The sequence below is a fragment of the Schistocerca gregaria genome, chromosome 3 (assembly GCF_023897955.1).
Source record: "Schistocerca gregaria isolate iqSchGreg1 chromosome 3, iqSchGreg1.2, whole genome shotgun sequence".
Classification (NCBI taxonomy): domain Eukaryota; kingdom Metazoa; phylum Arthropoda; class Insecta; order Orthoptera; family Acrididae; genus Schistocerca; species Schistocerca gregaria.
Genome location: NC_064922.1, coordinates 622,847,755 through 622,919,843, shown reverse-complemented (window position 1 = coordinate 622,919,843; position 72,089 = coordinate 622,847,755).

The window sequence follows — 72,089 nt, the reverse complement described above, 5'->3', positions numbered from 1 at the left end:
TCCAGAAGGGTTTTGATACCGTTTCTCACAAGCGACTTATCAAATTGCGTGCCAGTGGACTATCGTCTCGGTTGTGCGACCTTATTGATGATCTCCTATAAGAAATGTCGAAGTTCGTAGTAGTTAACGGAAAGTGATCGAATAAAACCGAAGTAATATCTGGCGTTCTGCAAGGAAGTGTTGTGAGCACCATGCTCTTCCTGCTCTAAGTAAATGAGGTAACAGTCTGAGCAAACCTCTTAAATTGTTCGCAAATGATATCGTCATTTATCATTTTGTGAAGTCGTCATATTATGAAAACCAGTTGCAAAATCATTTAGATGAGATATCTGTGTGGTACGAAAAGCGGTAGTTCGCTCTAAATAATGGAAAGTGTTAACTCATTCACGTGAGTAATAAAACAAATCCGTTAAATTTCGGTTACACGATAACTCATACAATTCTAAAGGCAACAAATACAAGTAATTGGTGAGGGATTGGAACGATCACGTAAATAATGGTTTGGGTAAAGGAAACCAAAGACTTTCATTTATCGTTAGCGTACATAGAAAATGCAACAGGTCTACTAAAGAGACTGCATACACTCTTAAGCACCGAACGAGGTGGCGCAGTGGTTAGCACACCGGACTCGCGTTCGCGAGGATGACGGTTCAATCCCGCGTCCGGCCATACTGATTTAGGTTTTCCATGATTCCCCTCAATCACTTCAGCAAAATGCCGGGATGGTTCCTTTGACAGGGCACTTCTTTCCCCATCCTTCCTTAATCCAATGAGACCGATGACTTCGCTGTTGGGTTCAAATGGTTCAAATGGCTCTGAGCACTATGGGACTTAGCATCTGAGGTCATCAGTCCCCTAGAACTTAGAACTACTTAAACCTAACTAACCTAAGGACATCACACACTTACATGCCCGATGCACTATTCGAACCTGCGACCGTAGCAGTCGCGCGGTTCCAGACTGAAGCGCCTAGAACCGCTCGGCCATTCCGGCCGGCGAACGCTCTTCCACGCACTAAATTATGAATGGTGGAGGAGTCATATAGCTGTAGATGTAGAACAACCTTGTCGTTCGTACAAATCAGACAAAATTACATCATAGCTCCAGTGTGCTGGGTAAGGTGGGACAGCAACTCATTTTTAGACTGTGATGCAAAAGGAGACAGCCAGGGTCGCAACTAAAACTGACCGGTTTCGGTCTACGTCCATTGTGAAACCAATCAATGGTTGCCAATTAAAATTCTCATAAAAATAGCTATAAACAAAGTGCTGACTTATGCATATGGTGCCAACTGACATTTGTTAATAAACTAATATTTTGACAGACTTTTACTTTGAAAACTTTGCTGTTTTGAGAGGTAGTGTAGCAGGAAACCAGCCACGTATTGAATAAACGTCCATTTAAGTTGCAACTCTAGCTGTCTCTTTTTGCTTCAAAAATGTTATCAGATGGAGCTTTGACGTCCTTGGAACTCAGCTGTTTCTCCACAGATTGCATCACGAGTAGACTACGATACAACCTTGTCACACAAACAACTCATTCCCTTTCATTTTGTCACGTGAACAGAACAATAGTACGACGCTGGAGGAGACATGTGATGGTGAAGTTCACTGATAAATTCGTATATCGTGTGGAATGTTGCAACATCGACTACCCCTCGTAAACTTGGATTATCAGTGCAGTTCAGCAGAGCGTGAAGCCTCACCACTTGTGAACAGGAAAATGAGACTTGTGTTAACTGGTCATTCGGTCAACATGCTTCAGAGGGCTTCGAAATGACTGTTCTTGCAGCAAGAAGCGTTCTCAGCACGGGACGTTGCTCACTGGATTGACGAGCACTACGGTCTGGTCATTCTAACATGATGTCGCTATTGTGAGGTACAAAGCACTGAAGATCTCGTCCGTCGTCGACAACATTAGATGTCCGGTACCTAAAATTGTGTATCGTAGATACGCCAAGGAGAGCTAACACAGCTGCACCCTAGTTCTTCAGAGCTGACAACAGCAGTCTGGCATCTACTCTACGCTAACTGCGAACCAAAGAGCAAATACCCCATGGCCGTGGAGAGCGAAGAAGGTGGACGAAGAAATAAATATCGTGGGACGTGGACCAGTTGTGCCACTTCTCTTCGTTGACGAGTGCATTATTTGACTGATGCCTATGTACGTGTAGAAGAGTGTATCTCTGTCATGCGGTACCACAGGCTCTACAGAGAGGTCGTTGTTCATACTTAGGGCCAGTATCGTGTACAGATGTCGAACTCATCTCATTGCTATCGAGAGTAATTTCAGGGTTGTGTTGTATTGAGACAGCATCCTCCAGTCTGTTCTTCAGCCCTGTAATCACAAACGTGCAAACTGGCTGCTCTTTCAACGAGCACACAGCGACCACGTCGTTAACACTTTTCTCCTAGAGGCAGTCATCAGCCAAACGGAATGGTCTGTGGAATCTGTTGACAGGAGCTCGATTGAACATGCCTGTGCCGGAGTAGATCCTCGTTCCTACTAATAAAGACATCGAATGATTCTGTTGCTACGATTTTTCGTTTTTGTTTTTGAGTCGTCAGTCTTCTAATTGGTTTGACGCGGACCGCCACGAATTCCTCTCCTGTGCTAACCTCTTCATCTCAGAGTAGGACTTGCAACCAACGTCCTCAATTATTTGCTGGATGTATTCCCATCTCTGTCTTCCTCTAAAGTTTTTACCCTCTACAGCTCCCTCTAGTACCACGGACGTCATTCCCTCAAGTCTTAACACATGCCCTATCATCTTGTCCCTCCTCCTTATCACTGTTTTCCACATGTTCCTTTCCTCTCTGATTGTGCGCGGAACCTCCTCATTCTTTACCTTATCAGTCCAACTAATTTTCAACATTCGTCTAGACCACCACATCTCAAATGCTTTTATTCTCTTCTCCCCCTGTTTTTCCACAGTCCACAGTCATTCCATTAACATATAATTATGTGCTACAAACATCCTCAGAAATTTCCTCCTCAAATTAAGGCCTATGTTTGATACTATAGACTTCTCTTGTCCAGGAACGCCATTTTTTTTGTGCTACTCTGCTTTTGATGTCCTTGCTCCGTTCGTCATTGGTTATTTTGCTGCCTAGGTAGTAGAATTCCCTAACTTCACCTACTTCGTGTCCATCAGTTCTGATGTTAAGTTTCTCACTGTTCTCATTTCTGTTACTCCTCATTACTTTCGCCTTTCTTCGAATTATTCTCAGTCCATACTCTGTACTCGTTAGACTGTTCATTCGATTCAACAGACACTGTAATTCCCCTTCACTTTCACTCAGGATAGGAATGTCATCAGCGAATCGTATCGTTGATATCCTTTCACCTTGAATTTTAATTCCACTCCTCAATCTTTCTTTCATTTCCATCATTGCTTCTTTGACGTAAGACTGAACAGTAGGAGCGAAAGGTTACATTCCTGTCTTACACCATTTTTAATCCGAGCACTTTTTCTTGGTCGTCCACTCTTATTATTTCCGTTGGCCCTTGTACATCTAGTGTATTACCCGTCTTTCCCTATAGCTTACTCCTATTTTGCGCAGAATTTCTAACATCTTGCACCATCTTACTTTGTCGAACACTTTTTCCAGGTCGACAAAGCCTAGAACTATATCTTGATTTTTCTTTAGTCTTGCTTCCGTTATCAATCGGAACGATAGAATTGCCTCTCTGGTGCCTTTACCTTTCCTAAAGCCAAACTGATCGTCATCTAACACATCCTCAGTTTACATTTCCATTCTTCTGCATGTTGTTCATGTCATCAGCTTGGATTAATGAGCTTTTAAAGTGATTATGTGATAATTCTGGCACTTGTCAGCTGTTGCAGTCGTCGGTATTGTGTGGATGATATTTTCCGAAAGTCAGATGGTATGTCGCCAGACTGATACAGTCTACACACCAACGTGAATATTCGTTTTGTTGTCACTTTCCCCTATGATTTTAGAAATTCTGATGGAATGTTGTCTATCCCCTCTCCCTTCTTTGCTCTTAAATCCTCCAAAGCCAATTGTGATTCTAATACTAAATCGACGCCTGTTTCTTCTTCTATCACACCAGACAAATGTTCTCCTTCACACGGGCCTTCAGTGTACTCTTATCACCTATCCGCTCTCTCCTTGCAATTTATAGTGCAGTTCCCGTTGTTCTCTTGATGTTACACCCTTGCTTTTAAATTCACCGAATTCTGTTTTGACTTTCTTGTATGCTGAGTCAGTCCTTCTGACAATCATTTTGTTTCTCGATTCATTCACATTTTTCATGCAGCCATTTCGTCTAAGGCTTCCGTGCACTTCCTATTTATTTCATTCCTCAGCGACTTTATTTCTGTATTCCCTTGGACATTTTTCTTTCTTCTTTTGTAGAACAACAGAAGTATTTCTTCTGTTACATGGTTTCTTCGTAGTTACCTTCTTTGTGCCGAAGTTTTACTTTCCAATTTCTGTAATTGCCTTTTTTAGGGATGGCCATTCCTCTTCAATTGTACTGCCTACTGAGCTATTCCTTATTGCTATGATACGACGTATCAAAACTACTCTAACCCTTTGTCGTCTGCAATGACAATTGAAGCGCAATAGCATGTACAATTTTGGACGTGGTGAAAATAACGTTTAAGAAAAGATTCCTGGCTGATCTCGAAATATCGTTGCACTTTTGCTATAAGATTTTTCATAGAAGATTTTAGTGAGCTATTTTTGAAGGCTAAGGGTAGTTTCATATAGGGACTAGGTATTTTATAGGCTACTGGAGAGCAGATTTCGACTGTGTACAGTAATATTTCGCAAAGACGTTTAGGTGAGACCGTAGGTAAACCTCATTTCTTAAATATCAAGCAACCTGTGTTTGCATTGCTCTTTCCAGCATTTTCTCATTTCTCTCTCGACAGTATTTCTAGCTAACTACAGTTGTGTTAACAAATTAGCTATTTTCTCCTCTATCGTGGAAGACGAAGAAGAAGTACGGTATTTTGGTCATTTGCTATAGGACGAATTGTGTGATGGTTGATCGATGAATAATATAATGACACAAAGCCTGGAAATTAAATTTTAAAAGTATCTTATGCTGTGTATGAATTAATATCAGCTGCTCCATTAACTTGCTAATAGAGGACATAGCGTGCAACATTGACCTCCCAGTTAAAAAATATGTTCCACGTATTTCTCCTTCATATACAAAAATTTCCAAACGCATCAGATCTTCGTGGACTATCCTAAGTAGCTTGAAGATAACGGCTTTGAGACAGTCTCGTTGTTTCCTTATTTACTGGAATCCAGCGAAGACCAACTTGTGTCCATTTGGTTGTGTGCCTGTCTTTCGTAGAAATTCCTAAAGTCCATCTCTCATTTGTTCACTGAGCAACCCTTGATTTTGGAACAGTCGTTCCATTCGCCGCCGTGAGTCATACTGAACGTTTCAGACAAGTGAAACTTCCTGGCAGGTTAAAACTGTACTGGGCCTTGACTCGTTCCTGAGATCTTTGCCTTCCGCGGACAAGTGTTTTACCGACTGAGCAACCCAAGCTTCCGGCAGTACCTTATCTCTTGCCTTCCTAACTTCATGGACGTTCTGCTACTTATTTTACAGGGTAAGCACTCCTCGAAACAGTTATACGTGATCCGTTTTCTGGTGTGCCATCTTGCCTCAAATATACAATATGTGTACTTCTGACACACCCTAGATGCTATATAAGTAGCTTCCTCGCTACTGATTGTAACCTGCTCATTCTCAACTTTTGGCTTTCCGTTGAAACAATTTCAACTTGGATTGCAATGAAGATGAACTAAAAATATTGTCCTACAGAGAGTAGCTTGGTTACCGAAGAGCCAAGTACATCATTGTAGCAGAAGCACGTCCAGCTCGATGGTTTGGGACGACATTTGGTACGAATCGATATTTCGGCTCTTGTAATTTATCAGTGCTCTTAACGATGACCTTTAGATGAAGAAATTGTAAATTTGTGAAATTTATTCGAAATTGCGGAATCTTTATGTTATTAGCTGAATTGGTATGAAGATGTGACCTTCTGATGACAGTTTGTACCGGATTGGGACGCTAACCGGGATTTCTCGCTTGTAGCGTGAGGTTGCTTTAACTACTTGTGCATTCCGAGCACGCTTCCAGGACCGATCCGAATTTCAAAAAATGGTTCAAATCGCTCTGAGCACTATGGGACGTAACGTCTCAGGTCATCAGTCCCCCAGAACTTGGAACTAGTTAAACCTAACTAACCTAAAGACATCACACACATTCATGCCCGAGGCAGGATTCGAAGCTGCGACCGTAGCGGTCGCGTGGTTCCAAACTGAAGCGCCTAGAACCGCTCGGCCATAACGGCCGGCGACCCGAATTTCGACATGTTGCTGCAGGATTTCAAGGTGACAAACATATCCAACGCTAGAATTATAATTGTCATTTTGCCCGTCGAGGCCTGTAACATATATTTTCAACATTGTCTGTAGAATCAGACATTAGTGACGACTTTGCATCTATACTAAAGATGTCACCAACACCTGTTTCTTCATACATTTTTAAAAATAAGTATTACATTCCGCGACGAGCAAAATGATGATCGTAATACTAATGTTGAAGACGTTTATCTTCTTGAAATCGTGTGGTGGGAATCCAAGTAAATTTGCGAGTGAGGAGTCGTAGACATTATGACGTATGGAAGTTTGGATCGGTCCTGGAAGTGTGCCTAGACAGCCAAAGTATTGGATTGGTGCATAAGTTCGTAGCGTTTTCCCCAAAGTTCAACAAACGTAACATACACACATAACAGAGATTTTAGTCGTCAATAGTGTATTCTCCTTCACTGTTTACAACAGTCTGCCAAATCTGAAGTCACTTCTCGTTTTCGCGGCTGTAGAAGTCACGTGGTTTTAAGGCGAAGAACTCGTCGAGCTATGTTCGGAGCGCATTTTAAATTTGAAGGCGCAAGATCAGTTGAACAAAGTGAGTGAGGAATGAGTTCGCAGGCCAACTCCTGTATAATTTTTTTTTTTCAGTCTAACAGAATGCGGACGTGTGTTACCGTGGAGTAGCACCACTTCAAGCAATCTTGTCGGCCGTTGTTCTTGGATTGCGTCTGCAAGACGCCTCAGTTGTTGACAATAAATGTCACCAGCAATAAATGTCGGGGAAGCAATTAGCCTATTACTCTAAGCTTTACTCGCACCAACCGTACTTTCTATTGCGGCGGTTATTCTCTTGCCAGTCTCGAAACAGCAGAATTTAAGAACTGTTTATATGTTCATTACGATTCTTCAGGAACACAAGCAAAGCCTGTTCGATTCAGTGGCACCATCTGCAGATTGCCTTATCGAAATGCGTAATAACTTTGGTAACAGTTTGTTTGGGCACGTAATTTTAATTTGTATACACATGATTTACCTCTGAAACCACATGTGTTTTCTCCAACTTAATGTTCAGTACGTGGCACAGGATACATGGTACCAACGTTAGCCGTCCTCTGCCCTTTTCCATTCACGAACAGTGTGGGGGAAACATTGCTGCCTATGTGTTTCAATGGGGGCCCTCCAAGCCACCGATACTTTGTCTTATTTTTATCATTTCGTAGTATTGCCCGTACCCACATAAACTACTGAAGTTACTAGCAGTCTTTACTCTAATGTCATCTGATTCTTTTATTTTGTTATTGCCCATGCACCCTACGTACAAATAGTCTATACGTCGCTTCACAATTCTTTACGATCATTCAGCGACGACGATGTTCCGTAAACTACAACGAACAGTGATAGGGTGTTGCCGACCCTATGTGGTTGATCATTTCCGTTTGTTGAGAACATTAGAGATCTTGCGGCACATACGGTGTCTCTATCACATATGTTGACCATCCGCGATTCTATTATTCTAAAATTATGCGACTCTGTAACTTATTTGTCAGGATAGCTTGTGTGGTTGGTAATCGACGCTATGGTACATTCTCGAACTCTTTCAGAAATCAGTTCAGTTGTTGATATCACTGTAGTGATATAGGTCTTCAGACTAAATTTTTTTGATTTCTGATAATACCATTTATTTTTTAATATATCAATACATATAAACTGACAATAAAGGATGGGAAAGACTTGCCTTGTATGATCATAGTTACTAAAATGTTTTTACTTGTCTGTATTTGCAGTGATAGGAAAGGTAGAAATACATAGTGCAATAAAATTTTAAGAAATCGGTTTTGCGTTGAGCGAGCTTTTGCCTGAGAAGTGAAAACAATTTGTAGACACTTCAGTACGCTACGCTACTGACGAAAATGTAGGCAAAATTTTATTTGCGATTAAGCATTAATTGGTTCAAAAATGGTTCAAATGGCTCTGAGCACTATGGGACTTAACATCTATGGTCATCAGTCCCCTAGAACTTAGAACTACTTAAACCTAACTAACCTAAGGCCATCACACAACACCCAGCCATCACGAGGCAGAGAAAATCCCTGACCCTGCCGGGAATCGAACCCGGGCGTGGAAGCATTAATTATGTCATATTTTGTAACTAAATATCCTCATTCCAAATTCGAACGTCCTAATTATATGCAAGCCCACATCAGATCATTACTTACATTTTCCACTTCTGAGCTGGTCATTTTTTCCTTTATAGTAATGTAGCCGGTGCAGATTCGTAGACAGTACAGTAATGAAATCTTGAAGTTATTAGATTCAGAAGTGCACCAGATGATAATTCCGCCGACCGCCGTGGCCGAGCGGTTCTAGACGCTTCAGTCCGGAACCGCGCGCCTGCTACTGTCGCAGGTTCGAATCATGCCTCGGGCATGGATGTGTGTGATGTCCTTAGGTTAGTTAGGTTTAAGTAGTTCTAAGTCTAGGGGACTGATGACCTCTGATGTTGTCCCATAGTGCTTACAGCCATTTGAACCAGTTTTTGAAACTTCCTGGCAGATTAAAACCTGCCTTTCTCGTGGTAGTAATCTACCGACTGAGCTCTCTCTCTCTCTCTCTCTCTCTCTCTCTCTCTCTCCCCCTTGCTATGCCAAATACATAGAACTACATTGTTGTACCAATATCGATGCTTAACCATTATCAAGTCAACGTTCAAGTTATTTTCATTATCAAAGAGTTAATTTATTAAATATTTGAATACATAGTATTAATGTTCAACAATAGCAGCTAATTAATTAGGAAAATAAAAAGATTATTATACCAGTTTTAATTCTTGTATCCACAAAGTTCTTAATACAAGTTGCATTTATTTTGACTTTTTCTTGAAGAACAGTTTTCTCTGTGCTATGTTGGTGTAATGTTTGGACTAGTTTTAGGTGCAAATTAGAGGAATGAATCAACAGCGTTGTAACCTTTAGCACAAAATATACGTTTTTGCTACAGTAAAAATTTTGTGTATGTTACAAGAAAGTGAACATGTGATATTTATGTTACTGATAGGAAAGACTTTTTCAGATATGTTGTAGATGAAAATAATTTGTCCAAATTGTTGTTAACTGTACGTATACACAATAAAGTCAGGTGTGAAATGAAAACCACATTATTTTTTTCGCTTTTACTTTTACAAAATTCCAAATAGCTAACTAATGAAGATTCATGGCCCGTCCACGCAAATCCGCTACCGCCAATAGGTGGCCCCAATGGCGAAAGCGAGGCTGTGTAAGCCGGTTAGGAGTCGTGCTTAATTAGGTCAGTCGGTAGGGCATTTACCCGCAAAAGATAGAAATACCAGGTTCCAGTCCCGGTTGGGGTGGGTTGGGTTATTTGTGGGAAGAGACCAAACTGCGAGGTCATCGGTCGCGTCGGACCAGGGAAGTTCAAAAATGATTCAAATGGCTCTGAGCACTATGGGACTTAACATCAGAGGTCATCAGTCCCTCTAGAACCTGGAACTACTTAAACCTAACTAACGTAAGGACATCACACACATCCATGCCCGCGACAGGATACGAAGCTGCGACCGTAGCAGTCGTTCGGTTCCGGACTGAAGTGCCTAGATCCGCTCGGCCACCGCGGCCGGCAGATCAGGGAAGGACGGGGAAGGAAGTCGGCCGTGCCCTTTCAGAGGAACCATCCCGGCATTTGCCTGGAGCGGTTTAGGGAAATACGGAAAACCTAAATCACTCTGGCCGGACTCGGGATTGAACCGTCGTCCTCCCGAATGTCGAGTTCCGGTCTGACACATAGTCACAGGTCTGGCTCGCCAGGAAGTTTCAAATTGGTGCTCACTCCACTGCAGAGACACTCCACTGCAGGGAGAAATTTCATTCTTAACACCATGAGTTTCATATTTGGGTTATCTCACACTGTTCAGTAACACGAATGTGACCACCGCCTATGTGCGACATCAACGTGCAATAACCACCCACGGACGGCAGGTTGAGGGTACATAGAGCGTGTTGCTGCGTCGCGGGAAACTGTACAGTCATTCTCGTAATCTGGAAACGGAACGATTTATCTAGGGTTCAACAGGGCCACATCATTGGCTTTCGGGCCAAGAGTGGGAGCATTTCCGAAGCAGCTAAGTTTGTAAACTGTTCGCATGCCGTCGTGGTTACAGTACGTCTTGCATGGCAAAATGACGCTATCTAATACAGGCCACGAGGCAACTGCGGTGGACCACGGGCCATAGATACCAGGGGTTAGCGATGGCTGCGCGGATGTGTACGGGCGAATAGACGTGCTGTTGAGCAACTGACGGCCCAGATGAACTAAGGGGCTACTAACAGTGTCTCCTCAGCGAACGTTGCTGCGAATGGGCTGCCACAACAGGCGCCTGGTTCACGCTCCCAAGCTGACTGCCGTTCATTGGCACGGTAAAACCGCGGCTGGACTTCTACCCAGAGGCGAGAGGTGGCATTCTTAGATGAACCACGGTTCAAGCTCCATCGGACAGAAGGCGAGCGGCGTATTCGGCGAGAAGCGTGTGAAAGCGAACATCCCGCAACAATCGTCGGAAGGATCCAGGTCGCAGGAGGGATTGTCGTAGCCTGGGAATGTTTTCGTCATTCTGGAAGGCACCGCACCATCTATCAACACAAGTATGCTTCTGTACTTGGAGGCCGTGTTCATCTGTACAAGCAATTTGCTTTTCCTCGGAACCAGTAGAGCAATGCAATTTGTCACACAAACGCGTTTTAGACAGGTAAGTGCTGAGTAAAACTGGCAGGGGCGGGAAAAACCCACCGTGGTTCAATAACAAAGCTAGGAAACTACTGCGAAAGCAAAGAGGGCTTCACTGCAAATTTAAACGCGGCCAAACCCTCTCAGACAAAGAGAAGCTCAACGATGTCAAAGTTAGCATAAGGAGGGTTATGCGTGAAGCGTTCAGTGAATTCGAAAGTAAAATTCTATGTACCGACTTGACAGAAAATCCTACGAAGTTCTGGTCTTACGTTAAATCAGTAAGTGGCTCGAAACAGCATATTCAGACACTCTGGGATGATAATGGCATTGAAACAGAGGATGACGAGCGTAAAGCTGAAATACTAAACACCTTTTTCCAAAGCTGTTTCACAGAGGAAGACCGCACTGCATTTCCTTCTCTGAATCCTCGCGCGAACGAAAAAATGGCTAACGTTGAAATAAGTGTCCAAGAAATAGAAAAGCAACTGAAATCACTCAACAGAGGAAAGTCCACTGGACCTAACGGGATACCAATTCGATTCTACACAGAGTACGCGAAAGAACTTGCCCCCCTTCAAACAGCCGTGTACCGCACGTCTCTAGAGGAACGGAAGATTCCAAATGATTGGAAAAGAGCAAAGGTGGTTCCAGTTATCAAGAAGGGTAGTCAAGCAGATGCTCTAAACATAGGCCTATATCTCCGCCATCGATCTGTTGTAGAATATTAGAACATGTTTTTTGCTCAGGTATTATGTCATTTCTGGAAACCCAGAATCTACTCTGTAGGAATCAACATGGATTCCGGAAACAGCGATCGTGTGAGACCCAACTCGCTTCATTTGTTCATGAGACCCAGGAAATATTACATACAGGCTCCCTGGTAGATGCTACTTTCCTTGACGATCGGAAGGCGTTCGATCCGGTTCCGCACTGTCGCCTGATAAACAAAGTAAGAGCCTACGGAATATCAGACCAGCTGTGTGGCTGGATTGAAGAGTTTTTAGCAAACAGAACACAGCATGTTGTTATAAATGCAGAGACGTCTACAGACGTTAAAGTAACCTCTGGCGTGCCACAGGGGAGTGTTATGGGACCATTGCTTTTCACAACATGTGTAAATGACCTAGTAGATAGTGTCGGAAGTTCCATGCGGCTTTTCGCGGATGATGCTGTGGTATACAGAGAAATGACAGCATTAGAAAATTGTAGCGAAATGCAGGTAGATCTGCAGCGGATAGGCACTTGGTGACTGTCCCTTAATATAGAGAAATGTAATGTATTGCGAATACATAGAAAGAAGGATCCTTTATTGTATGATTATATGATAGCGGAACAAACACTGGTAGTTACTTCTGTAAAATATCTGGGAGTATGCGTGCGGAACGATTTGAAATGGAATGATCATATAAAATTAGTTGTTGGTAAGGTGGGTGCCAGGTTGAGATTCATTGGGAGAGTCCTTAGAAAATGTAGTCCATCAACAAAGGAAGTGGCTTGCAAAACACACTTGTTCGACCTATACTTCAGTATTGCTCATCAGTGTGGGATCTGTACCAGGTCAGGTTGAAAAAAATGGTTCAAATGGCTCTGAGTACTATGGGACTTAACATCTGTGGTCATCAGTCCTCTAGAACTTAGAACTACTTAAACATAACTAAGGACGTCACACACATCCATGCCCGAGGCAGGATTCGAATCTGCGACCGTAGCAGTCGCGCGGTTCTGGACTGAGCGCCTAGAACCGCTAGACCACCGCGGCTGGCCAGGTCGGGTTGACGGAGGAGATAGAGAAGATCCAAAGAAGAGCGGCGTGTTTCGTCACAGGGTTATTTGGTAAGTGTGATAGCGTTACGGAGATGTTTAGCAAACTCAAGTGGCAGACTCTGCAAGAGAGGCGCTGTGCATCACGGTGTTGCTTGCTGTCCAGGTCTCGAGAGGATGCGTTTCTGGATGAGGTATCGAATATATTGCTTCCCCCTACTTATACGTCCCGAGGACATCACGAATGTAAAATTAGAGTTATTCGAGCGCTCACGGAGGCTTTCCGGCAGTCGTTCTTCCCGCGAACCATACGCGAGTGGAACAGGAAAGGGAGGTAATGAGAGTGGCACGTAAAGTGCCCTCTGCCACACACCGTTGCGTGGCTTGCGGAGTGTAAATGTAGATGTAGATGTATACAATGGTTAGTGTACCAGCATGAGTCTTCCGTACTCCCCTGGCCACCAGGCTCACCAGTTTTGAACCCAATCCAGATTCTGTGGGACCGCCTCGGTAGGGTTGTGCCCTCTATGGATCCCCACCCGAGAAATCTAGCGGTTCAGGCCACGGCACTTAAGTCGGCATGGCTCCAAATTCCCGTCGGTACCGTCGAGAAACTCAATGACCCTCTAACTGCATGCCTCGCAGAAAGGTGGTTGCTCAGGCTTGTGACAGACGGACATATTAATGTGCCTGTACTGTGTAATGCGTCACTGTTTGAAATTCCTTATTGGAGATTCTTATTCCTCATCTTATGTTCCAGTATTAGAATCAGAATTTAAAAGAACTTTGGAGGACTTAAGATCAAATAAGGCAGAAGGGATAGATAACATTGCATCAGAATTTCGAAAGTCATTGGCAGAAGTGGCAACAAAGTGACAATTCACGTTGGTGTGTAGAATCTGTGAGGCTGGCGACTTACCATCTGACTTTTGGAAAAATATCATTCACTCAATTCCGAAGACTGCAACAACTGACAAGTGACAGAATTATCGCACAACCAACTTAACAGCTCATGCATCCAATTTGCTGACAAGAACAAGATACAGAAGAATGGAAAAGAAATTTGAGGATGTGTTAGATGACGATCAGTTTGTCTTCAGGAAAAGTAAAGGCACCAGAGAGGCGATTCTGAAGATGCCGTTGATAATGGAAGCAAGACTAAAGAAAAATCAAGACACATTCATAGGCTTTGTTGACCTGGAAAAAGCGTTCGACAATGTAAAATGGTGCAAGATGTTCGAAATACTGAGAAAAATGGGGGTAAGCTATGGAGAGTGACGGGTAATATACAAAACGTACGAGAGCCAAGAGGGAATAATAAGAGAGGACGACCAAGAACGAAGTGCTCGGATTAACAACGTTGTAAGAAAGTGATATAGTCTTTCGCACCTATTGTTCAATCTGTAACTCGCAGAAGCAATAATGGAAATAAAAGAAAGATTTGGGAGTGGAATTAAAATTCAAGGTGAAAGGATATCAATGATACTATTCGCTCATGACATTGCTATCATGAGTGAAAGCGAAGAAGAATTACATAATCTGCTGAATGGAATGAACAATCTAATGAGTACAGAATATGGGTTGAGAGTAAATCGAAGAAAGACGAAAGTAACGAGAAGAGCAGAAATGAGAACAGGGAGAAACTTAACATCGGGATTGATGGCCACAAAGTAGATGAAGGAATTCTGCTACCTAGGCAGTAAAATAACCAATGACGGAGAAAGTAAGCAGGACATCAAAAGCACACTAGCAATTGCAGAAATGGCAGTCTACTTGTATCAAACTTAGACCTTAATTTGAGGAAGACATTTCTGAGAACGTGCGTCTGGCGTACACGTTATATCGTAGTGAAGCATGGACTGTGTGAAAACAGGGACAGAAGAGAACCGAAGCATTTGAGATGTGGTGCTACAGACGAATGTTGAAAATCAGGTGGACTGATAAGGTAAAGAATAAGGAGGTTTCACGCAGAATCAGAGAGGAAAGGAACATGTGGAAAACACTAACAAAGAGAAGGGACAGGATGACAAAACATTTGTTACGATATCAGCAATGACTTCCGTGGTGCTAGAGGGAACTCTAGAGGGCAAAAACTGTAGAGGAACACAGAGATTGGAACACATCCACCAAATAATTGAGGACATAGGTTGCAAGTGCTACTCTGAGATGAAGAGGTTGGCACAGGAGAGTGATTCGTGATGGCGGTCCGCATCAAACCAGTCAGAAGAGGGAGGAATCAAAAAAAAAAAAAAAATCCTTTTGTGTTTCGCCTCCTAAGGTTTGCTTTATTGTTGTTATTTATCTCGAACAAAACTAGTTTTCATTTACAACACTAGCTTTGGAATTTCTCTATATATTTTTTTCCCAAGATGGAGTTTTGAGGTGTGTTGCGTTTTGGACTTGCCTTTCACCGACGGTATATGGTAGCAAACATTAATTTTCTTCGTGGCGCATCGAAGTTCTCCATTCTACTCTCTTTCACGATCTACACAACTGTCCTCGTGTTCTGTTCTCCTGACGTACCTTCACTGCTCAGTTTGTAGGGTACGAGAAGCAATTAATAAAGAAATGTTCCCGCTGTTTGGTTGTAGAGATTAAGAGAAGCTGGAGAATATTTGAGTGACTTCATCAGGCAGCATCCGAAACAACTTTGAGCCTCACGTTTTATTATGGCTTTACATGTCTCATAAATTTTCTTTTACCTTTGATGAGACTCATAAAACCTAGAGGTCCTAAACGTCGCTCGAGGAATGCGTCGTTATATTGAGAGGTTAATAAAAGATCAAGGAGGATTACATTCGACTCCACCTTATTTCCTCATTGTAAATAGCCGTAAATGGTCGCATGGGCCCGGAACGAGTCCAGTAGTTTTTACTTAGGATACGGTGTGCAACACGGAAGTGATGAAACACTGACGATGAAACCATCCAGTACTATGGCCGAATGGTGTAGCACAGTGGTAAGACATTGGTCACGCTTTCAGCAAGATACCGCTTCAAATTGCCATGTGGTAATCCAGATTTATAGTTGAAAGAGTACTGCCACGTAGGTCACTTCGTAAAATATCACAACTGGTGAAAATTGGATTTAATATTAGGTGTTTCGGGCTACCCCATGATCAGATACCTGTGACATAGAGGATACATATCAATGTAATAAGAGAGACAGCAATGAAATGGCGTATCACAAAAACATCCATAAGTTACGAGTGAAAGACACATACCAGATATATTGTTTAAAAATCCGTAGCACATAAGTACTCGTTTGTCACTGGACGTTGTATAGTGGCACTAGAGGTACACTAGTAGTAGGACAAAGTTCATACAGCACCACGTTACATTGTTGCCAAATTTATAAAAGATGATGGATCCAAGATGGCGACAATAAATCTGGCAACGTCGCTATGATGCCATGGCGGAAAGTTCAAATTTTGCGGAAAAGATATTTCAATTGGGCTATCCCCACTAACCTAACCCCTCTCCCCTCCTTAAGAAATGGCGCGAGGTTCAAAAATTGGCAGGAAAAATGGTCACTTGGGCTACCTCCACTAACCTAAGAAAACGACGGGAAACTTTTGGAGGGAAAATACGTCGATTGGGCTACCTCCACTAATCTACGTCATCCAACCACCAGCTCTTCCTTGGAATTCGCTGGAAAAGGACTCACTCTCTGCCTGGCTCCTAGAGAGGAAGTAGTATACTTTATTTGTTTTAAGTGTGGAGCTGGAACAGTTTATTTATGCAAGGATTTCACGTAGTTTATCACGCTCATACATAACACTCTCCCTGATGTGCTTGGGGTCACAATACATACCCTACCAACCTACAAACTGCTCGTAAATTACCGAAATAATGCAGTACACAGAGATACAGATACGCAAACAACTCTTAAATTGTCAAAATAATGCAAGTAAAACGCTCTCCAAACATGCTGATTAATTGTAAACTGTCGAAATAATGCATTACACAGCCTCCAGACCTGCAAAATACTCGAAAATTACCGAAATAACCGATGTAAAGACGCATTCACAACATGTAAAATTGTCAAAATAATGCATGTAAAGCGCTATTGAAACAAGCTCACGAATTATAAATTGTCGAAATAATGTATTGTACAGCGTGCAGACATGTTCACAAAATAGTGCAGTACACTGATGCATAGACATGTTCACTACGTGTAAAATTGTCAATAAATAATGCATGCACAACGATCTGGAAACATGCTCACAACGCTTAAACAGCCGAAAATAATGCAGTGCACAAACAGTGCACGTAAGAAAGCTTTCCAGCTGTCGCTATGACAATCGACCGTAATGTATCATATAGATAAGAAAAGGGAGCCGCTACGTTTCCAACTACCTAGTTTCAACTACTTTTCAAGGTCATCCATCCATCCACTTACACATCCGAAATACATACACTTAGATCATTGGATATAGGAAATGTCTTGGGTTTCTGGTAGGTTAGCGAATAATACAGGCAAATATTCTGGTACAAATTATTTGTTATGTTTTGCATAAACATTTACACAAAGAAAACAACTCTTTCCTTAATTCTTGTTAGGTGTAGGTTCAATAACGTCAAATTTAGTTTTTTACTTATGACTCAAATCCCCATATGAATGATCTATTTATTTCTCCAACCAGTAATTAGACATGTACAGAGGAAGTATATTCTAGAATTCTAATACATATCTATTTTTTTCCTGTGAGATACTTGTTTTATGGCTTTACCTATTGGCACATTTCCTTCCTGCAGCTATTCTAGACGAGAGAATTCGGGGATTTTAATTTTTCGTCTATCTCCACCATGATGCTACTGTTAAAGTCTTCCACGTCTTCCTGTGTGTATGTTGGCCACTCTTATACTCCACATTTTTACGCGATTTCTGTATAGAACTTTAAGTTTACAACGTTTGCAGACGAGTGTCCATTAAGTGTAGTTATTCCACCAGTTTTAAACTCGGCAAAAGACTCTTCTGTTTCTAGGTGAGCAACATCCAGCTCGCCACACTTAGATAGAACACAACCATCCTTTTTGAGCAGATCCAAATGAGAATAGAGCTTAATAACCACATTTTTCCTGTATTCCGTAGCATAGTAAATGGTCTCTATTCCATTGATTTCGGCCTGTACTCCAACACGTGACCAGTTCCCATTGCTGTTTACTGTAAATGCCAATTTTTTGAATTTCCCCTTCGTAGTCAGGTTTTTCCATTCAGTGTGTTTAAATCCGTATGCAGACCTGTCCTGCACATCCGTAATACCATCTTCTTTTCCAATTGTAGATGATATTGTTCCTTTATGGCAGTTGTCTTGTCCCCATATACTCAAGTTTCCTTTTCTTTACTTCGAGGAGCTCCTTTTTCAGTTTTCTTTTCCGTACACTTAATACATTAAGAACGCTTCAAGTTGTAATTTCTTTAATGGGGAATAACTTAAGTCTGTTTGATATATTGGTCCTTTTTTTTAAGTCTGGCCGGAGTGGCCGAGCGTTTCTAGGCGCTACAGTCTGGAACCGAGCGACCGCTACGGTCGCAGGTTCTAATCCTCCCTCGGGCACTGATGTGTGTGATGTCCTTAGGTTAGTTAGGTTTAAGTAGTTCTAAGTTCTAGGGGACTGATGACCTCAGAAGTTAAGTCCCACAGTGCTCAGAGCCATTTGAACTTGGGGAATAACGTTATTTGTAGGAACCAGTCCCAGTTCGTCGATATCTATATCGAACTGTATTGTGGAGAACAATCATCTACACTACTTTAACATATCACTTATGCCTAATACTTACATTGTCTTACTTTGAGTCAGAGTTAAGAACCGCCACGTAGTTTACACGTAGGTAATTAAAACTGTATGCAGACAGAGCATAACTTTTCTCGGTTTTGAGTGTTCGGCATAATTACTTCGGGTGTTCTTATTATTCCGGTAGACAAACTGCAGAACATTGTTAAACACCACATAGTAACTGCTCTGTAAATTATTAGTTAGCTGCCACAACGTGGACGCAACTGACACAGAGTAAAGCCGTGCACATCGTAAATACTGCTTGTTGGTGTTTAATAAACACACAAACAGCTTTGCACTGGGCCGAACACACGCTCCATCCTATAGTTCTATATTGTAGCCTCCAGCCTTGTAACGCCATGCTCCTTAGCCAAAGAAGACGTAAAAGTTTCCCGTAAGCGCGTATCTGGACACTGTATCAAATCTGTAAGATGATTACCAATAATTTTGTTTCTTCCTGGACTTGTGATTTGACATATAAATTTGTTACATACCTTTACGCTACAATTGGAGCTCATCCACGTTATACAATATATTCCAGCTGTGTTATCTTTGCCCATAATCAAATTGCTGCTTCCCTGATGGTCTGCCCACATGCAGAAGTCGTGGGTTGGTATTAATCGCACATCTCCATTTTATTAAAAATTCCTGTTGGGTCTGGAGGTAATAATCGTCTACAAGTAGCTTCTGCGATATTCCAGGCAACTCCTCCATTAGAACATCCAATTTAACGTCTGCTAATTCCACTTCCTACAGTACAGCCACAGGATTTTTATATTTCTTTGAAATGGTTTCCAGTGCTTCTTTGCCGATTTTATGCAATGTTGCTCTTGCTGTCACGCTGTCGCTTCCAGGTAGGAGAAATGGTAGCTTCGCCTTGAATCCATGTCTTGCAGTGACGAAACTGGAGAATTTGCTGCGTAGATAATAGTTAAATGAGCACACTTCTCTAACATTACAGATCATCCCCTCTCTAACTGCTCTTGACAGTCACCATGATCACAGATTTTAATTACCATAATGTTATCGCAAAACAGTGTTGTTATAGGAGTAAGCACGTTTAAATTCTTCTTGCTAAGGAGGGTACCATTTTCGGTATAGTTTATGTTGCCAATGTCAGGAACAAGATTGTCCAAGTTCTCCAGTCGTAACCTTAAACCAAAGCGTTCGTCGATTGGTCTCGTCCTCCTCCCTAATAGCTGAGGCATGTTAAGCACTGTGGAGGAATCCATGTTGACACTTTCGACTACCACGTAAGTCTGATCGGTTGTGGCTGTCATGCCTTCTTTTGTACTCTAAATATCCACGATGGTGGCACTTCGGGTCAAGTGATCTTACGGTCATACATCCTAAATCTGATTGTGCTATTCTGCGTGCGAGGTGTCCGTGGGAGAGAGGACGACTGCCCCTCGTGAGTACCACTCTATCCGCGCCGCACAAACCCGCTATCACACTCGATTACTACGGTACACTAGTTCATCCAGCTAGTGCGCTGTACCATCCCACCGAAACCATGTCTGGGTACACTATATGAATACTGCGCCGTACCACTCCATCCTAAACCGAATTCAGGTACAGCCCTGTACTCTAGTGCGTGGATTTGCGGTGTATTTTACCGTCCAAAAACACGTCCATGTACAGCGCTGTACTACACATTCCTGCTGATGCGGTGGTACTACCCCATACACAGGGGTGATGCTCGCGTGGGGCAGTAGCCCTCCCTCCCGTGGACACTTTACACACAAAGTAGCAGCACATTTCAGCTTGGAGTTAATAGTTTGCGGCGGAGAGATTCCTTTCGTCCTTTTCATCCGCTCCCACCCGTGGACTCGGTGCAGGAGATGGTCGGTAGAGAAGCCGCGCAGACACCTACCGTACTTCTACTCGCACCAGGTTGCATACAACGTAACTATTCTAAGAATCGGGAAAAGGTCTTAATTTTGAATGAAAGGTGAAAATACTGACAAAACTTTGGTATATTCTAAAGTCGAGAATTAGACGTTCACTGACAAGCCCGTGCTAATTCTAACACAACCTTGGCCAATGTCTCTCATTCACTTTAGCAAGTTTATGATAACCTATTTCCCGAAACGTGAATAGCTACTAAGCACCGATTGTTCTTAAATGAAAATGCTCGCCATACTATTAAGGTTATCAGTGTTCTAATTCACTCAGGATTTTAGTCATCATCTGCTCAATATGACACGCGGAATTACTGTCTTTCTCTCATACACAAAATTACTTAAAAATCCGTACTTTCTAAAAAACACACCGGAATAAATATGCCTTGACTTTAATGCACTTTTGAGGCATGTAATACAACTACGGCAAATTATAACTTCCTTCAGAGCTCATGCTACAAACGCGACCGTCCCATTGAAAGGCTGGGCTCCGACTACTTAGACTGCTGTATGCATTCTGTATCTCCAAGAGAGAAGACGCGGGAAGAATACTCCGTTCAGATTGGTCAGTTTTCCTTAAGGCCAATAGAAAAACAGTATTCTCGAGCGCTAGTTCGCGTTTTTCATGACTAACCAAACAACAAATAACACACTTTCAAACTGTATTTTTTCCCGAAATAAATTGTTAACATTCTGATTTTTGTTTATACTTTACGTTATTAACTATTTCCACTTTCACTCGAATTAGCCTTCCTTTTACCATAAACTTACTTAACACATTATGATGCAAAATTCCCCGTCGTCTGAATTCACACTGTCTTAAAACTTTCTCATGCTAGTTGTACAGCGTTTATTAGTAGAACAATTATCTACATATTTTATTTAGACTACATCCACGCATCATCCATACTACTAAAAGGATATAGAAAACTGTACAAACGTAAACAAATACAAAAGCCCTCAAGAAATAAACATAACAATTCACCAAACATTCCGCTGACCTGTTCCTTGAATGTCTCTGTGCACTACTCTACACAGAAGCGATATGAGGCACCACGCCTTAAGTTGGATTCCACGTACAGTAACATTTAGGATATGTGACTGAAAGATCACGTGAACCGAAGTGCCGCGATCGTAGATATTTAGATAATAAAAGAAGGCATAACAGCCATCACCTATCAGACTTATGTGGTAGTCGAGAGTGTCGGCATGGATTCCTCTAAAGTGCTTAACGTGCCTCAGCTTTTAGGGAGGAGTACGAGACCAACCGACGAACGCTTAGGCTTAAGGTTACGACTGGAGAACCTGGACAATCTTGTATCTGACATTGGCATCATAAATTATACCGAAAATGGTACCCTCCCTAACAAGAATTTAAACGTGCTTACTCCTATAGCCGAACCGCTTTTCGGTAACATTGTGCCAGTTAAGATCTGTGCTCATGGTGACTGCCAGGAGCAGTTAGAGATGAAACGATCTGCAATGTTAAAGAAAGAGATGTGTACGTCATTTAACTATTATCTACGTAGTAAATTCTCCAGTTTCGCCATTGCAAGACAAGGTGTCAAGGAGAAACTACCATTTCTCCTACATGGAAGCGACAGTGTGACAGCAAGAGCAATATTGCATAAAACCGGCAAGGAAGCACTGGAAACCATTTCGAAGAAATATAAAAATCCTTTGGCTATACCGTATAAAGTTGAATCAACCGACGTTAAATTGGATGTTCTAATAGAGTAGTTACGTGGAATATTGCAGCAGCTATTTCTAGACGATTACTACCTTCAGATTTAGACATAACGCAAGAACCTACAGGAATTTTTAATAAAATGGAGATGTGAGATGAATACCAACTCACGACTTCTGCATGGGGGGAGACCATCAGGGAAGCAGCAATTTGATTATGGACAAAGATAACACAGCTGGAATAGATTGTATAACGTGGATGAGCTCCAATTGTATAGTAAAGGTAAATAACAAATTTATATGTCAAATACAAGTCCAGGAGTAAACAAAGCTATCGGTAACCATATTATAGACTTTACAAAGTGTCCAGACACGAGACTACGGGAAACTTTTTTGGCTAAGAAGCATGGCGTTCCAAGGCTGGAGGCGACTATATACAACTACAGAATGGATCGTGTGTTCGGCCCAGTGCAAAGCTGTTTATGTGTTTATTAGACACCAACAAGCAGTATTTACAATCTGCACGGCTTTACTCTGTGCCAATTGCGTCCACGTTGTGGCAGCTAACTAATAATTTACAGAGCAGTTACTATGTGGTGTTTAACAATGTTCTGCAGTTTGTCTACCGGAATAATAAGAACACCCGAAGTAATTATGCCGAACACTCAAAACCGAGAAAAGTTATGCTCTGTATGCATACAGTTTTAATTACCTACGTGTAAACTACGTGGCGGTTCTTAACTCTGACTCAAAGAAAGACAATATGAGTATCACGCAGAAGTGATACGTTAAAGCAGACTAGAACACTATTCTCCACAACACCGTCCAACATAGATATCGCCGAATTGGGACTGGTTCCTACAAAGGACCAATATATCAAACAGACGTAAGCTATTACCCATTAAAGAAAATACTCCTTTAAGTGCCATTAACGTATTAAGTGTACGGAAAAGAAAACTGAGAAATGATGTCCTCGAAGTAAAGAAAAGGAATCTGGAGTATGTGGACAAGACAATTGCCATAAAGGAAGAATAGAAACTGAAATTGGAAAAGAAGATGGTATTACGGATGTGCCGGCCAGGTTTGTATACGGATTTAAACACAGTGACTACGAAGGGGAAATTCAAAAAATTGGCATTTGCAGAAAACAGCAATTGAAACTGGTCACGTGTTGGAGTACTGGCCGAAATCAAGACCATTTACTATATTACGGAATACACGAAAAATGTGGTTATTAACCTCTATTCCCATTTGGATCTGCTTAAAATGGATGGTTGTGTTATACCTAAGTGTGGCAAGCTAGATGTTGTGCACCTAGCAACAGAACAGCCATTTGTCGAGTTTAAAACTGATGGAGTAACTACACTTAATGGACACTCGTTTGCAAAAGTCATAAACTTAAAGTGCTATACAGAAATCCCACAAGAATGTGGGGTAGAAGAGTTGCCGACATACGCACAGGAAAGAATGGAACGCTTTAACAATAGCGTCATGGAGGAGATAGAGGAAAAATTAAAATCCCCGAATGCACTCTCCTAGAATAACTGCAGGAAGGAACTGTGCTAATAGGTAAAGCCATAAAACAAGTATCTCACAGGAAAAAATTAGATATGTATCAGAATTCTAGAATATACCTTCTATGCACCTGGCTGAATTCTGGTTGGAGGAAGAAATAGATGATTCAGATGTGGATTTGAGTCAGAAGTTATAAATTAAAGTGAACATTGTTGAACCTACATCTAACAAAAATAAGGAAAGAGTTGTTTTATTTGTGTAAATGTATATGAAAAAGTTAATATTATAGTTTCTACAAGAATATTTAACTGTCTTATTCGCTAACCTACCAAAAATCCTAAGACATTTACTGTATACAACGATCTATGTGTATATATTTTGCATACGGAAGTGGGTCGATGGCTGACCTTGAAAAGTAGTTGAAACTAGGTAGTTGGAAACGTAGCGGCTCCCTTTTCTTATCTATATGATACGTTACGGTCGATTGTCATAGCGACAGTTGGAAAGCATTATTACGTTCACTGTTTGTGCACTTCATTATTTTCGGCTGTTAAAGCGTTGTGAGTGTTTTTGCATTATTTATCGACAATTTTACACGTAGTGAACATGTCAGTGCATCAGCGTACTGCATTATTTTGTGAACATGACTGTAGGCTGTGAAATGCATTATTTCGACATTTTATAGTTAGTGAGAGCGTTTGTATAGCGTTTTACGTGCATTATTTTGACAATTTACAAGTTGTTTGCGTGTCTGTGCATCAGTGAACTGTATTATTTAGGTAATTTACGAGCAGTTTTTAAGTCTGTATTCTATGTAGTGTGACCAGAAGCACTACTGGGCGAGTTTTTTTTGTATCCGTGTAATAAATAAACTATGTAAAAGCAATTCCTGAATAAACTGTTCCACCTCCCATTGCACACACACTTCTTCCTCTCCAACAGTTGGATGCAGACTGAATCCTTTTGCCGCCAATTCCTAGGAATAGCTGGTGGTTGGATGACTCAGGTTAGTGTACGTAGCGCAACTGACATATTTCCCTCCAAAATGTTCCCGCAATTTTCTTAGGTTAGTGGAGGTAATCCATATGACCTTTTATCCGCCAAAATTTGAACTTCCCGCCATTTTCTTTGGTTTGGGAGGGGGGAGAGGGTTAGTTTAGTGGAGGTAGCTCAAGTGACCCTTTCCCTTCAAAGTATGAATTTTCCGCTATTCTCTTGGGGAGGGGGGAGAGGGAGGGAACGGAGGGGATTAGGTTGGGAGAAGTAGCCCAATTGACCTATTTTTGCCGCCAAAATTTGTTCCCGTCATGACATGATTGTGACGTTGCTACATCTATCGCCACCATCTTGGATCTGCCATCTTGAAAAAATTGGGCAATAATTTCTTCAGTTAAATTCAATATCCGTTCTGTTACCCAAGGATTTCAACTAGCCCTCGTCTTTTTACCTACTTCATCGTCTGCTCACTTGAGTATTTCATCTCTCAAAGTTACCCATAATTCTTCTATTGTATTTCTTTCCCCCATTCTTGTCGATCGTTCCCTAATGCTCACTCTGAATCCCTCTACAATCTCTGGTTCTTTCAGTTTGTGCATGTCCTATTTTCTTAAATTCACTCCTCTTTTTTTTCAGTTTCTTTAGTTTTAATCTGCAGTTCAGAACCAATAGATTGTGGTCAGAGACCACATCTGTCCTTGGAGATGTCTTACAATTTACAACTTGGTTCTTAAATTTCTGTCTTACCTTTATATAATATATTTGAAACCTTCCAGGGCCGCGCGGGATTAGCCTAGCGGTCTGAGGCGCTGCAGTCATGGACTGTGCGGCTGATCCCGACGGTGGTTCGAGTCCTCCCTCGGGCATGGGTGTGTGAGTTTGTCCTTAGGATAATTTAGGTTAATTAATGTGTAAGCTTAGGGACTGATGACCTTAACAGTTAAGTCCCATAAGATTTCACACACATTTGAACATTTGAAACCTTACAGGCCTCTTCCACGTATACAACCTTCTTTCATGATTCTCGAGCCAAGTGTTAGCTATGATTGAGTTATTCTCTGTGCAAAATTCAACCAGGCTTCTTTCTCTTTCGTTCCTTACCCCCATTCCATATTCACCGACTAATTTTCCTTCTCTCCCTTTTCCTACCATCAAATTCCCATGACTACTAATTTTTCGTCTCCCTTCATAATCTGGACAATTTCTTTTATCTCATCACACATTTCTTCAATCTCTTCGTTATCTGCGGAGATAGTTGGCGTATATACTTGATGCTACTGTGGTAGGTGTAATCTTCGTGTCTACCTTGGCTACAATAATGCCTTCACTATGCTGTTCGTAGTAACTTACCTGCGCTCCTATTTTTTTATTCTTTATTACACTTACTCCTTCATTACCCCTATCTGATTTTGTATTTATAGACCTGTATTCACCTGACCAGAAGTCTTGTTCCTCCTGCCACCGAACTTCACTAATTCCCACTATATATATCTTTAATCTATCCATTTCCTTTTTTAAATTTTCTAACCTGCCTGCCCGATTAAGGGACCTGACATTCCGCACGTGATCCGCATAGCGCCAGTTTTGTTTTTCTTGATAACAATGTCCTCTTGAGTAGTCCCCGCCCGGAAATCCGAAAGGGGGTTTATTTTACCTCCGGAATATTTTACCCAAGAGGACGCCATCATCGTTTAACCATATAGCAAAGCTGCATGCCAATTACGGCTGTACTTTCCCCTTGGTTTCAGCCGTTCGCAGTACCAGCACAACAAGGCAATTTTGGTTAATGTTACAAGGCCAGATCAGTCAGTCACCCAGCTACTGAAAAGGCTGCTGCCCCTCTTCAGGAACCACGCGTTTGTCTGGCCTCTCAAGAGATACCGCTTCGTTGTGATTGCACGTACGGTACGGCTAATCTTGTCGCTGAGGCACGCAAGCCTCCCCAGCTAGGTCAAGGTACATCCACGGTTCATGGGAGGTCTGTGGCTAGTACTTTACTTTATTCTAACCTGCAATTGATTATATGGATGTCTCTTCATGTGCATATCACAACATCATTATTTGAACAACTAGTTAAAAAAGTAGGGGAAAACCATGATTCTTTTTCTTTTACACGCTCTCTAGTAAAGGAAATTGCGTAAACTGACACAAGACCAACAGTAGAGCGTCAACTAAACTATGTTTCATATTATGGAAAGCAGACATTAAAAGTGGATATGACGCTGGTACTACTGGTAAGTTCTGAGAATGATCTAAACGAACCTTTACATGGGCTTGTTTGCAGCGAAAAGATGGATAACAGAAAGTATGAGAACGACAACATAATTAATATCGTAGACTGGAGTATTTGAGAAGAACAAGGTATAGAGTTGTCTAATCTGCAGTCATGATTCCGCAAAATAAAATAAATTAGGAAGGCGTGGACAGCAGAAAGTGTTATAAAAAAGTTTTTGTTAGAAATCTCACTGACATCTGCCTTCTTCGTATCTGCCATCATTTAAGCATAGCATTTTAATTTGATTCCAACTAGCCTATTCCAGCCTTACGACTTTTACGCTTGTGCTGGTCTGTACAGTGGATTCCTCTTATCTGCTTCCCGAGGAGCTCAAAAAAATGGCTCTAAGCACTATGGGACTTAACAGCTGTGGTTATCAGTCCCCTAGAACGTAGAACTACTTAAACCTAGCTAACCTAAGGACATCACACACATCCATGCCCGAGGCAGGATTCGAACCCGCGACCGTACAGTCGCTCGATTCCGGACTGCGGGCCTAGAACCGCGAGACCAGCGCGGCTGGCCTGAGGAGTTCCACATACCTTTCGTGACTTACTTCTGCAGTGGTACTTCGTTTTCCTTCACTTCCTTCATAATTTAATAATTTATTCAGTTCGTATTCATCGGTGATCTTTTCATTTGACTTCATGTGAAGTGATCGTCTTCACCGAGGAGGAGCCAGTCCACTCATGAAGCGTGCAGAGGCAGCTGCAATAATCGTTTCGTTCTTCATATCGTTTCTCTAAGACAATTACATCACGCAAGTGGAAAGTAAGCAAGGCGTTTTGATCAGGAAATATTCAGAACAAAAGTCTTAAACCTCTCAAATTCAGTCTTGCGTTCATCGTAAACTATTTCAGAAGTGAAGCATTAGGTTTATAGAAGCCTGTGTTATTTAGAAAAATGTTTGCTCCGCTATGCGAAGTGAGAGTTCTTCGTAGAGATTCTATTCATAACTTTTTTTAAAAAATATTTCGATGAACATTTGCTTGTTTAGCTAGCTGGTAAACAGTGCAACGGCCTCTGCTGTCGCTGTCCTACAAGATGACCTCACAGATACGAAATAAACAATAAATAATATGTATTGCTGTTTACCTGCTAAAAGCTGCCTGGATTAAAAAACACTTCTTCCAAAGTCGTCTTTTCACCTAATTACCAAAGAATTCGTTTTAGGATTGTTCTTTTGTCAAGATAGATCTTTCATTTCATCGATCTCTTGACCTTTGCTGAACAAAGTTGCGATCGACCTGTCTTTTATACTTTCCCCATTTTGTACAGTTCAACGCGTTAAACAGGGATCATCTTTTTCTGTAATGTTTCCCTATTTTCAGCTGTCATATACGACTGTGCAGATCGTCCTTCCAGTTCAAAGCATTGGGGGATGAAATAATGATGATTAGGACAACACCACCCAGTCTATGAGCGGAGAAAATCTCTGAGCCAGCCGAGAATCGAACCCGGGCTCTTAGGATTGACAGTATGTCGCGCTGACCACTTAGCTACCGAGGCCGGACAATCAGTAACCGATCTGTAACTATTCACATACCATCCTGTGTGAAGACGAATGTAAAGGATCTCCATTGATTGTCTTTGCTGATATTTCGACATATGTCTAAACTCTTCGACATTTATTTATTTTGTACATGAGTGTATTGTTTTCAAGTGTATCGTATTATCAGTTATGTTTGCTGAAACAACAATTGTTACAAGTTGGCTGTACTGCTTTATTGACTGAGACCAATAAATAAATGTTTAAAAAATCTGTTCATCATTCCCTTGAATAAAATCTTTTTCGTAAAGGCTGTATACTGATTTGATGGCAAAGAGTTAAAACAAAAAAAACTGTTATCAAACACTATAATCTTGACGAATCTGAAGGAATTTCTTGTGTCAACCCATTCGCCACTATTTGGATACCAGTTTTCGACGAAATTATTATGTTGCTGTTCCATTGTTAGGAAATTCACCGACTACAATGAATCGCGCAAAGTTTCTTCCTCTTTGTTACTGATCTGTTCAGTTAAATTAATTTCATCTCAAGACAGATTACGATTCAAGCAGGTTACACTGAAAAAAAAAATGCAGTAACTACAAACCTAAACTTTTTTTGCAGTATCTGACAATAAATTTACTTTTGTATAACAACTTCTGTTTGCACTGTAAGTGAACGGAATGTATTTCAAGTTATCAAAGTCAAATGCAATTAGGGATCTTTTCATTGATACGTTAAGATGTACTAGCTGACGAAACTTGCAAGGAAATGCAACGGTTATCACTTGGAACAGACTACAGAGAGTCATGCTTTTTTTTCCTCTCTTTTCTACATCCATAACACCAGGCTGGTGCTTTTTAGATCGCGGTCTACACTATTATACGTCGTGCTGAAACTGTTCTAGAAGTGCGCAAAACAGGTGTTGTTTGAAGGCCTCCGGTTATTCGTCCTGTCTCTACCCTTTATTTTGCAAGTCAATCACACAAACAAGTGGTTGAAGTTCTTCTTTAAAACATAGATGCATACCATGTGGCAACAAAGAAGTTACCACAAAGTACTGTGCACCACTCACTTAACGGAATGAATATCTCTGCGACCATGTTGAAGCTTTGCGCTGACCAGAAAGCTGTCATTAGTACGTCTCAACGATCTGTCTGATACTAGCGTGTAAATGCTCCTCAGATTCAAAACAAAATCTTGTAATCGGTCCTCCCTCCCCCCAAAACATGTCATATGCTGCTATGGACGCTGACCAACCTTCAGTGGCGGCATCAACACAAACTTCCCGCTCGCTGCACTGACAGAATAGACAGTGAAATCAGCTTCACGCATAACAGTTTGTCTCCATTTACTACGTATTCTTTTTATGTGACACGACCAATATATGTATGTATCTTAGCAACTAGTTCCTTTAGTGTGTGTGTGTGTGTGTGTGTGTGTGTGTGTGTGTGTGTGTGTGTGTGTGTGTGTGTGCGATCAATAGGAGCTCCGTAACGTTCTTAGTGTGAGAATGCACCTGGTCATGCTGAATTAAGATAGTACAGTCTGTGCATAACGCGAGCACCGCGCCTCGTATCGTCACAGAAGATATTTGAGCACAATGATTAGTTTCCATAATTGACAAGTTACATTCTCGTAATAGAACCTCGATATTAAAAGGTCTGATACGTAGAAAGACTTTTACCTTTCCTTTGTTCGGAAATTTAACTCCAATTTAACTCCAATAAGGCTATGATACAACACGATAGCAGCAAACTTACGGATCATCACCTTAATAAGTGAGAGTTGCTTTCCGCTTTACATTCATCACCTGAATGTCTTTGATAGCAAAGATTGTAGCTGTTTATACAGGATCCAATACCTGCCATATAGTTGTAAGTACTTTTTTTTTCTATATATCTATAGATTACTTCCGTGGGATGCCTGTCTAATCTTTTAGCAATGATGATAAACCTGAGCAAATGTTTTTGAGGAGTTGTAAACGGAGGAAGCTATTTCGATTTCTCAGTTGTAACTGAAAATAAATGTGCTTTATTGCAGTGTTCCCATTAATTAATAAAGTTTATCTTCATAATTTCGATGGTGTAGTTTGTAACCGTAATAATAAAGAGAAATATAGGGAGTAACTGGATCAATATAACATTTACTTTCTGCAACAGCTCTAGAGGTCAAGAGATTTCATCTTTTTTAAAGGCTTTCTTTGTTACTTTCTTTCACCAACTTACCATGATATTTTGGAAGTCTGCGTCTGTAGGTTGCATCTCGGTGCCGTTGAAGTTTCTTCAGGCTTGGCTAAAGGTGACAGCTGCAAGTGAATGTAGTGTTTTTGAAGAAGTGTAGCTACTGTATGTGTACCGGAAGTCAGTTTGCCATTAAGTGACTGAACAACTCTCCTCTTTATACTATAGCGTAAGAAACTTGTTAATGCGAAGTCCATTTCAGAAGTATTAGTTATGCAATTATCCTGAGATTAAGTGATTATGAATACATGTATGTGTCTCAGAATGTTGCTAGTAGGTTCCAATACTATGCCTTGTAAATTTACGGCAATAGCAAGTGTTGTTGCATCAGTATGCTGTTAAAGAGTTCTGCATAAGAAATTTATCAATCGTCTTGCTAACGATTTGTAATTTTCTGTGTCCTTCAGTACAAGGAGAGCCTACATAACAGCCTCCGCGTGCAAAACCGCACAGAGAGTAATTTCAAGGAAACTCCTTGAGCAAGTGGAAAGGCGAGATGTAGACGTCACTAGAGGCAGCTGATGCGAACTTTCGCCCTTGTCGTGCTGTCGGCACCTCTCATACCTGCATATGGTCATGAATTTCTGCAGCGTGTGTAATCTTTGAAGCATCTTTGTGTTTACGATACATTAACATTGCACAAAAATCAAACAGCATCTCACAGTGTTGGAATTCACCAAATTGCAATGTTGTGTGACTGAAAAAATGTAATGTTACATTCCACAACAAAGAAACCACTTACATTTTTTTCTGGTCTATAGTAATGTGTGCTATAACTGTTCATAAAGCGTTAATGAACGAAATACCATATTTTAAATCTTTGAAATGTTTTCTTAAATATGTTGAGCAAATGATCCTCCTTTCGAAGGTTTCTTGTACAGAAAATAAAAATAAGTATCAAGTATTGCCAGAAAAATGTGCTCATATCTTTGGGAATTTTTTGCAGTGCAAGGTGGAATAAACAGGATAGGTAGGAATACGTAAATACTCTTCTCAGCAAATCTCTGTGGTCATCAATGTTTGACATGCTACAAAATACCTTACAATGAGTAAAATATTTTAAGGCCACACTATACATGTCTTGAGAAAAACTGTTCATAGCTTCAGACGTAGCTACTGTTAGCCAGTTATGTAAGTTAACTCCCAACTATTTTGATGCTTTGTCCACATAGATTGGAATACAGTGAAAACTCAGGAAAAAAGATGAAATTTACACGTAATCGTAAAAAATTTATTTCCACTTACAAATAAAAAAACATACATTCTTGATTATTTCATAGAAATAACCTTTGTCTCTTTACATAAAACACGCAATGGACAAATAAAAATAATATTAATTGTAAGCAATATTTATGGCAGTTAAATTACGCAGAGCCGGAGGCGCGATATTCCGCTGATATAAATCGGTGTAGTGTGACATTAAATACGGTTCACCTTGAGAGAGGCGGTTGCGCAACAGCGGCGAGGCAGTACTTTCTAGCAAACACAACTCGACAGGTAAGCCGCTGCTGCTATCGCCTCGCGAACATCGCACCTCCGAGCTCAGAGCCAACTTTCCACTTATCGTATGGCGTACAATGGAGTATAAGAAGTGACTAGGACTACTGCGAATAGAACTGTATCAATATCTTCGTTCCAATTCCTTTACAACAAAAACCAGACTTTTTAGAGTTAACATCACCGTAACAGGACACCTTTCAAAATACAGTGAAATATACATTGCGGTGCCTTCCAACATTTTTTTATTACTTTAAGTACCTAATTTTGATTACATTTCACAAACTCGTGTAAACAGATACAGCAACGGAGCGGGGTTAATGGTTAACTGAGACAATAGCACTGGGGAGTTCGTTTTCCCCCGCTCCTTGGTTAACAATACTTCTCTCTCTGCTACAAATATCAGTACGCTCGCGCGTGGCAGAGAAAAAACAAGAGAGAAGAAAACAATATATAAACGTGTTTATCAAAGGACAAAGGCTGTGTGGTAATAGGTAACACAATTCCCATGGGCAGTCAAAAATATAAGCAGTATTGCTCTGCGAGTCAGGGCCAGAATAAAATAAAAATAATTATATGTATACTGTGGCAGTGATTATAAAAACCGAATCTTAAAAAAAAAAGACGAAGCCTATTTTTTTTCCTTGAGTGGGGTCACGTCATTGTGGGAGAGCAGCTACTGGAAGTGAAATACAACACGGAAATGCGAAAAATGAATTTTCGCAGATCCCGTGCTTCCAGCCTGACGACAGCTTTGCGAGAAATCGCGATTGAGGTGGTTACGATTGATACAGTTCGTATCGGTGAGTTCAGATTAGTTTTTTGTAGACACTGACCGTGCACCTTGTACACGAATATTTAAGGAAATTGTGATATCGTGTGATACTCCCCTGGATAATTAATAGAACTTTATCAGTAAACCTGCCTGAGTGATTTTCAGGGTATTTTGTAATGCTACATAGGCAGGTTTAAGTTTTTTTTCCTCTCTAAAGATTACACATTAGCTCGTCAGTTACTCACAGAGATAGGATCCACTGCGACACTGACAAGCTCATGAGCTGTGTTGAACATTTTATTGAAAACTGTCAGGCCTCCCCGCAAAAAATTTCCGTGCGCAGCTCGGATTGCGCCGGGCACTTCCGTATCGAGGGCAGCGCGTCCCAGTCGACCAGGTGGTATGTCTGTAGCGATGGGTGGGGGCGACCCCGATCCTGCGCACCTGCAGGGCGCTGCGCGCTTTTGGCACAGCTGAGCCGCGCGTGCGTTGCGCTGTCTGTCTCCCTGTCCCTCTCTTCCTCCTCCCCCTCCTCCCTCCTACGTCACGGCAGAGCTCCCGAAAACGGTGGGAGCCGGTGAGCGGAGGTTGTCGGTGCGGCCGCACGGCCTGCGCCTTGCCGGCTGCCCTGGAGGTCAGTGACCGCGCGCTGCGCTGCGCCTCGCCGCCAGCGGCCTGCTAGCGCGCTCGCTCGCTCTCCCCACGTGACCCCACGACACACTAGCCTCTCCTTGAGCAAATAACGCGTGGCGCGTGTCCCTGCCGCGGCTCGCATGGTAACACTGGCGCTGGGCGTACGCCTCGGCAGGGCTTCACGCGCCTTCCCCGCTTTTAGGTTTACCCCAGAAAAAAAAACATATATATATAAAAGGCTTACTCTCTTTCAAACAATACCCTTAAAACTAACTTTTAATGTAATTTAAACAGTATCATACGAGCAATTAAAAAGGAATAGCCCCTATAGTCAGAAAAAAACTGCTATGTTCTAATCAATGTTTACTCCATTAACGAAATGTGAATTTAACCATGAATTTTCTACGATAAAACCAAAGGAAAAAAGCTAGTACTTTAGCCCATAAATAATTCTCTGCTGTGGTATGGGACAAAAGTTGTATGGTGTTCATTGCGACCCCAGTAACTAGCTTAGGTGCTAAAATGATCAGGACACATATACACATATAAGTGTTTGCGTTTAAATTACAAATGGTAAATAGGCCACTTAAGGAAACATATGACCTTACTCAGTAAGTAGTCATTCTATAGCTAAAATATATATAATATATAAAATCCTGGTAACAAAAATTGTTTGAAAGTAAGTGATCGAGTCTCGATCAACATTTCAATACCGCGTTTCATAGTAACTTTTTTTTTAAACATATAATTTGTTTTTGAAACATTTTTATACAAACAGGACATGCCTTATAAAGGTAAAAATAAATTTCGAGACTAGCTACATTTCTAGAAATATGCTCAGCTGTTCACATTCACATTTAGTATCTGTAGGAAATTTTGTTGATTAACAGTCGGTGACTGCCTGGTTTGGTAGCGGCAGTTGCATTAGTACTATGACAGTGGCTTTTCCAGTTACTGCTAGTTCATGTTATTTTCTTTTTATCTGAGCGTGAGACATTATTTGCTAGTTGTTACAGGGCAGCCTGTAGGAAAGTGCGGGTACAATTAGAGACCGTAGTCAAGTTACCGGACAGTACTGAGAGGCAAGAGAGCTGCGCCCACGCTTCTGGTGCGTGCAGACGTGGAGGCGGCTGGCCCAGGCTACTGCCAGAGGGAACACGCCCCGCGCCGCTGAGGCTCGTGTGCTCGCTGGTGGCTGGCCAGCTGTTCATTGACCTGCCGCACACACCGGCAGCGCGACCACCTCGCCAAAACATCACCGGCGCGGCCGCGTGCCACTCTTTAAATCGCTACTCTCGCGAGCGTGGCCCAACCGCCTCTGTGCGTTCCTCCACGACTGACATGAAAAATTCCGACTATAATGCGAGGATCTGAACAGAGCATCGCTTCCCCTTTAAAACAAAACGAAAGCTGCTCCACACAAAAAGGAAAAAAAAATATTTACACACACACATATACACAATAGACAAATTACTACGAGAGAACAATTAGATGTCGAACAGATCCATGTGAGTCGTGTCAGAACAGTCAACCGGCTACGTTCTAATAGACAACTGCAAACAGCATTGTTAAATACTTTATGAGGCAGTTTTCTTTTCTCATCTTTTAGAACGGGTTTTCCGCCAATGAATACAAACTTAACCAAGTGATCAGGGCATCCAATTGGATTTAACAACTGTTGTAACGAACCTATCCATATGTACAAAATATAACCCAAAATTCTTTTTTACATGTACAAAAATAATTCTCTGTCGTTGACTTCGTCAATCAGCCGACTTACTTGTCAATAAATACAGTGGGGTGCGTCGACCCAGCTCGGCGGTCGGCCGCAGTGTGTGTCAGCTGTTCGCCTCTTCCGTCTTCGGCTCCTCCTGGGCTTCGCCACAGCGACCATCTCGTGACGGGCTGACATTCCTGCTGGGATGTCACGCCTCAGGTCTGGCACAGACCTTTCAGTAGAGACCGGTGGGGTCGAGCTGCTTCGGGCTGTCCATGGCTGCTCTGCGCGTGCTGAGTCTCGACGGCGGACGACGAAGAGGGCTGGTGGCCTATGCGGCGTGTTCTCCGGGCAGCGGGCTGCAGCGCGTGGGGCGCCTCGCAGGTGAGCAGGCAGCGGGCGGTATGCGGCCGGCGAAAAGGCTGCTCAGTACAGACCGGTGGGGTCCAGAGTCTTAGGGCCCATGGCTGAAGAGAGAGTCGTCGTGACGGCACAGAAAAAAAGACTGACAGACCGACAGAGGAACGGGCTGGCGGACAAGCGAGCGACAGCTATGCGCCAGCGACGGAGAGCGGTGCGTACTGCGCGGTGACCTGAGCGCGACTCTGCGTCTCGGAGCTGCTCTGCGCGGGTTTCAATCCCTCTCCCACCCCGCTGTCGGCGCGCCTGATATGGTTCGCTGGGTCGCGTGGTGGGGAGCCGGTAGCCGGTAGTGGGGGGAAGGGGCGGCAGAGGGGCGGGCTGCCGGTGGTGGGGAGGGCCGCTGCGGACCGGAAGCCGGCGAGCCTCGGCCAACAGAATGCTCCGTGCCGCGAGCAGCCAGTGCGCTCGCCGCTTCCACGGAACGTAGTTGCACGCTCGCCGTCCCACGCGCCGGCGCGGTATTTTTAGAAAGGGCGTGTGCCGCCCCGCTATGACGGGCTTTTCCGAGCCTCGCCTTCCCCAGTACAGCGAGACGGGCGCTTATGTCAGTGTGTGTTGCTCGCGCATTCAGCTGGCTTTTTCGCTGGAGTTCCGTGTGGCTGGCGGAACACACGACTGACAGTGTGTCCCCGCTATGGCGAGTTTCCGGCTAGCTGCTACGCGAAAAGGCGCCTCGCGCATTGGTGAAGTCCGTATGTCTCACGGCAGGGCAAATCCCATTGCACAGCACTTCTTTAGCACCGTCGAGTGCCGATATTCTTTAACTCCCACGACACATCAGTGACGGAGATGATCAATATTCAGAAATGTGACAGACCGTATCATTCGAGCCACATTTCGTTAATTCATACAATACGACACTTTTCCATGTGGTGCCTTACAAGTTGGAATTGTTTTCTTTGTCTTTAAGTAGCACTGTTAAAGTTACTTTATTTACAAGCTGCACGATTCCATCAGTCTTTGGCAGTTTTCAAGGAGAACAATTCCGCGCTTTAGCAAATGTCAAAAATTAAAGGGCCATCAGGCAACGTAAAATACATCTTGCTTGAAATTGGCCAAAAGCTAAAACTGCGTTTGTGGAACTTATTAATGAAGTATTTTAGCAGTCAAAGGCGATAATTACACCTTTTAAACAGTTTTACAAAACTTTGAACGCCATTGAAGAATAAATTTACCTGTGGTCTTCGCGTTGCTGGTGAATTACATTGTCCACTTAACGTGAGACGAATAAGATACCACAGTGATACCTACCAATAAATATTACAATGTTTTAATTTGTTTAAGAGACCACATCACGTACAACGCTTAGCGTTGTAGATACGAACTGACCGTCATTGTATGTCAAATGTAACGCACTTAAAATGTGTACATGGGTATCAATGACATGACCATCAAAGATCAAAACTATATATCAAAGCAGTGTAGCCGGCCAACCAAATGGAATAAGCGTTTATGAAATTCATGTTCTAAATCGGAAAAGTTTGCACCAAATGTATTTTATTGTGCTTTATAGTCAATACAAATCACAGGCTGATGTTACATTGATAAGACAATTCATTACTTATAAGGATTTCTGCTGATAATGAACCATCTCCATACTCTTTTCCTACCCTACACACGTCAGTCCGCATCTGACGCGTCACTGTAGTGTTCTGCTGCACAGAAGTGCGACGATGCCAATTTCAAGATTCCTTTGATTCATTACAGATGTCGGAAGCGTCCGAATGGATCTGTAAGTGGCCAGTCAGTTGTCTGCACGATCACAAAATGTAATTACTGTGACCAAGACTCATCTATCCAAAAAACAAAAGCTCTCTTTCTTTTGCTAGGTGAAATCCGTATTTATAGCACAAGTTCCTGTAAGGAGCTAATTTACATGTACTGGCCTCAGGTAGTCGGCTACATGGCATACATGCCTGTAAAGTGTCCAGGATGACTTATTCTCCTCTCTGCTATGTTAAGATTGCGTGCTTATAACACCCTTCAGCAATTCCTTGACTCCCGGTATCACTTAACAACTACAGTACGTATTTAGACTAGCTTGCCGAAAATACAGCACTCGCCCGTGATTTCGAGATATCAGTACACGTCTACCTGTGCCACAAGCTTCCGAACCCGAATGTAACGATTGCTCCTTCGGGTGGAATCTATTGTTAACTGCATCGCAACTGTCTCGAAGCAACGATACGAATGCACGCTACAGCGTGAATGTCCGGATTTCCAAGTTTTCCACTTCCAATGTACTGGCTAACCTTCCAATCTCGAACGCAAAAGTCGTTTGCTACCGATCATTTCTCTCTGCTCGCACTTGTCTTGCAGTCTCACACGATTCAAGGTCTCGGATGTAGAGTATCCTTGCGCTTTATTCTCCCTCGCGTAAAAGCGGAACAGTGAGTAAGTAACATTTTCAGAGGTCACGATTGCTCGCCGGAGATCGTTACAGCGAACAATCCCACCGCCGTGACAATGTGACCTTCGTATTAACACGCTCTGGGACCACGCGTTCAGTACCTCGGGATAACCCACTCCGTCTTCCTTCTCACTGGCTGTACTGTTCTGACTCACTAAATCGACTGTAACGACTTCATCTGCGCCATTAAACTTCTACAATCAGCAGCAAATCTCATACTCTCTGCCATAGCAATTCGTACAGTGGCTAACCCTCGACAAATGACTGACGTTATGGGGAGAGTGTTGCTGATAATAAAGAACTGCGTGCCCCTATTGTGTGTAATTGTCTTTTATTCCTTACCAAATATTCCTTCCTTATACTCCATGCAAATGCTACTCAATAATAAATCTCCTGTTCCCTAAAACATTGTTCCCTGTGTAACTGAACAAAATTGGTGTAATACACTGACTTAGATATCTGCACAACATCAACGAACAAATCTGTATTAAGTAGTGAAATGGTTAGGCTACTTGCCCGTTCTCGCTAAAAAAGAATGTCTGTGACTGTGACCTGTGCCACTAGAAAATACACACAGTGTAAGAAAGAGTCTGTTACCGAACGAAATCTTCGTTAGAAAGGTCAACTGTTACGCAGTTGTATCACGTTGAGATCAGCGTGAAGCTGGAGTATCCAATATATGTTGATTCACGACTGATTTTCAAATCAGTCAGCACTTTTTTCGAAAGGAAACGCTTCTTTCATCCATTTTTCAGGTTTTCTTTTTCCTAAAGAGCTTTCTAACCCTTGTGACTTTTAGAGAACACGACGGCTGCCTTAAATTTGTGATACATCATGCGCTAAGGTTGTTAAAAATCTTTCTTGTGACATTCTGAAAACCGGGCGTCGATATTACAGTGAACTGTCTGCAGTTTACATGAACACTACATTTTTAAGAAATAAATCGCGCCACTCTTTTAGATGGTAGTCATTATCCATGGCCTACCACCCTTCTCGCAGTAATTACTACCTTTTTTTTTAACATTCTGGTAGAAACTTCCGGAGTTTCATCACCGAACTGATTACTCCTACGTGCGATAGAATATGTAAGCTGCTGTCTTTGAAAGCAATGGTAATCGCCTTCACGCAGATTGGTAATTTTTAACACCCTCTGCTAAATGACGAACACTAACGGAAGGGCATCCCTTACGGAATGAAACTATTACGTAATCTCGGGAACACCCGTGAAATTTTTTTCGCCAGCGTTAGTGCTTTAAATAACTGACACACAGATGAACAGCGTGTACTTTTTGAAAACAAAACTATTTATTTATGAGGCTTGAGCTTTGACAATGTTTACAATGATGCGAGACTGGGCAACTTGATCCATAATAGTTTTGTCTGCCACTCTAATAAGAAAAAGGTAACAAATTTGACATTGGAGCCACACAGGAGTCGACCGTAATTAGCAGCACACAAAAATGACTACCATGTTTGATAGGCTTGGTACGCAGAAAAGCAAAACTCCGAAGGATAATTATACTGATGGGTAAGACATTTTGGTCATATTTCATTATAATATTATGGAAGTGAACTGCTGCCAGTGTGTCAGTACCAAATGTAATGAAATAAAGTGTCAACAGCAAGAATAGAGTCACTTGTTTTGAGATCCACATCCTTCCTCTCATAATAGTACTTTTTATTTTTTTGTCATCATGGAAAAAAAAGAACCTGTTATCACTGCTTTTTAAAGGGTCTATAACTACATTATAACATCATTTCTATTTTTGTTAGGAAATTTCGACCAGTGCACAATGAAATTCACAACACGTTCTTCTCCGGTCATTCAGTAACGTTTTATTGTCGTAAGCGCACTATTAGTCTGCATGGAATTCGTTTGACGGGTTAATATTGAACAGTTCATTGTATCCACGAATTTCTTCTCTGCTGTTCACAATGCAACAAAGACATGTCCGAATATTGATACTGCCTTTTAGTGGAAAAGACCCCAACAGAAAAAAATACCCATTAAACAACAGCCATGCGTCTCGCCCACGAACTTCTCTGTGTACCAGTGACAGAATGAAATGTAAAGAATTAAAAGATATCACAGTTTTGTAATCATTACGTCTGTTATATTCATTCTCCCAAAAACAATGAGTAAACATATTCTAGAAATGTGATTCCTATTCAGATTTGACAAAAATTTGTCACTTCTCAGGAATATTTATTCGAACCCAGTATGCCTCAGCATGTATTAAATTTCTTGGTAGTACAAATCTATGCCATGCTTAGCTCGTACTGAATCGTTTCTTTCTTATAGACGTCATGTGTCAACAGTATTACTGAACGACTTTGAGGAGAACAAATAGATGTGTGAGAGACCCCAGTAGACCAGGTTAAAACTTGGTTAGTCTGCTCATTCGACAGCCAGTTTTTCTCCAGAAAAGACGTGGAAACCAAACACGATTGAATTACTGACATTGTATGGGCCTTGATGAAACTGAGCCTATAAAGCTGTAAATTAATCTGAAGACGACTGTTTGATACTCTGAAATTTTATTGTATCAGAAAATAAACAAAAATTTCAACACCTGTCACAACGTTTCATTCCGGAAATCTTCCAAAATTAATGTAAATTCTATGTCAATGTATGTTCGACTAGACCTGCGAGTGAGTACGGACTTTGTAAAGAAGCGTATGCACGCGAAATCTGAACTCTGGTTGCTTACTCCAGATTTGAGAGCAAAATGCATTTTGTTGAATCGTCTGCTAACGGAAGAGCTGACGAAGCGAAGCAGGAAACATAACGACTCTGAGTGGAGGGCGGTGGTATCAATTGTGAGAGACACAGCGGCCGTGCGCGGCGCTGTAAACAGCGCGCCCGCTGCCTGCGAGTTGCGTAACGCGGGCAGGTCACGTGCGCACCGATCAGCTGTTGGGGTACGCGCCGTGGAGGGGAGCGGCGGGCGATGGTTGGCGGCACCCGGCACGTGGTGGGCGTGGCCGCGCTGACGGACAGAAGTAGGCCACGTGGGCGAGCAGCCCGCGCCCCGGCGGCCGGCCCGCCAACTACCCGGCCCGCAGACGCCGCTGGGCGGCCGACGAGAGAAGTTCGCGCTGTTATATTGCGGGCTGCTACGCAGCGGCTATCGCTTCCACCACGCCGCGCAAAGAAATTCAGTACGTCCATGGTCATACGGAATTGCATTTTTTTGTTTTTTCATCGTAACTAAATCGTATTCCTTGTTAGTAATTTTACCATAATGACTGTAATACAATGTGATGAATGGGGTTATGCTACTGACAAACGCACTTGTCCCTTATTAATTCGGTTACTTTCTTCGTATAGATGAATAATGTGGACTTTTTTTCATTTAATGGCAAGTAACTGCACCGTTTCCGTCCCGAGCCACGAGGAGGCGTACCAGATCTGCGCTATTACATGCTGCATGCATGCTTTGGTGTTACATTTCCAAAGTATTACCTTGTTAATAAAATTTAGTAAATGTGTAAAAATAAGGAAAATAAAAAAGAGAAAAAAATAAGAACATGGTGAGTTAAAAACGATATCCCTTTACACGAATAAAGAATATACATTTGGTTAGAGAAGGAAGATATATAACAATAGATTTAGTTAGATATAGAGTGAGGATTAAAGCTACCAAGGTTAAAACCAATTTGTAATGGTTATGGGAAAGAGAGAGTTAGAGATTTAGAATTATGTAGAGGAGTATAGAGAGCAGCAGGTTCCCTTACTCCAAAAATGGTACGGTAGCTCGAAAGGTGTGAGCGTATCGTACTCATGTGTTCTTACGATGTGCAAAAAGGTTTACACAGTACTATGTCTGTGCCCTGCAAACGTGCTACGCTGCATTTTATATTATGTTTTTAGCATATTACTGACATACACATTTACTAAAGACTGTAAAAAGTTCTACTTAGGGTTCATTTTTTTTTTCGTTTACTCTAAGCACATTAATATTTACTTTTCGAAAGCTTAATATGGCACGCCTTCAATGCAACAATACAATATTTTGGGAACAGTGACATAACTAGGAGATAAAGCGACTGACTTATGTACTTTAATTTTTACATTTATCGATACAATCCATGGGAAAAACTAAAAAAACACGATATTACCTAAACGGGTAAAATAAAAGATAGAAAAAATGTTAGAAGAGTACATGATAACGTTATCAAGAAACGCTATGCAGTTAACTAAGATCAGAAGACTTCACTTAGATTAAAGGCTTTGAGGATGTCAATAAAAATTTCCAACATCTCTTTCTGTTGTATAATCAAATTTTCGGTAACAGGTAACAAAATGCGGAGCGGTATCTCACCAAAAGACAGCGTTTTAATTCCTCTAGATTTTTACAAGCGGTATTTACTATTTTTATCAGAGATGTAACACAGTTATATTTATGGTAATATTAAAAAATCAGTTATAATTTAAAGACGTTTGTACTGCCATTCTACTTTCCTTTCAGTGAAACAAATTGATTGGTAAAGTCCTTTAGCATTTCCTTAACTGCAGGCGTCAATTACTCGTGTTCGGGGGTTCCAACGCTACATTTATTTTTGTCCATCTCTCTTTATGCCATTCTCCTTTTCTATACTTATGTTTTCGCACCGATACTGAACACAAACAACTTCTGTAAGTTTGAGAAAAATTCCATGAAATGATAATTTCGGCAAGTACTTGCAGGAAGATGAAAGAAACTAGAGGGGTTGGTTGATTTGGGGAGGGGGGGGGGGGGGGACCAAATAGCGACCTCATCGGTCCCATCGGATTAGGGAAGAAAGTTGGACGTGCCGTTTCAGAGGAACCATCCCAGAATTTGCCTGAAGTGATTTACGGAAATCACGGAAAAACTAAATCAGGATGGCCGCACGCGGGTTTGAACCGTCATCCTCCCGAATGCGAGTCCGGTGTGCTAGCCACTGCGCGAACTCGCAGTACGAATTTTCACCCTGGAGCGAAGTGCGCGCTGATTTGAAACATCCTGGCAAGTTAAAGCTATGTACCGCAACAGAACTCCAACTTGGGAACCTTGTCTGGCACGCAGTTTCAATTTGTCACGTAGTTTCATGCAAGAAAGTGCTACCACTAACATTCGAATTTCTTGAACTTCACGAAACTAGCGGACGCCGATGGGAAAGGGGGGGGGGGGGGGGTAGTGCAAATATAGTGGTTCCTAATATTCCACCCACCACCGAATTCGGTGAGTTGTGGGTAAAGCGCCAAACTACAGCAGGACGTTCGGTACAGTGCCTAATAAATATAATTACAGGATTAGGATGAGTTGTTGCGAGACAGGCAAATAAACTGCAACGACACAGAAAGGATGAGTGAACTGTTATCTAAAATAGAGTTAAACAAACCAGCCGTGAAAGTGTATGTCGTAGATAGACTTGCTTAGAACGGAGGCCACAAGGTAGTCCATTTACTGCCCTCGATAGAACTGCCGGGGGCCAAAATAAATGCCATGTCATGTTACCATTTGTTAGTATTAGCTTTATAGACCTATTGCAATGTCTGTAGATGGAATTGAAGTGTATACATTTGGAAAAAAAGGAGCACGCCGAAATACACTGGCTCTCTTCACCATTGAATAAGAAACTCCAATATTATAAATTAACTGCGAGAACTAATAATGTTAAACTACGTGGGAATGGAGTATTGAGTTGAATGATACTGAACTGTTTCGACTCAAAAGGTTCTCCTTTGTGTTCACCTGAAGATAACTCTTGAAACATTAACTAAAACCAATATCCTCCTGTAATTGGAATTAACAGTAGTAGCCAATTAACTGTTCTTAACTCCGATATATTTTTTGAACTTCAGTAGAAGAACTGTAACTGTCTTCTTTTGTTTGGGTTACATTGGGAAGCGAACCCACTGTCTATGAACCACAGACTTTTCCGAGGTGGTGTCACCGGTGTGCGTCTATGGTCGGATAGATATACCGTGGATGAATCCATTTCGAAGGAGTATCCGTGGAGAGAACAGACAAATATAAGGTTCGTGACAAGGAGTAACAGTTTTGGGGCAACAGTGTGAACGATTAATCGATATAGCTTCACCAACTGCGACATTGTCGCGTATACAAACAGTGATCCAATACTGTCAAGTGTTTTTTGTTTCAGTCTTTGATCAGAATATGCATTCCTTAGACGATGACCGGTTTCAGTGCGTAATAACCATCCTCAGATCTCCTTTACACCATGTCCTAAAGTGATAAGGCCATAATGGCATCCTCTAAACATATATGCTAATTATATTTATACGTTTTGACGATGACATTATTGCCTTATCACTTTAGAACATGGTGTAAAAAAGATCTGAGGATGGTCATTACGGACTGAAACCAGTCATCGTCTAAAGAATTCATGTGGTGATCAAAGACTGAAATAAAAAACAATTGATATAGCGTTATAGAATTGCTAATTTGGAACTGCGAAAGGGTGAAAGCAAGGAAAAACTACAGCCGTTATATTTTCTGAGGACATGCACCTACACTGTATGGCTTAATGATGATGACATCTTCTTGCTTAAAATTGCGGAGGTAAAATAGTCCGACATTTCGATCCCAGCGCGCGAACTACTCAGAATGTTGTCATCAAGAGAAACAAAATTAGGCGTTTTACCAATCGTAGAGTGGAATATTAGATCCCTTAACTGGGCAGGGAGATTAGAGAATTTAAAATAAGGCATGGATGGAGGGAAGTTAGATATAGAAAATAGAGAAGCGCGGTAGCAGGCAGAGCAGGACTTGTGGGCCAATAAGTAGAGAGTTATCACCAAAAAATCAAATAGCTATAACGCAGCAGTGGGCCCAATAACGAATAAGAAATCAAGAGTGTTGGTAAGCTACTACGAGCAGGGTAATAAACGTATTACCGTAGCCAAGACAGATACAAACCAACACCCGTACAGTAGTGCTAGCGTGAGACTGGTACGGGATGCACTGCTTGATCGAGTAGAAGCGGATTCATGGTATAGAAAGTCGTCAAAACGGTCGGAAGAGCGGTGTGTTGACCACATCCCACTGCTTACCTCACCCGCTTGACACAGCGCGATAGCGGGCGACACGGCGGCCGGTTGACACCCCTTGGGCCTTCAGAAAAAAAGGTTCAAATTGCTCTGAGCACTATGGGACCTAACTGCTGGGGTCATCAGTCCCCTAGAACTTAGCACTACTTAAATCTCACTAACTTAAGGACATCACACACACCCATGTCCGAGGCAGGATTCGAACCTGCGACCGTAGCGGTCGAGCGGTTCCAGACTGTAGTGCCTAGAACCGCTCTGATACTCCGGCCGGCCGGGCCTTCACAGCTTGGACGAGAAGTATGTTTATTCATTGATAACCACTGCAGGAAATTTAGTTGTAATTAGAGATTGGAATTCTATAGTACGAAAAGGACGAGAAGGAAATGGAGAATATGAGTGGGAAACAGAAATGAAAGGGGAAGTCACAAGGAAGAATTTTGTAAAGATAACAATTTAATCATTACTAACACTTGGTTTAAGATTTGTGAAAGAAGGATATATACATGGAAGACCCTTGCAGACAGTGGAAGTTGTCAAACGGATTATGTAATGGACACACATATATTCTGAAACCAGATTTTAAGTGCAAACAGTTTCCAGAAGCAGATGTGGACTCTCACCACAATTTATTGGTTATGAATGCTGGTAAAAACTGAAGAAATTGCAGAAACATAGTTAAGGCTTGCAGGTAGGACTTAGATAAATTGCGGGCAACAGACGATCAAGTAGCCAAAGAGACAAGACCAAATGGAAATCCGCATACAAGATATGTTGAATTTAACTGACGAACGGAAAAAAATGCAAAAATGAAACAGGCCGAAAAAATTGCAGGCCCAGAAACGTTATCATTGACACGAAATGCAAAATAAAAAAGGAGAAATGGCCACACGAGAAATGCAAGACTACGAAGCATGCATGACAACGGGAAAATAGATGCCGCCTAGAAGAAAATCAAAGATCTGTTTGGAGAAAATGGAAGCAGCTGCATAAATATAAGTTCTCAGATGGCAAGCCAAGGAAATCCTTAAAAGGGGAAGGAGTAGCTTATGTAGGGAGCTGTGTACAAGGAAAACAATCTTGAAGGCAGTATTATACATGAAAAAGATGAGATAGGATATTGATATTGCGAGAAGAATTTGACGAACGTCTTGAGTCAAAACACTGCCGTGGAGTAGATAACATTCCATCAGAATTACTGAGATACTTGGGAGAAGCATCCAAGACAAAACTATTCCACATGATATGCAAGATCTATAACACAGGTGAAATACCCTCAAACTTCAAGGAGAATGCAGTAAGTCTAATTTTGAAAAGTAGGTACCCGCTTAAAAGTCATGACTGTAAAATACTGACACGAATTATTTACTGAAGAACGGGAAATCTGGTGAAGTCGACCTCGAGGGAGATCAATTTCGGCTTCAGAGAAGTGTAGAAACACGTGAGGCAATACTGGCTCTGCGACTTACCTTAGAAAATGTATTACAGAACGGCAAACGTGCATTTTAAGCATTTGTAGACTTAAGAGAAAGCTTTTGATTATGTTGACTGCATTATACTCTTTGAAATTCTGAAGGCAGCAGGGATCAAATATAGGGAACGAAGGGTTGTCTACAGCTTGTACAAATACGAGACCGCAATTATATGGGTGGAAATGCACGAAAAGAAAGCAGTAATTGAATAGAGATAGTAGTTGAATAGAGAGTGAGGCAGAATTTTAGTGTATTTCCGATATTAGTTAATCTCTACACAAGGCGAAACTTACAACGTGGAGTTAAGTAAAGAGGGAAGAAATAAAATCCAAGACCTTTGTCGATGATATTGTAATACAGTCAGAGGCGACAAAGGACTTGGAAGACTAGTAAAACGGACTAAATGATGTCTTGAGAACAGGCTGCAAGAGGAACACCAAAAAAAGTAAATAAGGGTAATGGAAGGTAGTCGAATTAGACCAGGTGATGTTGATGTAACAAGTTAAGAAATGGGATACTAATAGTAGTAGATGAGCTTTACTGCTTGAGTAGCAAAATAACTGTTGATGGACGAAGTAGAGACGATATAAGATGCCGAAGTGCAATAGCAAATTAATCGTTCTGAAAAATAGCAGTTTGTTAACACCGAATACAAATTTAAGCGTTACTGAGTATTTTCTGAAGGTATTTGTACCGAGAGTAGCCTTGTATGGAAGTGAAACGTGGATGATAATCAGTTCAGCGCAGAAGAGAATAGAAGGTTTTGAAATGTGGTGCTCCAAAGGAATGATGATGATTTGGTGAGTAGATCGACTGAAGAGGAACTGAAAACCGAACTGGGGAAACAATTTTGGTACATTGTGACTAGTAGAAGGGATCGATTGATAGGACACATCTTGAGGCATCACGGGATCATCATTTTGGTAAAAAGGGAATTGTGGCAAGTAAAAATATATATATATACAGAAAGCAAGTTCACATACGAAGGGCGCTCAACAAGTAATTCAACACGTATTTTTACTAAAAGCTGGTTGGTTTTATTCAGAAAACCCTATTTTTAAACACAATCTCCGTTCAATGCGACGGTCGTATACCACATCACTGGAAGGGCCCACTGGTCACGGTTGGAGACAACGTCTTGTTGCATCGATAACTTCCCCACCATCCAACTGAGACATCCAGATGAACACGGCGGTGTTTGACTGTGATCCGTCGATCACCTCGAATGAGAGTGTCCACACGTTCCAACAGTGCAGGAGTCACAGATGTGTGAGGCCAGTTGGCACGCGGATGATCGGACAGGTTCGACCCGCGACTTTGTTGCGATGAAGAGAGATGCCTCACTCAACCACTTACCGTGCTTTTGTTCACTACCAGGTCTCCGTATACAATCTCTAGGTGCCTATGAATAATTAAGTTGCTCTGATTTTGCGCCAAAAGAAACTCATTGACAGCTTTCTACTTGGAACGCATCTGCATTACCGACATCATTTTGAAGGCTCCATATGGAGTCCCTCCCGTCGGAACTTAGTGAAACTATAGGAGTTGAAGCAGGAATATACAGTGTTGTCCCACAACAAGTTTCGCATTTTTTCAACTGAAACTGACCGAGGAAAAAATGTATTGCACTACTTATTGCACGCCCCTCTTAGCTGTAGACTGTTAAATCGAACTGGCAGTTAATGTTTATCAGAACAGGTCTAACAATTTGAAGAATGGGTGTCTGAAAATGGGCATAGCATTTCATCATAAAAATGTCTCCACGTAACGTGTTCCAAAGCGGGCAGAAACTTGTAACATTAAGTTAGGAAAATATACGTTCCAGTCAAAATATCTACGAAGTTTCTGGGATTGTGGCTCGATGCTTGCCGTAGCTGAATTCTGCACATTTCGCCATTAATGATATTTGTCCATTAATTAGGGTATGGTGCGGAGCTTAGATCAACGTCAGTTTGAAGCTATGTAGTGCCTCGAAAAGAAAGGTGACAAGTATGAGAATGCACTTTGCATTGCAATGTGAATATAAAATATCAATAGCCGACGAACATCTGCATCTACATGGATACTCTGAAAATCACATTCAGGTGCCTGGCAGACGGTTCATCGAACCACCTTCACAATCCCCTATTACTCCAATCTCTTACAGCGCACGGAAAGAATGAACACCTATATCTTTCCGTACGAGCTCTGATTTACCTTATTTTATCGTGGTGATCGTTCCTCCTTATGTAGGTCGGTGTCAACAAAATATTTTCGTACTCGGAGGAGAAAGCTGGTGATTGGAAAACTTTGCCTTGAACAATCGGTTTTCCTAGAAGCAAGAAAAATACCTCTTCCGATAGACAAGTTGGCAAGTAAGTACATGACGGAGAAAATAAATATAAGAATCACCCATTTACCGTGAGGCGAGGTGAAAGGTGGTGAGGGACACACCGCGTGATACCAGCGGAATCCAAAAACTCAGGATTCCTTCGGCAGCTTTCTAGTACGGTAAGAATAATCGTTATAGCAATGAAGCTGATTTCAGTGTATGAAATCGCAGTTCAGCCTCGTGTGACTGATCCTGCAATATTTATTTCGATCACAGTGAGACATCACGTAGTAACTGTAACTACAGCGACCGCATATTCGGAATCATTTGTGGGACACAGTACTTATTTATACCGATGATTCCACCTGTGGAACAGAGGAAACCGTTAGCTGTGCATTCCACTGATCCGTAACAGCGTGAATAGAAAACTTCAAACCTACTCCAGAAATTTCATATAATATGGCGGAATCTACTGCCATATGGAAGGCATGGAAATGTATCACACTTTTATAATAACAGATGAAACAATCTTAATATAATCTGATGTCAGACGCATACCACAACCATTTTTACGTATCTTTCGCTAGGCGCAAGAACAAACATCAAAAATATATGTAAGGAAAGAACTAAAGACCATAAATAAATACAGATAATATATTCGTCTTGTATTACAACTCCGCAGTAAATCGACAAGCCATCACATGATATCTTTGTTTGAGATTGAATCCTGCCAGTTTCCTACTATACCTCCACCGTTTGAATATAAGTCAAATTGATATTTGGACTGTGAGGCATCTAAGAGCCAGGAAATATGTGTACTTAAACATTAAAAAAATCTTTGCAATTTTATTTCTGTTTTTGTCATGAGTTTCCTGACTGGTTTGATGTGACTGGCCAATAATTCCTCTTCAGGGTCAACTGGGTGTTGTGTGTCCATCATCATTTTCATCATCATTGAGACGTAAGTAGCCGAAGTGGCGTCAGCTAAAAAGACTTGCAATACGGCGACAGAACTCCGAAGGGGATACCCCGGTCAATAAATGCCATACGATCATTTCATTTCACTTTTCCACTCCAGGAAGACATAGAATTCCAGCTCTTTTGTCAGTCACTTTTTTCAGAGAATGGCCAAATTTGTCCTTGTCAAGGATATTACATTACGTTTATGTTAGAAATACGTATTTAAATTCTCATACAAATTATTAACAAATTGTTACAAAACATTCACAAAATAACAGAGCACCATGCATACGGACCTTTAGCGACCTTCTGCAGCCCATAGCACTGTAGATCTTCACTAATTTCCGGACGAGTTGTTCATAGTTTTCAGCCTTGTTATTACCCAGAAAACATTGAAAACTACAATAAATTTCATCCAATCAGCTTTCCTCTTTTTATCATGCAACTGTGGAAATTTATTGCATTGAAAGATCTTTATTTGTGGTCCCGTGCTTTGGCCTCTGCCGTAGATAACTTAGAGATGAAAGTTCCAAGGTATTTGAAATTTGTAGAATTTTTTATCTGGGTCTCCTACAAATTGATTCTTTAATTCCAGCATAAACACCTCCTTGCTTTCTTCAACTGGATCCCAAATGACTGTATGTGTCCCGAAAGAGAGAGAAATCTGTAGGCCAGAGTCGCTTGGTGTAGTGCGCTTTGGTGTCTCTGCAAATCAACCTTGGGGACCCATTTGCAACCCCACTATCTTGAAGTCTCGATAACAATCCGTACATAGTTCAATGTTTGTAGCAATATCTTCAGACTGCTGTAATTCTCTTTGAGAGGCATTGGGTGAGCCATATGAAGAGAGGGATACTTATTCCCATTACCTACAGCAGAGCTTTGAGGCTCTTTGAGCTGTCCATCAAGAGGTGCCACTCAATTTGATTCAAGATGATTCCAATTTCATCAAACAAACCACTAATATCATGACAGATACAGAAACCGTTTCGACAGAAAAAAATCGCAGAAAATTTCACGACTCTTCCTCTGAATTGTAATTTTCACACTTGCATCCAACAGGTTCCATTGCTTCAACCTTACTATCAGACCAAGATCTCTGAGCAAATCATTGACGTTATTTAGGATTCCTCTCCATTGCAAAGTCAGGATCTGCAACGTTTGCATGATCTGACTGTCCACTCACTTCTCTGTTGTTACCTCTCAGACCAAATAGGTACAGGAGGTGTGGTACTGAGGCGATGGATGATAGAAGACCTGGATAAACGGGACCAGGAGCGTCCTTGCCAGCTTTACGTTTTGCAGGGTCCACAGTACAGAAGTAACAATTGCTTGAAATATAAGTAAGTTGCCTCCATATCCTTGATATATCAAATATTATACACCCTTTTCAACCTCTGTACCTTCCTCCAGAGGAACACGACAGAGTGTTAAGTTAAAGGTGGAATTTATTGTGTTCGTGTCAGTCCACATGTTTCAAACTAAATGCGTCCTTATCTTCCAAAGTTCACAATTCTTACACTTGTGCAGAGTGTGTTTTTGCTCTAGACTGGACACAGAAGCAACAAAAGGCATCTGCCAGATGTTTGCAGGATCTCGATGCCATCTCTGAGACGTCTATTATTATCTGCACTAATTTTAAACGGATTATACAAAACACTAAATGAGTTTGAACCAACACTTTCACCACAAGAAGCAGTCACTTATCTACAGTTTTAAAGAAAAGTCAAATTAGATATAATCAAACTGTACAGCACAAAACCTAAATTTATTGAACGTGGTGGGCATTTTCCATACTTTTGGGGCAGAGACAATCAGGAAATCGAGCACAAGGACAAACGTAAAGTTAAAATTTGTTGCATAGTGCAATAAAATATTTTACGTAAAAAATAGGGGCACTTTTTCTCACCAGGTAGTCAGTTGTCTACTAACTGGTAGGTCTTAGGCTCGATTTTCCGGTGTCCATATCAGATTTTTCGGAGTGTGGCGGTCTCGTGGGACACCACTCTACCTCGCTCTCGCTGCCTAGGCATACATGAATTAGTAAGCAGCGAAGCTGACATTCAACCCTCCAGGGTGGGGTCAAATCGAATGATTTCCACCTCACTGGAAGTCATTAATTTATTTATTTATACGTATTTTCCAGAAACGTGCAGTGCTATCATCAGCGGCTTCAGCTCATCTTGTGCGATTTAACCCTTCTAATCATGATCATTTCACAGAATTCCAGTACGTTTACTGACAGCCACGATGTCGAGCGCCATAAACCTGAATGTTAACGTCGTCATCCTGGCCGTTACCTTCCTCATCATCACAGTCATCACAGTCTGTGGAAAATGTGAGATAAACCTCTTGGCAGAAAAAGACTAGCTGCCTCTGTTACAACTAGTTCGTATGTCTTATTTCATGTGATTCAGCAATAACGCCAATTGCTAATGTTACACACTGTGCTCTTGGTCGTTTTTCATTGTGACAAATGGCTCCACTACTTTCACTGCTCCTGACATCTCTGCAGCAGTGTGATATCAAGTAGGATTAATAGCGGTATAAACATAAAAGTTCACTAATGATATGCTAGTGCGAAAAGCTATGTATCAGAAATACTAATCGCGCAGCTGTTGAGAACTGGCGGACTTCCAAGGTAATCCTCCCGACATTAAGTGGCGTTAATGCTAACAGAAAATCAGCCATTCGTTAGTCAAAACTAACAGTGATTGTTTTTCGTTATAATATTACACTGGTAACGGTCGTTAAAGTGGGTATTCACGTTAACACCGAATCTCGAAACCATTTAGATTCCTTTTCTGTTTTCCATATTGTGTTTCATACTGGATTTCCCCTTTACATGGACCGTCGAAAGCTTTACTCTTAAATCAACAATTTTCACTCTGCAGCATAGTGTACGCCCATTCGAAACTTGCTGGAAGCTTAAAATGTGTGACAGCCGTGAATCCGGAACCCTTGCTTTTAGCTACGCAGGCACGGCGCACTCCGTCCCTCTGTGCTCTTTACTTCCACCACTCCCTCCTCCTCATTTCTCAAACTTCTCTCTTCCTTGAGTGCTAGTTCCGCGAAGTATGCAGGAGAACAGTGAGGTTTGGAAAGTAAGAGTAAAGTACTGGTGGATGAAGCTGTGGAGATGGGTGGTGAGTCGTGCAAGAAAGATTATCTAGATATTTATTTTGAAAACATACCACTTTAATGTTCATCGTTTGCGGCACTCCCGTAACACAGAGTCTCGAGCATGCAACAGTCGCAAACGGGCACTCTTGAAGAAACGTCCGAATATAATGCGCTGTTCTCTCTCAATGAAATGTCAAATTTATCCGCTAACATCGTGTTTAGTCCTGGGCAATGGAGTGTTATTGACAGATAACGAAAAGTCTTGCTAATGTCTACAGGTCCGTTACTTAAGAAATTATCCAAACCCTTCAAAAGAACATGAAATACGTCAATAATGTTGATGTGCGACTTCCATGGTGTCTTGGTCATATTGTGACACGATAGAGTTAAGCCGATATGAAGTAGACCTTAAAAAAAAAAAAAAAAAAAAATGCGCAGTGGATGGTATCTATCACATTTGGCGTCCGTCCACCAGTGGTACACAGAATTTTAATACGGTGCTTAATGTTCTCTCGGGATAATGCAGATTTAGAGGTCCATTATGCTTTTTGGTAACGCCTTTCTAGATCAGCGATGGTTCATCATGATAGCGCTTCGTACATATTCAATAGTATTTAAGTTTCGACGATATTTACCTTAACTTTTGTGCAAGCAAAATTCTGAGAAAGTGCGTTTGGAGCACAGAATAGTATGGAAATGAACCCTGGGTTGCGGTAAAATCGGAGAAGAGGAGAATCGAATCGTCTGAGATGTGCTGCTGTACAAGGAAGTGGAAAATTAGGTGAACTGATAGGTACGAAATGAGGAAATTCTTCACAAATTTGGCCAGGAAAGAAAAATATTAAAAACACTGACAAGGAGAAGGAACATGTCGGTAGAACATGTATTAAGACACCGAGGAATAATTTCTGTGGTTCTAGACGGAGCTGCAGAGGGTAAAAAACTACAGCGGAAGACCGATATTGGAATATACCCACTTCGAACGTAAGTGCTAACATAAGAAGAAGAGATCATTGGCACATGAGGGGAGGTCATGACCGGTCGCATCAAGTCAGTCAGAACACTATTGACCGCAGCAGTCCTCTCCCATTCCCCTACCTGTAACAAAAATGATGATCAGGACGCACGACTACCAAGTCGTAATGTTGTACGAAACTCTCTTAAGAGACGAGTCTGGTTAAAAGCCATAAAAAAATCAAGACTTATTTAAATAAAATATTTCTATAAAAACTTGGAACACAGACACACACAAGCACACTCTCACACTCAAAATGGTTCAAATGGCTCTGAACATTATGGGACTCAACTGCTGAGGTCATAAATCCCCTAGAACTTAGAACTACTTAAACCTAACTAACCTAAGGACGACACACACATCCAAGCCCGAGGCAGGATGCGAACCTGCGATCGTATCGATCGCGCGGTTCCAGACTGTAGCGCCTAGAACCGCTCGGACACTCCGGCCGACACGCACACACACACACACACACACACACACACACACACACACACGCGCGCGCGCGCGCGCGCCCGCACGCACGCACAAGGGAGTGCTGAAAAGTAATGCCTCTCAGTTTTTTGTGTGAAAATCCTTAAAACTTTTCAAATAAAATAAATTATTTTACATTCTAAATATTTATTCCTCATGTCTACGTATTTATTTCTCAACATAGTCATCCTGCCGACGAGCACGTTTCTCCCAACGAGAAACCAGTTTCTTGGTACCGGTACGTCACCTTTGTTTGCACCGCTCTCGAAGTGAAGTCCTCGCATGTGTTCTGTAGGATCAAAATCGGATGCGACCAAGTATGAACTGTATGAGGGCGATCTATGGCAGTGAACCCAAGGCGTCGTATTGTTGTAGATGCCGCAGCGATCTGGTAAATTCCTTGTAACAATAACTAGACTCCCCGAGAGCGCTTCAGTTGCGGGATATTTTGAACCTTCGACTGGACTCATTGGGGCATATCTACTGTCTTTGTTACTCGTAATTGTAGTCTCTGCATATTCCAGATTCAAGAAGAAAAATAGTTAATAGTTGCACAGCTTTTGGCTGCAAAAATAAACTCGAGAAAGGACCAATGTTAATTTTCACAGGTATGTGTATACATGTAAATATTTTGTATGTTAACGCATTTGCCTGATAAATGTGCCTACGACATGATATTAACATAATATCCGGTCAAAATCACTGCTGTTACATAAATGGGTATATGCTGCCAGGAGGCAAGATTTCCAACTGACAGGAAACCAAGTTGTTTCCTTGCGAATTATGTAAGTTGCAGAAGGCTGAAAGATGATATTGCTCCATCAATCTTTCGTTTTCTGAACCACATTCAGCAGAAGATAAATAATTTTTGTAATCCATGTTTTGTTTTAACTATGTAACTTTTAAAGAGACAGAGATGCAAGCAACAGAAGATCTGAGTTAGCAGGCCTTTTATTGTTATAAAGTCCATTTCAGTGTCTCACGAAGCTCCAAAATATTCGAGTATAAAATTATTCATAGCCTTCTAAGTGAAATAATGTGCTTCAAAAGTAAACATAATAAGTCTAAAAGCTAATTAAGATTCTACATAACTGACCTGAAAAATTTGTGTGTGTGTGTGTGTGTGTGTGTGTGTGTGTGCGTGTGTGTGTGTGCGTGCGTGCGTGCGTGCGTGTGTGTGTGTGTGTGTGTGTGTGTGTGTGTGTGTGTGTGTTAAAATATGCTATATTTTTGTATGTAAATATTCACTGTATTGCACTGAAGTTTTATTTACATTTGTGCTTTGTGCGTTGCTTGTCGTAACGTGTATTGTTTTCATAAATGATAAAACCGACAACTAACTGATTAGCATAAGAATATTTTGTTTCTCACTTTCCTATTTTAATGTGGAAAATATTTCTGTTTTGGAGAAATACATCTCTAACCTTAAATATGTCAAGCAGATCAGCTAGATCTAGTACTACAGCTACTAAGGTTGAAAAAGATATGGCAGCACAACTGACAAGTTCTGCTACTGCTCACAATGATCACACATATTCAGTGCAAAAAAGTCCAAGGGCATACAAAAGACAGTGCAGTGAAATAAAAGAAAAAAAATGGTTCAAATGGCTCTGAGCACTATGGGACTTAACATCTATGGTCATCACTCCCCTAGAACTACTTAAACCTAACTAACCTAAGGACAACACACAACACCCAGCCATCACGAGGCAGAGAAAATCCCTAACCCCGCCGGGAATCGAACCCGGGAACTCGGGCGCGAGAAGCGAGAACGCCACCGCACGACCACGAGATGCGGGCTAAAAGAAAAGAAGGACTGTGTGTTAGGAGCATGCGAAAACAATTGTACACAAAGAAAGTGAAATGTGAAATACAACAAGAGAAAATATAGTGCTTAAATGAGCTTGTGATTAATTTACAAACCAAAAACTTAATCATTGAGAAAATGTTTCTTCATTGAGGAGACATTTTTCAGATGTATCTGTAGAGAGTATTTAGGATTATTTTCTGGCAAGAACAGTGGATACTCTGATATACTGAAATTATTTTCATTGACACAGTATTTTTACTTCCCATGTACTTACGAATATGTGCATAACTTGTGATATTTATCTTTGCCGCATCCGAGTACTTGGAGACGCTGTAGATGGAAAGCCAGGATTTACAGCTGAAGCATTTTCAGCAACTTGAGAAAGATCAAAACATTGAAATGGTGATGTCTATGTGTGTTAAACATTTGATAAAATGATAATTAAAAATGGTTATACTGGGATGGGAAACAGTTTGTTGGTTATGTTGATAGAGGTTTTGGAGTTCAAATGAAGAGTTAGAGGAAGCTAAGGAAGCATTACTCCTCCTTTTTGCGCACATTAATACTAACTGAAAGACACCAATACATTCTTTTAGTTAGTAGTATGTTCTCTGCTGAAAAGTTTGGTGTGGTGCAGAATGCCCTCAGATTCTTGCGTGGAGTTAATGTGAAGTGTGTGAGCCTCACATTTGATGGTCTAAACACTAGCTTGACACTTGCCTCAAAACTAGGAGCCATTATAAATGTTAAACATTTGAACTCTCACCTTTTAAATCCCAGTACTTCAGAAAAAGGATTCATATTGCTTAATGCGTGTCGTACTTTGAAATTAGTGAGAAATTTATTTTCTGGTATGAAGGTGATTATAGCTGTTGATGGAAATGTCATCAGGTGAGAACATATAGTTGCACTAGAAAAATTACAGTGTCAGGAGGGCCTAATTCAGGGTAACAAATTGAAAATAAATCATGTCTCATACCAGAGACAAAAAATGAAAGTGAAATTAGCTGTCCAGGTGCGTAGTTCTTCAGTATACACAAGTGTAAGGTATTTAACTGAAGACCTAAAGCTTGATACCTTTAAAGTTACTAAGCGTACAGCAGATTTTTGTGAAATTTGTCATAGATTGTTGACATTTGCAATTTCAGAAGACCATTTGCAGTTAATTACAAATCTACTTTATGGGCCTCAAACAAACCAATCTGGGATCCTTTCTTAGGAGATGCAAAATCTTATTTATTGTGTTTGAAAGATGCAACTGGTGAAGAAACCAGTAACAAAATTTCTCCCGATGTGGAAAGTCAGTCGCTAGTTAGCCCTGCAAGCGCTGTAGGAGATGAGGGAAGTAACAGTTGTCATGGAGAATGTCCCAGGCGGTCGTCTGGCTTACACTGTACTGGCGGGCCAACAGCCTGGCACTGACACGGAATTCGACTTCCACAGTGTTAATCACATTTTCCTCCAAGTCTGGTGTCCGAACATTTTGGGTACGCCCTTCATGACTACCTGCTTTCTGAAACGCCGGCTGTGATAGGTCTCCTGATACAACCTTGATGCCCGCCGCCCGTTGCCATTTGCCTTTCCACAAGTAAACGCCATGTCGGCCAGCTCTCGTTTCGAATACGAAACCATTGTGTACAACGCTGTATCACATCCACAACAAGGTGAGTCCGCAAGAGAAGTGAATTGGACACAACGTTATCAATTACTATGGCAAGAGAGGGCGCTAGGTTATGAGGTACTAGTAGCAGTACCACCCTATAGAAGAAAACCTTGCGTACTTTAACTGTGGCTGCTTTGATACAGTGCGTATTGGACCGCCATCTCTGTAGCAAATTATAATTGAATAAATGGTCTCTTATCATGGAAACCACCCTTTTTGCTCCTTGTCCTCTCATGGATCAATCTGTAGAGTTTTTACCTAAGGCAAATACTTCCTAATGCGCAAAACAAATTAAACCGTGACTCACTGCTGTTTGTTTATAAATTAAAAAGCCATGTTGCAGTTACGTACTGGAATGTACTGAAATGAGACATAATGTTTCTGAACTCAATCAAAGCAAGATGTGTTATAACCAAAGGTGACCTAGATACATTCCAAGTTAACGCATGAGTGTACCACAACAATTGCCGCCGAATTGCTGTTCAGTTTGCCCGCTGTTTACAGTAAACCACCCACACCACTGTGGGGCTTTGTCTGGCTCTAAAATGGCTCTGAGTACTATGGGACTTAACTTCTGAGGTCATCAGTCCCCTAGAACTTAGAACTACTTAAACCTAGCTAACTTAAGGACATCACACACATCCATGAACCTGCGACCGTAGCGGCTGCGCGGTTCCAGACTGAAGCGCCTAGAACCGCTAGACCACTCCGGCCGCCGGGCTTTGTCTAATGTACAGTCTGGCATTTTCATGCTGAAGTAGAGAGCGTTTCAAGGCAGGACGAACTCTCCGAATTGGCAACTCGATTGTAGCACACTGTGTTCTCACACACCCGTATATTTACGTTGCACACGGCCATGTTACACGCTTCAATTCCAAACTTTCTAGTGGCAGACGGCTGTAAATACGTAGACATGAAGAATAAAGATGTAGAATGTTAATGACGTTTATTTTATTTAAAAGGCTTCAATAGCTTTCACACACTAAATCCATAGACACTACTTTTCAGTACGCCCTCGTAAAATCATGTTACCTGTTAATTATATTATTTTTCTTTTTTTACGAAAAAAGAAAATTCAGAGAAAGATAGATATTAATAAAACATAAATGAAACGGGCTAATAGCTGGCCAAAAAATGATCAAGCAGGCACACAGCTACACATTAAAATCACAGGCTGAATTCCAGAGACTGTTCGATGTTTTACCACACCTCGAAGAAGCAATGATGAAAATAAAAGAAAGGTTGAGGAGTGGGAATAAAATTCAGTGCGAAAGGATATCAGTCACAAGGGTTTTTTGACAACATTGTTATCCTAAAGGAACGATAAGAAGATTGTGTGTTGAATGAAACGAACAGTCTACTCAATGAAGAATATGGATTGAGAGGAAACGAAGAGGAAGAGAAACTTACTATCAAAACTGGGGAGCACAAAGTAGACGAAATGAAGGAATTCTGATAATTTGTAAGGAAAATAACCAGTGACGAACGAACAAAATATGACCTAAGAAGCAGATTAACACCGATGAAAAAGACATCCCTGGCTAAAAGAAGTCTTTCCAGAGTCGAACATCATCTTTAAACTGAGGAGGAAATTTCAGAAATGTACGTGTGGAGTACAGAATTGTAAGACAGTGAATCACAGACCAGAAAAGAGGAGAGACCAAGCTGTTGTTGTGCTATAGAAGGGTGCTGAAAGTTAGGCGGGGTAACACAAAAATGAAAGAGGACCTTCTCCACAGAATCGGTGAACATACGGATAACATTGACAAGGAGAAAGGACAGGATAATCGGTCATCTGTTAAGACATCAGGGAATAACTTCCATGTCCGATGCAGAGGATAAAATCTACAGGGAAGACAGAGACTGGAAAAATGGCTCTGAGCACTATTAGATTTAACATCTGAGGTCATCAGTCCTCTAGAACTTAGAACTACTTAAATCTAACTGACCTAAGGACATCACACACATCCATGCCCGAGGCAGGAATCGAACCTGTGACCGTAGCATTATCGTGGTTCCGGTCTGAAGCGTCTAGAACTGCTCGGCCACCGCGGCCGGCAGACTGGAATACCTCCAATAAATAATTGAGGACGTAGGTAGCAAGTACTAGTGTGAGATGAAGAGGTTGGCGCAGGAGAGTAAGACCACAAAAAAGTCAAATAGAGTTCAGTTTCCCATTTAAGTCTGGTTTTTCTCTGTGATCAAAAAAGTGATTTGCACTCCATAGGAATCAAAAACTGACGATCTCCATCTAAAGTATGAAGACATTAATTTGAAAAGTGTCGTTTTCGGACATTGTCTGACTTCGGTGGTTTCGGATAGTCCAAGCATGTCGTATTCAAATACTGCAAAATATGAACTTCCTGAGGTCAAAACGAAGATGTTTGGATTTCTGATACATTTAAGCCACATTGTTACAAACCATATATCTAGGAATGAATAAACAAATTTAAGTAGATGTTAGAGAAAGAAACAAACTTACTAGAAATGTTATTATAATTGTAATTTAGCTTATTGTAAATAATTTAATTAGTCGTAATAGAATAGTATGTTCATCTACGAAGATTTTTTGATAACTCGTTGATTTGGGGAATCACTCAGAAACCGAACGGTTCATTATAGTTAAGATACTGAAATTGAAATGTTACGCAACTGGAATCAGATACATTATGTATGAAATCCGTACAGAGTTGTGCTGGCTAAGTGGAAGGCTGCTTATACTATAGAACACAAATAGTCTATACATGGATAACATTTCCAGGTAATTCACAGTTTGCGTTAGATGCAGGTTCTCTCCCACACGATGCAGGCAAAACTCGAAGCCACAGTGAGGTTGGCGTAAATCGAAGGGCATCAAGAGAAATCCACATTAGAAGCAACTTTACACATTTTTTTCATCACTTATTTTCATTTAATATTCTTTCCAATCATTTATGACTTGTATTTATCTTTATCATTAAGCTATATTATATAAATCATTATGTATTTCTAAATCTGCATCTGCAGACATATTCCACAAGCCACCGTACAGTGTTGGGCGGGAAGTACCCTGTAGCATTATTGTTCCACTCGTAAAACAAAAAATGGTTCAAATGGCTCTGAGCACTATGGGACTTAACTTCTAAGGTCATCAGTCCCCTAGAACTTAACTAACCTAACTAACCTAAGGAGATCACACACATCCAGGCCCGAGGCAGGATTCGAACCTGCGACCGTAGCGGTCGCGCGGTTCCAGACTGTAGCGCCTAGAACCGCTCGGTCACCTCGGCCGGCCTCGCAAAACAGGGCGAGGAAAAAGCGACTGTATATATGCCTTCGTAGGAGATCTATTTCCACTTTTCTAATCTTCGTGGTCCTTACGCGAAATCTTTGTTGGTGACTGTAAAATCTGAAGTCAGCTTCAAATACCGGTTCTCTGAATTTTCTCAGTAGTGATCCCTGAAAAGAACATCGCCTTCCCTCTAGAGATTCCCATTTGAGTTCCCGAAGCATCTCCGTAACACTAGCGTGTTGTTCGAACCTACCGGTAACAAAACTAACAGCCTGTCTGTGAACTTCCTCGATGTCTCTCTTCAATCCGATCTGATGTGGTTTCCGAACACTGTAGCAATATTCAAGAACAGGTCACACTAGCTTCCCCCTAATAAATGATTCACACTTTCCAAATCTGCTTCCAGTTCGCTTTCCGTACCTCAGTCCTCAAATGCTTGTTCCATTTCACATCGTGCAACGTTACACCCACATATTTAAACGACGTGACTGTATCAAAGAGGACACTACTAATGCTGTATCGGAATATAACCTTTTTTTTCTGTTCATCCGCATTAACTTACTACGTTTAGGGCTAGCTGCCATTCACGTACTAGCTATAAATTGTACAAGTCTTATACAGTCACTTAACTTCGACACCTTACCGTACGCCCACCCTCACCACTAAATCATTTATGTATACAGAAAATAATAGCAATTCTATGACACTTTGCTGTGGCATTGCTAACGATATGCTTGTCACTGATGAATACTCACCGTCGGAGATAACATACTGAGTTCTGTTACTTCAGAAGTCTTCGAGACACTCATATATCTGCGAACCTATTCCATATGTTCGTATGTTCGTTAACAGTATGCAGTCCTCTTCTTTGGGATTTGCATCCCTTTTATTTTCGCCGTGTTTGCATTTCATTTTTTTTTTTTGCAAATCATTGTTTTTTCTTGCTATCCATACATGTTTCAGCACCTCTGTGCCATCATCAGTGGGTATTGTTTATTGCACAACTGTAAAAGTGAACATATTTTAGGTTGCAGCTTATGTAACAAATGGGGCCTAGATACAGTTTTTGTTTGTTTCTGTTCTTACCTTGATTTTACATTATACGGTTTTGTAGGACCATCTGTATGGTGTCCTGCACTGACAGCTTGTCGTCTGCAAACCAAACGATGTAAATGTGAATTTTATCAGAGAGTTAACCTTTTTCTTGATTTTTTTTAAAAAAAGTGAGTTGGTTCTGGCAACATTTTTGTGTATGTATTTGTTATTATTCACGTTTTTTGTGACTGATACGTCTTCTTTCTCGTTCCGGGGGCACTGCGCACACATATAATATGTGCTTTGCGTATTTTCGGTTTTGCAGTCGCCTTCTTACTTCGCAAAACGGGGTGTATACGATGCTGTTGTGTGTCCGAACCCAGTCCGCGTTCATTTGTTCTTGAGTGGATTTGGTGCGGAATTTGAATTTTGTTTATTTTTCGTGTTGCCTTTTATGTACAGTTCCTTTAATGTTTTAAATAATGTACGTTTACAGAGTGTAGTGCATTCATTCAAAACTTGTCCGCGACGGCTCACCTGAAGATGACTGGCAGGTGCCCAGTTGAAATATCGTGCGAAGTATTGAACGACGACCGGCTGCAAGCCCGAAATTTGTTTGAACATTCAAAACTTGTTGGCCTTCTGCTCTTGCCTTCAGTTTGTAAAAGTTTTCTTCTATTATTCGTTTGTAGTATAGGCTGTGGCTGGATTTCAGTATTTTTAGGTTGTTGGTATTGAGTGAGATTGTGGTTATGGGATATTAGGTGGTCAACAAATGTTCTGTGGGTGTTGTTCCTTTTTAGGGCTCAGAGGTGTTCCGAGTATGGTGTTTTAAAGTTCCTGCATGTTTGTCTTGCGTATACCGATTAGCAAGTGTCGCATGTGAGTTGACATATTCCTGATCTGTTGAATTTATATGTGGGTGTCTCCTGTGTACGCAGCTTTTTCTGTGTTGTGTTGTCTGTTCTGTATCCCATTTAAAACCCACGATTCTACAAAATGTAGCCTATTCTGTAGACAATTTTGTTCAAATGTTCAAGTGTGAGTGAAATCTTATGGGACCTAACTGCTAAGGTCATCAGTCCCTAAACTTACACACTACTTAACCTAAATTATCCTAAGGACACACACACATACCCATGCCCGAGGGAGGAGTCGAACCTCCGCCGGGACCAGCCGCACAGTCCGTGACTGCAGTTCCTAGACCGCTCGGCTAATCCCGCACGATTTTGTTACTGTATGGGAGTATGGGCCATTTGGTTTTCTGTGTTTTTTGTTGCGCTATTGTGTCTTGTATGTGGTCATTATTTGTGTGTTGTGTTGTTCTGTGTTGTGTAAGGTTTTGTTTCTGTGTGTGTGTGTGTGTGTGTGTGTGTGTGTGTGTGTGTGTGTGTGTGTGTGTGTGTGTTTGTGTTGCATGAATTCTTTTTCTGTTTACAAATCTGTTGTTTTAATTTCTCTCCGTCTCTAATGACCTCGTTGTCGACGGGACGTTAAACACTAATCACCACCACCTTTTAATTTCTCTATCATATGGGGCTTGTAACCATTTTCCTTTGCTCTGTGTTTTAATTATGTCTAGCTCCTATGTGTAATTCTGTTTTACGTATGGGTGCTCTGTCTAGTCTGTTGAGAATGAATCGGATGCTTTCTTGTTTGTGTGCCATAACGTGGTCTAACGGATTGTGAATGGTGGTGCTCGTAGTTGGCAGTTTCCTGAATGTCATGAAGTCATGGATGTTATTTCTTTTTCGTATGGTGAGAACTTGTAAGTTGTTTATTTCATTGTTTAGGTGTTCCGTGTGTGTGTTTGTATGTGTGCGTGTTTTTCATTAATCAGGCATATTGTGTCGTCAACATAACGGTACCAGTATATAAATTCGTACTTTTTTGGTTTTACTATGTGTGTGAAGATCTTGTTCTCTAATCTGTTCATGAATATATTAGTCAGGAGGCCTCTACTTGGTGTTTCCACTGGCCGTCCTTCATGTTGGGGATAAAATTCTTGGTTGAACGTAAAGCAGTTTTGCACTGTTATGGTCTTGAGTGTGGTTGCTGCATTAACTCGTGAGTCTGGTGTGTTTCCTTGTTGCTTTAGTCTTTAGATGATGTCGATTGTTTCATTTATTGCAATGCAAGTGTACATTGATGTAACATCAAATGATACGAGGCTTGCTGTGTCTGGTGTGTCTATGTTATTAATTTTTTTCTACTTGTTCCATTGAGTTTTCTAGATTTCTATTGTTTTCAGAAGTGGCTATTTTCTTTCGTGACTTGTGTGTCTGCTGGGCTAGATGATATGATGGAGCATTTCTGAAGGTTGACAGTAGTCTTAAAGGGGTATGTTCTTTATGTATCTTTGGCGGGGATCTTAGAGTGTGTCCCTTCCGACTTTCTTGTGTCATTTTTTATCTGGCATTTTGAGAAGGTATTTTTGATGTTTCAGTGTTTACTGAGTTTTCTTTGAGACCTTTCTGTTGTGTCACTGATCAGTTTGGTGATGTTGTTGCCCATCAGAAGCTCTAATGTCTTATGTACATATTCCTTTTCATTCATAATCACAATTGTATCGTATCGTATTGCATTGTATCTTAACCGAGGAGCTAGAAACGACGGAGAGGCTCCGTCCCCGCCGCAGCCGCAGTGGTCCACAACCCCACGACGACTACCGCAGTCCACTTCAACCCTCCGCCGCCCCACACCGAACCCAGAGTTATTGTGCGGTTCGGCCTCCGGTGGACCCACCAGGCAACGTCTCACACCAGACGAGTGTAGCCCGTATGTTTGCGTGGTAAAGTAATGGTGGTGTACGCGTTCCTGTAGAACTTGTTTGCGCAGCAATCGCCGACTTAGTGTAACTGAGGCGGAATAAGGGGAACCAGCCCGCATTCGCCAAGGCAGAGGGAAAACAGCCTAGAAACCATCCACAGACTGGTCGGTTCCTCGGACCTCGACACAAATCCGCCGGGCGGATTCGTGCCGGGAACCAGACGCTCCTTCCCGCCCGTAAAGCCGGTTGGAGTGGCCGTGCGGTTATAGGCGCTTCAGTCTGGAGCCGCGAGACCGCTACGGTCGCAGGTTCGAATCCTGCTTCTGGCATGGATGTGTGTGATGTCCCTAGGTTAGTTAGCTTTAAGTAGTTCTAAGTTCTAGGGGACTGATGACCTCAGAAGTTGAGTCCCATAGTGCTCAGAGCTTTTTGAACCATGTTTGAACCGCACGGCCAACCAGGCGGGCTCATAATCACAATAATATTTTCTTTGTCTGCCCTTCTTAATATGGCATTGTTTTTGTTTTCGCTTATTCTCACTGGTTTCCTCTGGTGTTTTCTATTAGAGATTATGGTGGATTTTCTGTGTTATTTCCGCAGCAACTAGTTCTCTTGTTCAATTTACATAAAAGTTTGGTGTACTCCATCTTTCTTGTTCTTCTATGATGTGTTTAGATTCTTTTATGAGTTCTTCTATTGTTTTGTGTGATTTATTTTTGCTAATGTTGTGTTTTGGTCCTTTTTTCCAGTAGGTTATTTTCTTGCTTTGTAAGATTAATGACAACCAGGTTGATGATTCTGTTATGGAATTGATGTTTTTAATTATGATGACAGTTTGTAGCGCGTGTGCTTGAGATGTTTCTTCTTCTGTTAAGGTTTTTATCCTGTTTTTCTTGCATTATTTTCTGTATGTGTCCCTTTTCTCCCTCTGTTATTTCCTCAGACTGAGGTGACACTGCGAATTTATTAGCCAATTATAATTTCATCGTTCAGCAACAGTTGTTTTAGCGTATAGTTCCCTAATTTTGTGTTTTAGCCACATTATCTCTGCTTTCCTTTTTACTTTACTTTGTGCAAATGACAAGCTATTTACAAATTTTTCTATATATTCTAGAATTACATAATGAGTTAGACAATTTTTATTGAGCTGTATGTTGAGGGTTCTCTTATGAAGTTTTATTAAGGTGTTCCTGTATGTATTGTAGAGCTTGCTGGGGAATTTAATACGTGTATGCAGTGCCCTTGGAACAAGAAAGAAGAAGGATCAGTCACAACAAAAAGTAAGTAGTAACAAATACGTACACAATGCACATTGCCACACCAAAATCACGTTTTTAAGAAATCGAGGGATAAGTTAACTCGCCGATAAAATTCACATTTACATCGTTTGGTTTGCAGATGACAAGCTGTCAGTGCAGGATACCAAGAAGATTGTCCTTCAAAACCATATAATGTAAAATGAAGGTAAGAACAGGAACGAACAAAAACAGTTTTTAGGCCTTATTTTGTTAGTTAAGTTACAACTTAAAATATGTTCACTTTTACAGTTGCCCAATAAACAAAACCCACTGATGGTCTCATAAAGGTGATGAAACGTGTTCGGGTAACAAGAAAAACAGTGTTTTGCCAAAAAGGAGGAACCTGTATCCAATAAGTATGTACTCTGAAATACTGCCCTTCTTTTGCCCATTCGTAGTTCGCAGTATCTGATGTGAGAAAAGGGCCAGGGGCCAGCTGAGTTAGACGCGAGTGGTGCTTTCAAAAACCTCCCTATTTCGTGGACATAAGCATCACGGTCTCAAAGAAGCGTATTGCATTCGAATTGAGAATACGTTCGAGAATTCAGCACCAAAACGTTGTTAAAGATTTGGGTTGCAATTTTGTGGGTCCGTTCTTATACCCCTCTTATATAAAGAAACCATATGCGCTTATTTTCCATTCGCTTGGGACTTTGCGCTGGGCGAGAGATTTTCGATAAATGCAAGCTAAGTGAGGGGCCAGTGCCGTGTGTCTTTGTGAAACTGAATTGGCACTGCAACGGACCTGGCGACTTACTTGTTTCAAACCCTTTCAGTTGTTTCTCCACTCCGGGGATGTTTATTACTGTGTCATCCATACGGAAGACTGTTCGATGGTCAAACGACGCTAGGTTTACACGATTCTACTGCGTGAACGATTCCTTATAAAGCTAAATTTTATAGTTCGGCTTCCTTTTGCTATCTTCAACTACCAAATGAGAGTGGTGAACGAGTGACTCCATGAAAGCCTTTGACAAGGGGAGGCCAAGATCTTGGCTCGTGAGCCATACCGCGGCCCGAATGCCAAACCACTCAGCCTCGCTTCACATTTCCCCCACCGCCAAAGCCACGCTGTGCGTTGGCGACGAGGCGAGTCGCATTGTGTATGACTTACATGACTTGGCTTCATATTTCACATTTCTCAACAAAATAGATAACAAACAGAAGACGCTTTCATTATTAAGTATTTTTGGCGTTCTGAAGACATAATATAATTTTTATTTTGTAGAGACTGTCGGCGTAAGGACAAACGGAGTTTCCCTCTCAAGATGCCACATAATCGTGACTTGTTTAGTTAAATAATCGAGAACAAGTCTTCCACACAAATGTGTCGATCGAAATATTGTAGTACTTTTGCAATCTCATTGTGTAGACTTGGAAAATCTACCTAAGGAAAGCAATATAGACATCCTGGGCAGTTTTAACTTAAAAGATTTGTAATTAAATCTGTCACTACCCCTGCACATGCGCAGGGACGCTTTCAACTGAAACGGCAAACGGTTTTGAAAACAGATGTAAGACTGATAGTGTCCTCCAAAGCTTTATAAAACTATCTTTGTAATTCTTGGCCGGCCGCGGTGGCCGTGCGGTTCTAGGCGTTGCAGTCCGGAACTGTGGGACTGCTACGGTCGCAGGTTCGAATCCTGCCTCGGGCATGGATGTGTGTGATGTCCTTAGGTTAGTTAGGTTTAAGTAGTTCTAAGTTCTAGGGGACCGATGACCTAAGATGTCAAGTCCCATAGTACTCAGAACCATTTGTAATTATTGCAAGGCCATAATAAATTCTTCAAACCTCGCGCTTTCTTTAACGCCAGTGAGGTTAGGGAACTGGACTGTCTTTGCCAGAATGTGCCACTTCTAGAAAGCGATTTTATTTATAAACGCATCCCCCAACAAACCAGAAATAAGTTTTAGAAAGTATCACTCGTGTCAAACTTAGCTGGTTCCTTTCTCGCACCAAATACTGCTAACTACGGATGGACAACAGGCAGATGCCACATTTCAGATTGTGTACTGTGGACAGTGTGCAGCCAAGTCCACTTCAAACTCGAAGTCTGTAATATATTCCGGACCTTCCGTCGGAGGTTCGAGTTCTCCCTCGGGCATGGGTGTGTGTGTGTGCGTGTGTGTGTGTGTGGGTGGGTGTGTGTGTGTGTGTGCGTGTGCGTGTTGTCCTTAGCGTAAGTTAGTTTAAGTTAGAGTAAATAGAGCTAATGTTTAGGGAGCGATGACTTCAGCAGTTTGGTCCCATAACATCTTACAACAAATTTCCAATTTTCACAAATTGAACAGTAACGAGATTTAAATCGAAAAATGCTTCCAGGCATGTGCCGCTTGAGTTAATCAACGCACTTTTCGGTAATATGTCAAGTCTTCAAACTATTCGTCCATTTCTATAGAAAACTGTTGCCAATGAAAACGGAAAAAAATGGAATAATGGGTGTGACTTCAGAAAGTTTGCTATTCGTACCACCAGTTGATTTAAAGTGTTCCATCCCTGCAAATTTACGAAATGCTTTTTGATTTATAGAACAATGAATCCCCTATGTCCATCGTTGTAATTTTTTGCTTTCTCATTGTCATCTAAAAGTTTAAATTGTTTCTGCGAGGTACTGCAACGTCGTTTCTTAGGAAATAAACATACCCATCACTTATGCGAATTGAGAATTCTCACCCCTCTCTTCTGTCATTCCCATTCATTTTAAAAGATTGTGACAACAGATCACTAGACTGTCTTTTTTTGTGCAAACAGCCACTGGACCTGTGAACGTCCTTCATACCGCAAACAAACAGTGAAAGGTGAACAGTGCTGACACCACAATTCTGCCGAACTCAGTTGAGCCGACCGCAAAATGGCACACCGCAATGCTAAATGAAATGTCGCGCTTTTCCAGATACTTCGGAGGAGGACAGAGTAAAGCTGAGTGACACAGACCGGGCCTAAGCCTGCATGAGTGCCTTAAACCCACTTAGTGATTTTAGTACGACCAGAATTTTCTCGGATTCTCAGCCAGATCTTTTGCTATGGCCGGTATTACATTACAATATTTCTTTGTCAAAACTGGCAAGTCAAATATTTATGTCAAAAGAAATTTGATAGTGTAATAAGGAAGTCTGTCAAATCTTATCTTTCGTCAAAGAAATACGATCAAATCTGGGGCCTCGCCGTAGATTTGATTATAAAAGTCGTTTGCCTTCTGCTCACTGCAATGTGAAACATAACCGCTTGGAGGGCTAGTATCGCTATAGCTATCTGACGTCGATAGTGTGTTTGTTAACTTGGCTGCTAAGTTTAGTTGGTGAGTTCCTTCGACTAAAAATTAATAGAAATGTATGAAGCAGATGAAGCGCTTTACAACGTGAGGCATCAGGGATACAGATATAGATTAAGAAGTCTGGAGAGCTACAAAAAAATTGCGGAGATCATTAGTCGTTAAATACGGCCTGGATGCACGACAAATGAGAAAGCAAAAGTACGTATTGGCACTCTTCTGTAATTCCCTATACGTATATTTATTTATAAATGTATTTATTTATGCATGTGATGTTTACATGACATGCAAATATTTAAAATTTTTGTTCACTCCAGATCCTTCAAGCAGATAATAATGTATACATAATGTATTTCACATATTTTGGCTCATTGCACATACTTGAAGCACACAATAATGTTTACATAACATACAGGTATTAAACATATTTTTATTGCAGGTGCTTAAAATCAAAAATGAATCCAGTACATAAGCTGTTTACATTTCGCAAGTGTACTGGTTTCATCTCCTGTATTGCCTTGATCAGCCAACAGAGGCCGATGAAAGCGTATCGAGTGTAGAAGTGTCAGTGAACGTGAAACACCTACCCTCGAAGAGATTTTTGGGGTATATGTATTTGTTTGCATTCGATTTTAGGAAATGTAATTGTCGTGACAGAGCACTTTCCCAGCACCGTTGTAAAATGTTTTAAACACTTCTCTAGCCGCTCTCATATGGATTTAACGTGCATAGGCTACTTGACAAACTATACAGGCTATTCCCGTAGGAGCGTGCAAACAATTTAACAAGATGTAGTGGATGCGCTATTGAACAATTTGAGGTATGGAACCTGGGTCGCAGAAGCCAACTTAAGGAGATAATAGGAATAAAATCACAGTACTGAGTACTTTTTATTTGCATTAGCCAACTGCAAATACCATCATTGACACAATGAGTGTAGTATTGGTACTGTATCTTACAAAGTGTGGTGAAACAAAAGGCCATCAACCTCAATGCAAGCATGACATCGGCGAACAAGATTCTGACGCACCCTGATGAACATCACCGTTTCGAATCGCATCACAGGCAACTTCACTTCTGCCAACTAATTCCAACTCCGTGTCTACTGTGACCTCATACACAAGTGACTTTAGATATCCTCATAGGAAAGAATCAAGGGGATTCAGGTCAGGTGGCCTCGCAGGTTATTTAATAGGACCTCCCCTTTCAATCCAGGGATCATTAAATACTGTACCGACACTGCTCCATCGCAATGTACGGTACGTCTCTGAATAGCATTGAGTAATGAATGGGTCTGCCGTTGATTCATATCATGTTCTGTCCTGGGAGAATGTAAACCCGATACAACAGAGCCACGTTATGGACAAGTAAAGTAATCGAAACCTACATCACGACTTCCTTGCAATCAGGCTCGTCCTCTTTGTTTCCTTGCAGGAAGTATAGAATTTACGTATAAATATACAGCACACTACATGTAAACTTGTACGTATGATACTTGTAAATAAACTGGAAAAAAGTAACCCTAGACAAAGATGTAGTCAATTTATTTCAAATCTCGTTAAGCTGAGTCTCCGTCCACAGATTCCCTTCCTCAAGTTGTACAGTGAAGCACTCCCTATGTCCTGTTATATATTTGCACGCTCCTACGGAAACACCCTGTAGGTTCCATTTGGTTTAGGTTCTCAGTCCTTTGTGACTCAAGATATATGCAGTTTCCTATTACTGTAGATACCGTTTCCCGACTAGTGTATATGTGTTTTCTCCGCTCGGTTAGCAAGTCAAGCATTGTGCAATAATTAGTGTCATTGTAGTAAGTTATTCTGTTGGTAGATTAGTGGCAGTTCTAACATTCATGGTGGTGTCTGTTTGTTCTATATCGTGTCTCCCTACCACTTTCGCGCAACGACGCTCTGAGCGCCGGCCGCGGTGGTCTCGCGGTTCTAGGCGCGCAGTCCGGAACCGTGCGACTGCTACGGTCGCAGGTTCGAATCCTGCCTCGGGCATGGATGTGTGTGATGTCCTTAGGTTAGTTAGGTTTAAGTAGTTCTAAGTTCTAGGGGACTGATGACCGCAGCAGTTGAGTCCCATAGTGCTCAGAGCCATTTGAACGCTCTGAGCGTGTTTTTTTAGGGAATTGACTAGTTTGAACCTGGGACCTGTTGCTTGTAAGGAGACGCCAGACCACACATGACATGTAGAATTGAGAAGAGTTCAGTGAGACCAGCGATGATATAACCAAATACTTACTGATTTCAGCGTCAGCTCCGCTGCACTCCCTGTAAAAGAATCTTAATACTAACTAAATTCAGTGGAAGGGTTCAAGGCTTTCCTATTTTTAGTTAGTTGGTAAAATAACGTCGAAAA